This window comes from Nicotiana tabacum, chromosome 18 (genome assembly GCF_000715075.1).
Source record: "Nicotiana tabacum cultivar K326 chromosome 18, ASM71507v2, whole genome shotgun sequence".
NCBI lineage: Eukaryota > Viridiplantae > Streptophyta > Magnoliopsida > Solanales > Solanaceae > Nicotiana > Nicotiana tabacum.
Window position 1 is genome coordinate 159,908,104 of NC_134097.1, and position 72,089 is coordinate 159,980,192.

A 72,089-nucleotide genomic window follows, 5' to 3' on the forward strand; every position below is an offset into this window, starting at 1 on the left:
AGGCTTATTTTAAGCCCTAGGCAACATGTATTTAAGGGCAGTTTCTTCCCTTCTATAGATATAAAGGGGCAGACCTGGAAAAAAATAGAAAAAAATGACACCCCTGAAAAAACTAAAGAGTTTCAGCCATCAAAACCTCTCTAAAAATCCTTCTCTCTTTAATTTTCAGCAACATAAAGAATCAGAGAATAGAGGGTATTTGTGGTCGAACCAAGAGTTTAGAATCAGAAAACTGGGCAGATACCCAAGAGTTTAAAACCAGAAAAGGATATAGAGAGAGTTTGTTTCTGTATAAAGAGAGAGTTGTTTCAAGTTCAATTGAGTTTTTTGTTGTTGTTGATTTTTGCTGTTGGGTTTACAAAACATTTCGGGCTTTGTTGGAGTGTTGTTTCTGGTTTGGAATTGGTGTTGCTGTTGGTTTGAATCTGCTACTGTTGCTGTGACTATAGTTTGTTGCTGCTGCCATTCTTTTGCTGCTGCTGATTTCTCTACCTTCTTCTTCTTCTTCTTCTTTTGTGTTTCAACATCCAGGTACACACTAGAATTTCACATTGAAGTAACAGTAAAAGCATGAAATGAAAGATGCGAAGGAGTTTAATCATTTTCTGTTGTAATTACAACTTTATAAAATGTTGTTAGATTTGTGTAATTCGTTAGTTTGTAACTCAATAGAAAATACATTAGGTAGCTTGTACTTAATTGAAACTTAGTTTGTTTAACACTGTTGATCTTAGTTATTTAGTTGTCTATATGACATGGAGCGCACAGGTGTTTAGTATTTTAAATCTCATTTCTAATTTGGCAAAAGATGCAATATAGTTTTAAGTCATTTAAACTGACTCTATCAAATTGGATTTCGTTAGGCAGTTTATAGGACCATGTTCGAATCCCATTAGTAGCAGCCTTTAATAGTTAATTACATTAATCTAGTTTAAATAAGTTAGTTTAAATTCAACTCGAAGAATGTTTAGCGTGAGTTATAGCATTTTATTAATCTTGTATGCAATTTCCTTTATTAAGTTAAAAGCATTTTCGCTCATGGAATAAGGCATGAAACAATTCCCCGCCTCATAAATAATTAATCTGATAATTAATAAGAGGTCGGAGCTGGCCAAGCATGTCAATTTAATTGGCGTGTATTTCCCTTCATTTTAGAGACAAACATAATAGAAATGTAGTCGCTGTAGGTTTATCCTTTCAAAAAATGAGACGAGCCTCGCCAAATAAAAATGCAAATTGCGGGGCCCTCAATAATTGGTCAAAAATAAAATACTTAGAATTTGGGATGGACTGTTTAGTGAATTTCACTGCCTTCCCCAAAGATAATTACGCGTTAGACTCTTTAGGCGCGATTTTAATTAAAATACCTTCTTAAATTCGGGTGCGCATTTATGTGACCCAAATTCAAATCTCAACGGAGTCGGAATGTATTAACAACCACGGGTGCATTGATTGCGACGTGGTTCGAGATGCATTTTCACAACGTTGCAATTCTATAAAAAATAAATAATAATAAAAAGCGGTTTAAACCTAATAAAAACACACAAGTCATAACATGTATTAAAATCAGATATTTAGCCATTTTAACAATTTAAGCGACCGTGCTAGAACCACGGGACTCGGGGGTGCCTAACACCTTCCCTCGGGTCAACAGAATTCCTTACTTAGAATTTCTGGTTCGCAGACTTCATTTGGAAAGTCGAATATTTTCCTCGATTTGGGATTCAAGATAAACCGGTGACTTGGGACACCAAAAGCCAAACCTTTCCCAAGTGGCGACTCTGAATTAAATAAATAATCCCATTTCAAATATTGTCACTTAAATTGGAAAAACTCCTTCGCGCATTTTACCCTTCGGGGCGGGCGCGCAAAAAGGAGGTGTGACAGCTCTGGCGACTCTGCTGGGGAACAGAACCCAGAATCTCTAGTTCAGGGTTCAGAATTCAAGCTTAGAATAATTGTTATATTTGGCTTTATTATCTGATCTTTATTACATGTTTGGGCATAACGTGCTAAATGTTGACTTTTACCGCTTTGATATTATCTGAACTGTATATAAATTGTGCTGAAACCCTTCTCTTCTTACCTCCGGGGAGGAGCTTGCTGGTCAAGGCTCCCTATTCTGTTAGTGTCATACCCTGAAATAAGAAAGAGGTCGGACAAGTTACAAAGCCGGACGATCTCGCGGGACCTCGGTACGTAGCCCCCTCCTCGACTCGAGTTGTCCGCTCTGGTACACAGTCTAGAACATATACCCAGGGTGAACCTAGTATAACAAAACCTCATGCCGGATCCCTAGTAGGAACGCTTATTTACATCATGTTGCATTTGACATAGGGGACTCAACACAGGGGTTGGGTCCATCTAGGATAGGCAACCCGAAATGAAAAGACCATCCTGTTGCATCCCGTTTGTTTTGCGCATTTATTTGCTTCGGTTCTGCATGCTGACCGGTTTTTTAAAAAAAATTCAAAAAAGAGGGAAAAGAGAAATAGCAGCGTAGGGAGGTAATTACTTATTTTGGAAAAATAAAACCAATGTCCAAGTAGTGTCAAAACCTCGCCGAAATTTTCTAAAAAAAAAATGAAAACAAAATTTGTCTTTTAGTTTGATTTATTAAAAAAACATATATAATAACAAAAAAAATTTAATCACTTTCAAAATCCAAAAACAAAAAAAAAAGTATTTGTTTAAAAAAAGGGGGGGGGAGGGGAATTCAAAATTCAAAAAAAAAATATTTTTTCTTTTGTAGTACCTCTTTCATTAAATTCAGACTAATAGTCCAAATACTTCCTTAAAAGATTTTTCGAAATTTCAAAAAAAGAGTAAAAAAAAGGGTTTTAAATTCAAAGAAAAAATATTTCTTTAGTCTTCATCTCTTTTCAAAAAAAAAATATATAAAAATCCAGAAAAATATTTTTTCTCCTTTTCATTAAAAGATTGTATTCAGAAAAAAAAAGGGGTTTAGTTTATTTCCCTATTCCTGATCGCCCCGAACTACACCGGTTTGATTCTCACAGGGTACGAGATACGTAGGCAACCCTCATCGGGTCCAACCTCCCCTTTTTTCAAAATAGCCAAAATGTTAGAATTTTAATTTCGTCATAAATGAGTCGGGTGATGCCGTTTTGTCAAGAATAGCCGAATGTTCCCGAAAGGGACGCCGGAAGGCTGACTTTGCATAAACAGCCATTTTTGGTCATTGTTTTTTGAATTTTGACCAATTTGCCCAACAGCCTTAGAATCCTCGTCCCCAAGGCTCTGTGAGGCCGTGTTCCCAATATCGGGTCACTATTTTGAAAAAAAAGAGTCATAAATAAATCAAGTGATTGTTTTTATCAAAAATAGCCGAATGTTCCCGAAAGGGACGCCGGAGGGCTGACTTTGCATAAACAGCCGCTTTTGGGTCATTGTTTTAGATTCGATCCAGTTGACCCACACAACCTTAAAAATCTTCGTCCCCGAGGCGCTGAAGGGCCGTGTTTGCAACACTAGGTTTTATTGTAATTTGAAAAAAAAAAACAAAGAGTCAGCGGTCAGGTGAATACCGTTTGGGCTTTTGGTCAAAATAAGCCGAGCCAACTTTGGCAGTGTCTTAAACCGTTCTTGCCGAGATAGCCTTAGAAGTATCTTTCAGTTTTCAAAAGGCTATTTTTGTAAAAGAACGGACAAGTTTGAGAAATGTCATAAAATAATCTCCCAGACCTCAAAATTCATGTGAAATTAGGAAGGGGCCACGTTTGCAAAAACAGCCGTTTGGTCAAAATCGGCATATAGGGGAAGGAATCTGTCATTTTATTTTGCTTGAGTTTGTATTTCTTTTGATTAGAGAATGTGGGCCGTTTGACTTTCGAGCCTATTGTTCGTCTTTAAATAATTCCAAAAAAAATGTTTTATTGTTGTTTACCTTTTATGTGTCCAAAATACGTAATGATCTGATTCACGCGGCATCGTGATACGTAGGCAATCCTCATCGGATCCGGTCACATTTTAACTGTAAATAATAAAAACAATAATATAAAAAAAGTATATGATAAATAAAGGGAAGCCTAAAGAGAAGCCGGAATGACGCATGTCATCATTGCAAACATGTAGAAATTCACTTAACTGTATAGGTGCATCACGCCCCAACGTGAGATTACCTGTCTGTTATTTGTTTCAAACTAACCGTTTGCTTGCTGCTAAGCTCAGGTTTTTAGAAAAGGTGGTTTGGTTTGGTGGAGGTCTGGCCTCACATTCATACTTTACGAGGTCGAAAGGAAGTGTTCAGTTGCCCATCACTAAGTCGAGAGGGAGTATTCACACTTACTTCACGAGATCAAAGGGAAGTATAGATATGTCTTCCGAAATTCCTTTGCCGACAATTCATGTCTCCGAGGAGAGTTCAATCTCGGCTATCCCAACTCCCGAGTCAGCAACTGCTGAGGAAAACAGAATCTTGCGGCTCCGCATGTTGGAAATGTTGGATGACTGGAATAACGGAAAAGACCCACCGAGTGTAATCCCTGGATTCCCCGAGTTGTCCTACAGGACAAGTGGGACTTCCAGCATCCCCATAAGCTATCCAACTACCCCATTCGGGTACCCGGCCATTTCAGCCCACTCTGCTGGATCACCCTCTGAGTCTTATCCCTAGATGTCAACGATGGATGTAGCTACAAACATATTCACTGCACCGCCCTATCCAATCGTGGCACAACCCACTACACACAGGCCCAATTTTGACTCTTCCTCATTCACATTCCAAGCACCATCCTTCTCACTGGAACCAACTCGGTTTACCACCAGCACCACCCTCAACAGCCTCAACACGAGTTTACGTCGGGGCAAGACCAAAATCTCAAAGCTTTTGAACAAGATGAGATGGCAAAAAGAATGAGGAGCCTCGAGCAGAGTTTGAAAAACATGCAAGGTTTAAGCGGGCAGAAGAGTGTTTCCTATACTGATCTGTGCATGTTCCCTCACGTGCACCTACCCGTGGGTTTCAAAACACCAAAGTTTGAGAAATATGATGGGCATGGCGATCCCATTGCTCACCTCAAGAAGTATTGCAACCAATTGCGTGGAGCCGACGGCAAAGAAGAATTGTTGATGGCATACTTCGGAGAAAGCTTGGTAGGAATAGCCTCAGAATGGTATATGGACCAAGACATATCTCGATGGCATATATGGGATGATCTCGCCAGAGATTTTGTAAGACAATTTCAGTATAATATTGACATCGCACCGGACAGAAATGCTTTGTCAAACTTGAAGAAGAAACCCTCGGAAAGTTTTGGAGAATATGCTATTAAATGGCGCGAGCAAGCATCAAGGGTAAAACCTCCCATGGACGAGATAGAAATGGTCACTACTTTCCTCCAGGCTCAAGAATCAGACTACTTCCAAAACATGATGTCAGCCATGGGAAAGCCTTTCGCGGAAGCGATTAAGATCGGGGAGATGGTGGAGAATGGTTTGAAAACGGGTAGAATTTTGAGTCAGGCAGCCATAAGGGCAACCTCCCAAGCCGTCCAAAGCGGGTCCGGAGGAATGCCAAGAGGAAAGAAAAAGGAAGAGACATCCATGGCGGCATCAGAAGCAGGAGAATATCGTAACCCCAGGCCCTGTTTTTCAGAAAGAACCCCACAACATTATTACCCCCACCAAAATGTGACCTATGCTCCTCAACCCTACATGGTCATAAATACCCAGCCTTATGTCCAGTCGCCGCAGCAAGCCAATCGGGGCCAAGCTCCACCTCCCAGAAATCAGTCTCCTTACCGAAACCACTACAATCCTCGACCTTCCCAGAATAACTTCCGTCCTTGGGAACTACCCAGGAGACCCAACTATACACCAATCGGTGAACCTTACTCCACCCTATACCCTAAGCTTGTCCAGATGAATTTGTTGCAGCCCATAACCCCAAACGGGCAAAACCCGGAATCACCATCATATCAGCAGGGTGTCAGGTGTGCATACCATTCAGGGGTAGAAGGGCACGATACAAACAACTGTTGGACATTAAAACAAGCAGTAGAGAATTTGTTAGAGCAAGGGAAAATTGTGTTGAAAGACGAGGATGTCCCAAATGTGACCAATAATCCGCTGCCCGCTCACAATAACGGGCCGATAATCGGGATGATTTGTGAAGACAAAGAATTTGATCCGGCGCTCAAGGCCATAATTGCTATTGCTAATGCAGAAAGGAAGCCCAAGGCAACCCCGAAGCAAGAGAAAGAGAAAAAGAAGAGTAAAATCACCGAGACTGAACCGGAAAAGAAAATTGATGTATCCAAGCAGGCCTATGTGGTATGGGGGACGATCAAACCACCTCGGTTGAATGAGCCAGTGGTTATTGGACGCATACCACAGAAGCCAAAGTGCAGTAAAGAGGAAGATGATGAGGTGTTCACGGTTGAAGAGAGTGAGGGAATATGTGAGGCAATGAGGAAAATGCTATACGAAACACACATGGTCCAGCCAGGAGAGGGTACTAGCACCGCTGAGGTATCATACATGGGACCAAGCGCCAAGCTTCAAAATTGGACGGCTACGCCATTCCTGATCAAGCGGGATCCTAGTAGACCAGTCCTGCCACTTTTTCTGCATCGCGAGCTATCCCAGGGTGTACCTCACATGCTTTCTTTAGTTTCTTGTTTTTAATTACCTGAATGTCGACCCTGTTATCTTCCCAATTCCAAGAAATGAAATCATATTTCATCGTTCACTTTTTTTTCCAGAGTTTTGCTATGTTTTCTTTTAGTTCTCTTCAATTCTAATAATGCAGCTTTAAATAACATGACATGCTTGCGGACTTCATGCCCAGCTCCCAAGAACTCTGTCAGACTTCAAAATAATGAGTCAAAATTGAAATATAGAGAGTTTGAGAAAATTAAAAAGAATAGGAACAACTAAAGAAAATTGGTTCATGGTTTGGGAAATGTCCGTCACTGAGGCAGAGTTTGAGGACAGTGAGTGAGTCTAGACTCGTATGGAACGTTGACCTTAATGACTGCAGTTTGTCACGAGCAATTGTACCAACAAAGAATGGCCCGCGCCTATAAATTTTGAAGTAGGGCAACTGGTGTTAAGGCGTATTCTTCCTCATCACCAGGAAGCAAAAGGAAAGTTTGCTCATAATCAAAAGGGTCCATACATCATTGGAAAATATTGCCAAGAGGAGCATTGTATCTGGTTGACATCGAAAAAATTGACCCCGACACAGCTGTGAATGCAGATGTAGTACTATGTCTAAATCGCTCCGGCGATGTCTTTGCACAATTGAGATGACGAAGGCTTTCATTCCCGCTATCCAAACACCATCAATCCTTTGCAAACCCTTTGAGCCGATTACCTTTCTTTGATTACCCTCTTTGGAACCCGGAAGTACAAAAGGAAAAAAAAAGGAAAAAAAGAAAAAAAAGCAAAAGAAAAGAAAAACAAAACGGGAACAAAAACAAAACAAAATTATTGCCTGAACTACGTTTGACTTGATTCCGAAAGGATACGTAGGCAACCTCTCTCTGGGGTTCAGTCACACCATCCAAGAAGTTCCCCAAAGTAAAACTGGGGCAGAAGTTATAATGGTTCGGCCATGAGACCGCCGAAAAGGTTCCAAAGTTGTAGTTCCGCCCAAAATCATTTTACCCCAAAGACCTTGTCCAAGTCCTTCTGATCAATTGGCAAAGACAGGAAAGTGGAAAACGTCATTGTTGGAATCTGATAGAAGTCAAATTGAGAGAAATAAAATGAGAGAGTCTTATCGGTGAAAACCTTCGGGTACCATGAGGCGACGAGAGTAGAGAAATCAAAAATGAGAGAGGTCGATTAGCGAAAACCCGCAAAGGTCATTGTCGGACGAAAAGAGGATACTTCATCACTAAAAGTCCTGGCAAGGTTCTCTGGTTTGGAAACATGGATCAATAGGTTCATGAGAAGCGGGAGTTTGGTGCGAATCGGGCATCCAGTCCAAGAAGCATGTCATGTCAGTTTGAAGCCAGCATGCACCCCAAATAAGTCCTTCTTTTCCCCCGAAAGGGACGCTTCTCTTTAAACTCATATGCTTGCCTTTTGCATAGTTTTCTTTGAATCCCTTTCGGTTTAACTCTGACTCCGTAACAATTACAAAGAAAAGGTGGCAGGACCGGTTTCACAGGGCCCCGCCTGGCAAGAGTCAAAGAAAATACACAACCTCAGTGGTGCGTCAGTCCAATCCCGACTGACCATGGTGGTTGATTGCTTCCAAAGTAAAGACGTTCGAAAGGAAAGAAAGTCAAAGGCAAAGTTCCTAAGGGCAGAATAAAGCAAAGGACAGAGCCCACATGGGCGAGTCATCATGTAATCCTAAGGCTGAACCCGGTCAGTGTGAAAGAGATTCACCCTCAAGGCCAACAAGCAGCACAGTTCTCAATGGAAATGGGGACGGGATCAAGCGATGGAGACGATCAAGGCCACAAAACCAACCACCGTTTCAACTAATAAATTGTTCTTTGTTGAAAACAGGTCTTACTCAAAGCAACCGTGCAAGAAGCAGGTATAGCCCAAAAGAAATGAAATGTGCGAGCGTTTGAAACAGCTTTGCAGCAGGAAAACGACCAAAAAGGAAGTTTCCCCAGAATTCTTTCATGCATTTTGATAAATAAAAGGAAATATAAAAGGAAAACCAAAGAAAAGAAAGAAGACAAGAAATAAAAATGAAAACCCCAAAAGAAAAACAAATCATGGTAGCATAGGACCTCATTCCTCAACTATCCCGGTATAAACCGTGAATCTCCCTGGCATAACCCAAGGAGCTTTTTCTATCCAAATCCCGGCCAAAAACCGTGGACTTCCCCGGCATAACCCGATGATTTCCCCAGCATAACCCGTGGACCTTTTTCGGCATAACCCGATAATTTTTCCCGGCATAACCCGTGGACCTTTTCCGGCATAACCCGATGGTCTTTCCGGCATAACCCGATGATCTCCTCGGCATAACCCGTGGACCTTTTTTGGCATAACCCGATGATTTCCCCGGCATAACCCGTGGACCTTTTCCGGCATAACCCGATGATTTCCCCGGCATAACCCATGGACCTTTTTCGGCATAACCCGATGATTCTTTCTGGCATAACCCGTGGACCTTTTCCGGCATAACCCGATGACTTTACCGGCATAACCCGAGGACTCTTTCCCTTTTTCGGCATAACCCGATGATTTTTCCCGGCATAACCCGTGGACCTTTTCCGGCATAACCCGATGATCTCCCCGGCATAACCCGATGATTTCCCCGGCATAACCCGTGGACCTTCTTCGGCATAACCCGATGATTTCCCCGGCATAACCCGTGGACCTTTTTCGGCATAACCCAATGATTCTTCCCGGCATAACCCGTGGACCTTTTTCGGCATAACCCGATGACTCTTTCCCTTTCTCGGCATAACCCGATGACTTCCCCGGCATAACCCGAGGACTCTTGCCCTTTTTCTGCATAACCCGATGACTTTTTCGGCATAACCCGATGACTCTTTCCCTTTTTTTCGGCATTAACCCCTGGATCTCCCTGGCATAACCCAGGGCCCCTTTTTCTTTCCTCCCCGGCATAACCCGAGGACCTCTTTTTCTTCACGGCATAACCCGTGAACCTCCCTGGCATAACCCTGGAGCCCTTTTTCCTTTTCTCCCGACATAACTCGGTCAGTTTTCAGGCATAACCTGGCAATCCTCCCAATTTAGTGGCTCCAATCCCTGAGTTGAGCGTTTTTCCTTTAGCCGACATTAGGGCTCCAATCCCTGAGTTGAGCATTTTTCCTTTAGCCGACATTAGGGCTCCAATCCCTGAGTTGAGCGTTTTTTCTGTTAGCCGACATTAGGGCTCCAATCCCTGAGTTGAGCATTTTTCCTGTTAGCCGACATTAGGGCTCTAATCCCTAATTTGAGTGTTTTTCCTTTTAGCCAGCATTAGGGCTCCAATCCTTGAGTTGAGCATTTTTTCCTTTTAGCCAGCATTAGGGCTCCAACCCCTGAGTTGAGCAATTTTCCTTTAGCCAGCATTAGGGCTCCAATCCCTGAGTTGAGCAGTTAGCCAGCATTAGGGCTCCAATCCCTGAGTTGAGCGACTTTCTTTTTAGCCAACATTAGGGCTCCAATCCCTGAGTTGAGCGTTTTTTCCTTTAGCCAGCATTAGGGCTCCAATCCCTGAGTTGAGCAATTTTTCTTTAAGCCAGCATTAGGGCTCCAATCCCTGAGTTGCGCATTTTTACCTTTTGCGACATTAGGGCTCCAATCCCTGAGTTGCGCTTATTAGACTAGAGTTTTCCAATCCCCTCATCAATCCTATAGATTTTTATGGCAATTAACTCACGAAATTTTCCTAGTGAAACTGAGGCAGAAAATTTCGTTCGTTTGTTTTGTTTGTCTCAGCAGGTCTGACCTCGAGGTGCATGGATCGAGATGACCTACGGTTTGAGTCTCAATCTAGAATAAAGAAAAGAAGAAAAGAAACAAAAAGAAGATGTTCCCAAATATTGGAACAAACAAAGGGCAGGTCGCTCAAAATTTGATCAAATTCTCGAGCTCCGCCAATCCTGTTTCACTCAATACTGCAGAAATAAACAAGCGCCTACAACTTGCGAGCATCAAGATTCGGATCGAAGTCTACAAGCAGAATCAGCTAAGACCCAAGATCAAGTTGCAAAAGAATTATAGATAGGAATCTTATAACTAGTGGTTGGCAGGCATAAGTAGTTAGTTCAGTTTCAATTTCCTTTGTTTGTAATAAGGAGGTCGGTAAAGTAGTAGAGGCAACAGCAACAGCAGTAACAGCAAGCATTGCAATCCCATGGCAGTCCCAGCTACCAAAGTTTCCCGAACTACATTGACCTGATTCCTGTTTAGCTCAGGATATGTAGGAAATCTTTGAAGCAAAGGTTCGGTTAAATCTTTCAAAAATGTGCTTCACACAGAGTAGTCCAACGGGCAAAAATCGCTCATATCCGCTCACTTTATCTTTGCACGAAACCTCGCATGTTTTCGGGCAAAGAGGGGCAGCTGTGAGCACGTGATTTTTGTTCACACGACAATTACTCCAAAAGAAATAAAAAAATAATAATAAATTGTCTTTTGTGTATAATTTTGTGAATTTGCTTGGCATTTTGGTAGTTTTTATCTGTGATTATTTAGTTTTATCAATTGAAAATACAAAAATGTATGTCGCGCATAAAGTTGGGATCTTGTTCTACTATTAGAAATTAATTGAATCATATTTGGTTTTGAATGAATAAAAAATCACAAAAAATATTTGTCTTTGTTAATTTTGTCATTTTTATCGTTTAAAGGTTGATTTTTGTTTAATTAATATATGATATTGTGTGTTAATTATTACTAAAATCAATTGGTGTCTTGTGATATAATTTTGATTTTTATATTTTTTATAATATATTTTTAGAATTTTGTAAATTCGGATTTTATTATAAATGGGAAAAGAAAAGAAATAAGTTGAAATTGGATAAAATTGGGATTGGGCCATTTCAAATTGGACCCAAATCGGGCCCAAAGCATTTGTTTTACCCGGTCCAGATCAGTTGGCCTCAGGGATGTCCAAACGACGTAGTCTTGATTATGCTTGATCTGGGCCGTTGATCTCAGAATGATCAACGACCAAGATCACAAACCCTAACCCATCTCAGCCAACCCGACCCAGCACCATCCACGACCCAATCCCCACAGAGACCAAAACGACCCCGTTTTATATAAGTAAAGTGATCCAAACCGTTGACTCATTAGATCTAACGGCTTGGATTCATTCATCCATCCCGTATATAAGCCTTCCCCTCTCACCCCATGCCCTAAGCCAGACCCCCCCTCCCTCTCTTCGTCTCTCTCATTGAACCCAAACCCCTTAGAACCCTAGCGCCGCCCCCCTTTTCCCTCACCGTAAACCCGGCGGCAACAACGCCGGTGACCACCAGACTAACACCCCTAGTACACCTCGACCCCCTGAACACGGATCTACCAACTATAGGTCTCGAATCTTCCCCCACTGTCTCGAATCTTCGTTTGAAGATTCGAGCTGGACCCCAACTTATGCCAACCCCCCCCCCCCCAAATCCATACCAGGTACCCCCTGACCTCCCTCGTGACCAACCCAAGTTTGGTTTGGTCCGAATCTAACCAGAAAACCCCAAGTCCCAAATTAGGCCCAAGAACCCTAGAAATCCGGAATCTGAGGGTTTTGTCCAATTAAACGAGAAGGTTGGGGTCTAATAGACCTTAATCGAAGTGTTCTCAGTTTAGAACACTTCGATTAAAGTCCGTTCAACCCCAAAAGAGGTTCGATTCAAAGTCCGAGACAGGGCAGTCTGATTTTCAAATTCTTTAAGGTATTTCTTTTTCTTTTCTTTGTTAGTTCCATGTTGTTTGTTTTGTTAATGTTTGTTTGTATGTTTGAATGTCAGTTTGATCTGTTTCCAATTATGTCGACTATTCTGTCCATCTCACCCAGATCTTTGTTTGATCGAATTTGTTTATGTGTGTTTATTACGTATAATTACAGTTTGTGTAATCGAGTCGAATAAGTCCCGTCGATCAGTTAAGTTTTCCACAAATCCCCGTGCCTGTCAACATAAAATCATATTCTGTGCTTGTTCAAGTTTGGTTATCTGCTATTGATTTGTGCGCGTTGTGATCACACAGTCGATTCGATACATGTCGTCAATTAGTTTCAATAGTAGTAATTTGACTCATGTTGGTTTAATTTTACTCGAATCAGTTGAGAATTGATTACATTGTGTGTTAGCCTGTTAAGTCGAGTCAGAAACCACTTAAGGATTGGTTATAGCTTCAATCTTAATGGAAATTTCAGAGCTTAAGTTAAGTGGACTGCCAGTTTGAGTATGGTTGAACCATTAGAATAATCTATAGTGCAAATACACCTTGGCTGACATCTTTACAGATGAGAAGTCAGGTGTAAACTGAGTTTAATAATAAAAGGCTGAAGATGCACATGAGAATGGTAGTGGAACCTGCTGTACAACAGGGTATCCACTGCTTTTCTGAATTTCAGCAGTTTAAAGTAGAAGAAAACCCCATGCCTAGACAATCCTAAGTGGAGATGACAGCCTTTAGGGCTTATTTTAAGCCCTAGGCAACCTGTCTTTAAGGGCAGTTTCTTCCCTTCTATAGATATAAAGGGGCAGACCTGAAAAAAAAGAAAAAAAAAGACACCCCTGAAAAAACTAAAGAGTTTCAGCCATCAAAACCTCTCTAAAAATCCTTCTCCCTTTAGTTTTCAGCAACATAAAGAATCAGAGAATATAGGGGATTTGTGGTCGAACCAAGAGTTTAGAATCAGAAAACTGGGCAGATACCCAAGAGTTTAAAACCAGAAAAGGATATAGAGAGAGTTTGTTTCTGTATAAAGAGAGAGTTGTTTCAAGTTCAATTGAGTTTTTTTTGTTGTTGATTTTTGCTGTTGGGTTTACAAAACATTTCGGGCTTTGTTGGAGTGTTGTTTCTGGTTTGGAATTGGTGTTGCTGTTGGTTTGAATCTGCTACTGTTGTTGTGACTATAGTTTGTTGTTGCTGCCATTCTTTTGCTGCTGCTGATTTCTCTACCTTCTTCTTCTTCTTCTTTTGTGTTTCAACATCCAGGTACACACTAGAATTTTACATTGATGTAACAGTAAAAACATGAAATGAAATATGCGAAGGAGTTTAATCATTTGTTGCTGTAATTACAGCTTTATAAAATGTTGTTAGATTTGTGTAATTCGTTAGTTTGTAACTCAATAGAAAATACATTAGGTAGCTTGTACTTAATTGAAACTTAGTTTATTTAACACTGTTGATCTTATTTATTTAGTTGTCTGTATGACATGGAGCGCACAGGTGTTTAGTATTTTAAATCTCATTTCTAATTTGGCAAAAGATGCAATATAGTTTTAAGTCATTAATACTGACTCTATCAAATTGGATTTCGTTAGGCAGTTTATAGGACCATGTTCGAATCCCATTAGTAGCAGCCTCTAATAGTTAATTCCATTAATCTAGTTTAAATAAGTTAGTTTAAATTCAACTCGAAGAATGTTTAGCGTGAGTAATAGCATTTTATTAATCTTGTATGCAATTTCCTTTATTAAGTTAAAAGCATTTTCGCTCATGGAATAAGGCATGAAACAATTTCCCGCCTCATAAATAATTAATCTGATAATTAATAAGAGGCCGGAGCTGGCCAAGCATGTCAATTTAATTGGCGTGTATTTTCCTTCATTTTAGAGACAAACATAATAGAAATGTAGTCGCTGTAGGTTTATCCTTTCAAAAAATGAGACGAGCCTCGCCAAATAAAAATGCAAATTGTGGGGCCCTCAATAATTGGTCAAAAATAAAATACTTAGAATTTGGGATGGACTGTTTAGTGAATTTCACTGCCTTCCCCAAAGATAATTACGCGTTAGACTCTTTAGGCGCGATTTTAATTAAAATACCTTCTTAAATTCGGGTGCGCATTTATGTGACCCAAATTCAAATCTCAACGGAGTCGGAATGTATTAACAACCACGGGTGCATTGATTGCGACGTGGTTCGAGATGCATTTTTACGACGTTGCAATTCTATAAAAAAATAATAATAATAAAAAGCGGTTTAAACCTAATAAAAGCACACAAGTCATAACATGTATTAAAATCAGATATTTAGCCATTATAATAATTTAAGCGACCGTGCTAGAACCACGGGACTCAGGGGTGCCTAACACCTTCCCTCGGGTCAACAAAATTCCTTACTTAGAATTTCTGGTTCGCAGACTTCATTTGGAAAGTCGAATATTTTCCTCGATTTGGGATTCAAGATAAACCGGTGACTTGGGACACCAAAAGCCAAACCTTTCCCAAGTGGCGACTCTGAATTAAATAAATAATCCCATTTCGAATATTGTCACTTAAATTGGAAAAACTCCCTCGCGCATTTTACCCTTCGGGGCGGGCGCGCAAAAAAGAGGTGTGACACTTTCTGAAACTGACCAAGTTCATATCAATGCTCTTCTTACAAAATATAACATTTCCGCTCATGTTGATATGGTTCCAGCGGGAAGGGACTTCGTGGAAGTCCATAGGCCTGGGTACTGTGCTTTTTATGAGTACCCCTTTGTGATCGGTCATTCCTTCCCCCTTCTCCCGTTAGCGGAAGAGTTCTATCGATTCTATCAGGTTTGCCCGGCGCAACTTTCCCCGTACACGCTCAAAATACTCCGATTGTTGACAAAATATGTGGAGTTGGTGGGGTGCAAGGTTACCGTTCACCACCTTCTACATTTATTTTCACCCAGCTTTCATAGGGGTACTATGGTACATTTGAGGCACCGTGGGACAAAAGGGCTAGTGGTCAGAACCGATGACCAAGCAAGTCGCAAATTTTGGCATAAGTACTTCTTCGTTAGAACCAAACACATCATGTCTGAACCCGCTAGGTTTCCGGAGAGGTGGAACGAGAATCGTAAGTGTCGCCACTTGTTTTACTCTTTCTTTTCTTCTTCATTTACCTTAGTGTTTATTTTCTTCTCGTTTTCAGCTATGGGCATCAACCCCCACCCTATTGCAGATATAAGGGATTGGGTAGCCCGTTTGCTGCCCCATGCAGCGGAGACTCGAGACTGATTTGCTTTTGTAAAATGCTTTGGGCCGAAGGTTTCATCTGGTAAGTGTTTTCCTCTGTATCACTTTTCGACTATATACCGTTGTCTATTGATATGACTCTTTATGATGACAGGTCGCAGAGCTTCTAGACGGAGGGCCCCAGTACCTGCATTTCGACAGGTCGTTGCTGCTGCAGGAATGCAATTTACTCTGAGTGAGTCCGTTCGAGAGGGTCGTGCTCAACCGATACAGATGGGAGATCCTTCTCGCGATATGGTCGTGAGGGAAGAGACCTCCTCCTTACCGATCCATCACCTAGTGGAGGAGTCCTCTAATAGGGAAGAATCGTTACTGAGGAAAATGAGGAGGGTGGAGCTTGGGAAGGGCGTGGCCGTTGATACTGGTAAGAGTAGGACAGGTGCGTCGCATACGGCACCTGTGCCCACGTTTATGGTTGACGCCATCTTGGCAGGGAGGTCTCCCCAAACAGAACGGGTTTACCAAGGTGGTGGCTCCGTGCACTCTGCTGAGGGTGGCACATCGTCTAATGCCGGAGAGGGCCTATGAGTCGATGGCGAAGGCTCGAGCTCGGATGCTGACCCGGGGGATGTTCATGAGTTTTGGAGCGTCACACTCACATAGAGGTCAGAGTGGAGGGTTCTGATCGACACATAGTTGTCCCTGGGGATTACAACTTGTTGTCGGACTGTGATCAGGTGGCGTCTGCTTTAGCTCCTTTGTGTGTTGCCCCTGAGAACGAGGCGCTTAGAGCGATGAGCGATATGGAGTTGTATCGGAGTGTATCTGGCATGGCCTTGCGGGTGAATATCTTCCTTTTCATTTCGTCATTGTGTTTGTGTTATTGTTTTTGGCCTATCCTTTTGTTGTAACTTTACTTTTTGTGCCAGACCTTTATCATGGAGATCGAGCACGAGCACCGGGAAAGGAAGAGGATGGCCATTTATGGAAAGATGTCTTCTAAATATCAAGAATATCACACCAACAATCGTGCGATGGCCGATATCTACACTCAGGATCCTGGCTTCTAGCTGTTCCGCGAAGGGCTCAAGCAGAGGGAGGATCAATTGGCGCATAAGGTCGAGGAGTTGAGGGAACGAGATGAGGACCTTATGAAGTCCATCGCCCGTAACAGTGAGCTCGAGGCATCCCTTAAAGTGAAGGAAGATGAGCTTGAGCTAAGTAGGGGGTGATAGCCGAGAATGCCAACTTCCAAGCGAGGGTGGCCAATTTAACTACTGAATTGGGTACAAAGACGACGGAGATTAAGGAGCTTAAAGGTGAGCTGGGCGCGAGTGCTGATAAATTTGTGACTGTTGTCTCTGAGGTGGCGATTTTGGAAGATGCAATCTGTGTTTGTAGGTCAGAGCGGACCAAGGAGAAAGAGGCATCCACACTTAAGTTAGTGGGGCTTGAGAGGCGTGTTCAAGGGTTGGAGGCGGAACTGTCCGCATTGAGCAAGCAGATGGATTCTTTGAAAGCGGGGGACGTACGATGATAATCGGAGCCTTCTACATCTTATGCTCTAGCTGATCCCATTGTTCCTCGACGTCTATATGAGTTGTGGGTTCACATTGAGGCTCAACTCGATGTGTACAAGGTTCTTCATGTTGATGGGAGGGCATCTTAAAAAGAGATTCGGGATGTACATGCCAAGGGTCGTGCAGCTCGTGAGGCATACGGGTATGATCCTCTTACACCTGATGGAGATGATATCGATTCTGATAATGCGAACAGACTCGCCTCCGACTCTTGGTACGAAGACGTGTATGCCATCGGGAATGATGTGTAGTATTTGTTTTGTACTTACTTTTTGCTTTGCGATTTTTGTAGGGGCGTCTTTGAGACCTTTGCAAAGACATATATTTGTAACATATTTGCAGTGGATGGAGGTCATTTTGGTCGTACATCTCTGAGCCGTTTTCTTCTTTAGATTGATTTTTTTGATGACTTCTGTCGTAGTTACGTCGCTTCGATGTTTTGTTGAAATGCTAAACTTATAGTATTGAGTTTAGTTGAATTCTTTTCGTTGGCAACGACCTTAACTGTAGGGATATCTCTTTCGAGTTGGTGCTGAAGTAAGATCCCGTCATAGTTCGAGTTAAGTCGAACTCGTTTTTTATTGATGGCCTTAGCCATTGGGATGTTACTTTCGAACTGGCGCCGAAGTAAGATCCCGTCGTAGTTCGAGTGAAGTCGAACTCGGTTTATGTCGATGGCCTTAGCCATTGGGATGTTACTTTCGAACTGGCGCCAAAGTAAGATCCCGTCGTAGTTCGAGTGAAGTTGAACTCGTTTTTTATTGATGGTCTTAGCCATTGGGATGTTACTTTCGGACTGGAGTCGAAGTAAGATCTTGTCGTAGTTCGAGTGAAGTCGAACTCGGTTTACGTCGATGGACTTAGCCATTGGGATGTTACTTTCGAACTGGCACCGAAGTAAGATCCCGTCGTAGTTCGAGTGAAGTCGAGCTCAATTTACGTCGATGGCCTTAGCCATTGGGAATTTACTTTCGAGCAGGCGCCGAAGTAAGATCCCGTCATAGTTCTAGTGAAGTCGAACTCGATTTACGTCAATGGCCTTAGCATTGGGATGTTACTTTTGAACTGGCGCCGAAGTAAGATCCTGTTGTAGTTCAAGTGAAGTCGAACTTGTTTTGCGTCGATGGCCTTAGCCATTGGGACGTTACTTTTGAGCTGGCGCTGAAGTATGATCCTATCGTGAGGGTGGCATTCTATTTTATTTGTTAGAGTGTCGTGGATGCTAGTTTCATTCATACATTGGAGATGTGTGTTGCTTTCATATACATAATGGAATGATTTTATTCATATATCGGATATACATGTCGATTTCGTACATATAATGAATATTATACCTAGTCCCTTCATTGCTCAGCTTGGAGATGTAATAGGTAGGCAGGGAAATGAACAATACTTTGAACCTCGAGACGCCCCCACCCCCCTCATTAAAAACCTCCCCGAGAAAACCTGATTGGGACAAAACCCGAGTAAGGGAAAAAGAGTACGACTCAGGTGACATCTTTTTTCAGAAGTGGAAGTATTTGAGGTGGGCGACGTTCCAGTTATTTTGCAATAGATTTCCTTCCATTGTTTCTAGTTGGAATGCTCCTTTACTTGCTGATGCTATGATTTTGTACGACCCGTCCCAATTTGTTCCCAGTTTCCCTTTATTTGGGTCCTTTGCTGCTTGCGTTTTGGCCTTTAGTACGTAGTCCCCGACTCTGAGTGGTCGTATTTTGTCCTTCTTGTTATAGTACCTTTCTACTTGTTGTTTTTGGGCCACCATTCTTATGTGTGCCATATCCCTTCGCTCTTCGACCTCATCCAGGTCTTGTAACCTGCTTTCGTCGTTGCTTGATCCACTCTCATTGGAGTACCTCAGGCTAGGTTCCCCGACCTCAACAGGTATGCCTGTATCAGTGCCGTAGACAAGTGAATATGATGTCTCACCTGTATTGGTCTTCGGCATTGTTCGGTAGGCCCATAGCACCTCCGGTAGCAGTTCCGTCCATAGCCCTTTGGCATCTTCAAGCTTTTTCTTTAATATTTTTAATATTATTTTATTGGAGGATTCCGCTTGACCGTTGCCGGTAGGATGATATGGTGTGGAGAGTATCGTTTGATGTGCCATTTTCGAAGAACTCAGTCGTCTTTTTCCCGACAAACTGGGGTCCGTTGTCGCAACTGATTTCTTTGGGGATGCCAAAGCGCCATATGATGTTTTTCCAGATGAACGTGATGACTTCTTGTTCGCATATTTGAGCGAACGCACCTGCTTCCACCCATTTGGAAAAATAGTCAGTTAAAACCAAAAGGAAGCGTACCTTACCTTGCCCTACTAGGAGGGGTCCGACGATATCCATTCCCCATTTTATAAATGGACATGGGGAGGTGATAGAGTGTAGGAGTTCCCCCGCCTGGTGTATCATAGGGGCGTATTTTTGGCATTGCTCGCACCTCTTAACGTACTCTCCAGCCTCTTTTTTCATAGTGGGCCAGTAGTATTCTACACGAATAAGACACCTAACGAGGGCTCGGTTACCTGTATGGGCACTGCAGTGGCCTTCGTCTACCTCTTCGAGCACTCGTCTTGTTTGATTGGGTCTGAGTCATTTGGATAACGGGCCACCGAATGTCCTTTTACAAAGGTCATGGCTAACGAGACTGTATCTGGCCGCCCGTATTTGGAGCTTTTTGGCTTCTTTTTATCTTGTGGGAGTGTTCCTTCCTATAGATATGATATGATGCAATTACGCCAGTCCCACGTTAAATTTATAGAATGTACCTCGACTTGGTCTATTGATGAGTGGAGAAGGGTGACGATGTTCTCCTTGGTGATGTTTTTGGTTGCCGCTGCCAGCTTGGCGAGACCATCTGCTTCGATGTTTTGTGCTCGGGGTATTTGGTCAAATCGACATTCGTCGAATTCTGGCAGCAGTTTGTGGATTTCAGTTTGGTAGTTCTGCAACCTTTGTTCCTTAATTTGGAAAGTCCCAGTAACTTGGTTCATAACGAGTTGAGAGTCATAGCGGATGATGACCCGCCGAGCACCATACTTGAGGGACAATTTTAATCCTGCAATTACGGCCTCTTACTCGGCCTCATTGTTAGTCATTTCAGGGCATCGTACGGATTGGCAAATTACTTTGCCCGTTAGGACTTCGAGTATGAGTCCCAGTCCCGATCCGATGTGTTGGATGCGTCATCGATGTAGAGGACCAGAGGTCGGATTGCTTAGATGAAGCGCAAAATACTTCTTGCTCGACTTCGGGCAGTATCTCTGTGCTGAAATCGGCGAAAAAGTCAACGAGCACTTGCGACTTTATCGCAGTTTGTGGTTGATATGTTATATCATGCTCGCTTAGTTCTATGGCCCATTTGGCCAAATGACCTGATAACTCGAGTTTGTGCAAGATACTCCTGAGAGGGAAGGTTGTCACCACCTTTATTGGGTGGCACTAAAAATATGGTCTAAGCTTTCGTGAAGCTACGACTAGCGCCAGAGCCAGCTTTTCAAGGTGGGGGTACCTTTTTTCGGCGTCAATTAAGGTTTTGCTGATATAGTAAATTAGAGATTCCGTACCTTGGTTTTCTCAGATTAGAACCGCACTTACCGCGACTTCGAATACAACCAGGTAAACTATGAGGCACTCGCCTGGTTCGGCTTTGGCGAGTAAAAGTGGTGAAGACAAGTACGCATTTAGTTTCCTCAAGGTGTCGACGTATTCTGCATTCCACTGGAGCTTGTTGTCCTTCCTTAATACATTAAAGAATTTATGGCACCTATCTGATGACCGTAAGATGAACCTTGACATGGCTGCTATCCGTCCCGTCAATTTTTGCACCTGCTTTTTGCTGGTTAGTGTTTCGGGTATTCTTTTGATGGCCTTAATTTGTTCCGGGTTGACCTCGGTACCTCTTTATGACACTAGGAAACCAAGGAACTTTCCCAATCTTACGCCAAATGCGCATTTTTCGGGGTTTAGTTTCATGTTGTACCGTCTCAATATGTCGAAGGCTTCCTTTAGATGACCGATATAATCTTCTTTCCTCTTCGACTTAACCAGCATATCGTCGATGTAGACTTCCATTTCTTTACCAAGTTGGATTTTGAACATCTTGGTGACCAATCTCTGATATGTCACCCCCGCATTCTTTAGTTTGATCGGCATCACTCTATAGAAGTACGTTCCCTGGTGAGTAATGAAAGTGGTTTTCTCCTAGTCTTCTTCCTCCATGAGGATCTGGTTGTAACCCAAATAGGAATCTAAGAAGCTTAGCAACTCGTATCCTGTTGTTGCATAGATGAGCTAGTCGATGTGTGGCAATGGAAAAGAATCTTTCGGACATGCCTTGTTTAGATCCGTGAAATCTACACACATCCGCTATTTTCCATTTTTCTTTTTCACCATGACCACATTGGCGACCCATTGAGAATATTTTGATTCCCGGATGGAACCATTTGTGAGTAGTTTATCGACCTCTTCGCTGACGGCCTCGTTAATTATGGCTTTAAACTTCCTTCTCATTTGCTGCACCGGCGGGTATAAGGGGTCAACATTTAACTTGTGGGTGGCGATATCCTTTGGAATGCGTGGCATATCTGCATGGGAGAAGGCAAACAGATCGGTATGGTCAGTCAAAAACTTATGAAATTTACCTAGTTCCGAGAGGTTGTGCCTGATATAAGCCTTTTTTGTGCCGTCGTTGCCTTATAGAAGGATGGGATCAAGATTTTCTATTGTTGATTCGGATGCCTCCACGATGTCGGGGTCCTTGATAACATCTGTTCGCTTGTTAAGTTTGGCTCCCGATATCGTTAGTTGTTATGCTTCCGTATTTGCTCCTTTGACATGTTGGGTGTGTGCGCAATCTTGGGCGATGCGATAGCATTCTTCTGCAGTGCGTTTCTCCCCTCGAATGATGAATATTCCCCATGGGGTAGAAAACTTGATAGAGACTGGAAAGGACCGCTCGCATGGCGTGTATCCACGAGTGCCCTATGATGGCGTTGTAAGCTCTTTCTTGGTTCATGACGTGAAATGTCATTTCCAGGGTGACTCCTCCGGCTAGGACAGGTAGCATTATCTCTCCAGAAGTCCGTTCAACACATTATTAGAACTTGTTAGCGTTATACAACGCAATATTATTTTATCTTCGAGTCTCATCTGCACGAGGACTCGAGGATGGATAATATACGTGCCGCTCCCGTCATCTACCATTATTCTTTTTATATCAGTATCTGCGATACGTAAAGTGATAACAAGAGCATCATAGTCATTGAAAGACAAACTGTTGGTATCCGACTTATCGAAAATGATACTATCTTCGAGGTCATCATATCGTTCGTGGGTAATTGATCGTTTGAGTTTATGTGTGGTGGTGAACTTGACATGATTGATCGCCGCGTCATCGCCCCCGCAGATGATCATTTGTATGGTGCGAGTGGGAGAAGGCGGTTTTGGAGGTCCTTGGGGTTGTTTGCGTTCGCGGGCGAAGTTAGTTCGTCCTCGATCGCTCAGTAGCTCCTTTAGGTGAACTTGGTTTAGTATTCGTACTACTTCTTGTCGTAGTCCTGTGCAATCTTCGGTTTTGTGACCCCTTTCTTGGTGAAATTCGCAGAAAGCGCTTGACTTTCGAGTGCTAGGGTCTGACCTCATCTTTTGCGGCCATTGCACATTTGGACCGAGTTTCTCCAGGGCGTACACTATTTCTCAAGGAGAAACACAAAAATTGTGAGCGGGTAGAAGTGGTGACATACCTTTCTCGTGTCGATATGGTGCTGTATATCAAGGATGAGCATTTGTACGTCGTGGTGGAGGCGGGGCAGATGTTCTAACGTAGGGTTGATGCCTTTCTCGACCAGAGCGGGACCCCAACTGATCTCTTCGACTGTCGTTGCGACGATCTATCCTTGCTTCCATTTGGAGTGACGTCAACTGTTGGGTCGGGCCGTTTAGTTCATCTTCGTTGGCTCGTAACTCGGCGCAGTAGGCATTATGGATTTCTTCCCAAATAGTTGGAGGGTACTTCATGAGCCTGCTTAGCAATTTTCTGGTCACTCTCGACCCATTTCTGTTTAATCCATCCTAGAAGGCTGCTACTGACATTCCTTCTAACATGTTAGGCAAGCTCATTCTCACCCTGTTGAACCGAGCTAGGAAGTCCCCGAGTCCCTCGTCGTGTAGCTGTCTTATGGCAAATGTATTATTTACCCTAGCCTCTGTCTTTTTGGCTCCTGCATGGGTGGTGACGAATTTGTCTGCCATTTCCTCGAATGTTGTTATTGAGCGTGCTGGTAGTTGAGAGTACCATGTCAATGCTCCCCCTGTTAAGGTTTCGCTGAACTTTTTCAACAGCACCGATGGCACTTGCTCTTTTGAGAGATCGTTACCTTTTACGGCTATAACGTAGTGGATGATGTGGTCTTCCGGATCGGTAGTACCATCATATATCTTTAACTAAGGAGACATTTTGAAGGTTTTTGGAATGGTATAAGGGGCCACTTCTTCACTGTATGGTTGCTCGATGGATCGACCAACATCGCGTTTTGGCAGCAACTTTGGAGCGCCTGGTATTTTGTCAACTCTCTCCTGGTGTTCCCTCATTTGGTCACGGAGTGCCTTGTTCTCATTTTTCATCTCTTCCATTTTCTTGAAAACGACTGCAAGCATATCATTGCCTGCATTATCAGCAACATAAGTTTTACCTGTTCGGAGGGCATCTTGCTCGCCCTCGTTTATCATGACATATGCATGTGCCACATTCATATCATCCCTTTGGGCGAGTTTATCGAGGATGGTGTTCAGAGCACTTGTTAGCCATTCTTCCAGCAGTCTTCTTACTACCGGTGGTGCCTCTCCTGTTGCAGATGTGGAGGCTTCCCTTTCGCGTGAAGCAGTCACGCTTCCATGCGGGGGAGGTGAAGTGTCTCCCCCGGGTGTGATGTTTGGTGTTTTATTTTCGTGATCCTCTCTGCTATCTTCGTTGATGGTGTCTAGGAGGTTGGCTGTGACACCTACTATGATTTTTTGCCTTGCATCTTCTTTCCCTGCCATTGTTGGTTTGTACCAAGCTCGGACGAAGCGATTATCCCTTCCAGGAGTCTAGATGAAACTATAATCTTAGCTAAAGAAATCCGCATAGACGCCGCCAAATTATTTGATCCAAAAGATATCGAAACCTTTTTGAATAAATCAATTAAAGAAAATGAAGAGGTAAATCTCAGCTAAGTATAATAAACTCTAGAATAAAAGATATAAAGGATGAACACAATGGACAATATTTCTTAATCTTGTGAGAGTGAGTGATTGAACGTTAAAAATGCCAACCTTGAACGTTGGGAGATATTACAATCCGTGTTCCTCGCCCCCCTTACAAGGTTTTTTCCTCACTATATATAAGGGACAACCCCCTTCTGAACGCTAAAAGACATATCGTAGGGAATATTCGAAAGTATATTCCTAATGCCCCCTGTTAGGCCTACACTACTGCAAAAGTCATACGTCCTTTGTCCGCTGTCGGTCGTCGTCCTCCACAGGACGTCGTACTATGAAGGTCTCATCTTTTGTCGTGTTTGTCAGTACCCGTGGTCGTCCTAATTTGGACCTATACACTATGAATGAGAAACTACAAAGAAAATAAAAAAGAAAGGGCATGAGCAACTCTTTTAAGGATCTCATTAATTAGTATTTTTCACAACCACTCATGAAAATGGAGTAACTAAATAGAACTGAAAAGGCATGGAAAAATTCAATACATAAATGAAATTTACAGGGAAGACATGTATGTAAGAGAGAAAAGTGTGGATATATATATGTGTAAAGTTGCCTCCCACTTCTTTATACGTAATTTTATCATTAGGGTATGAAGACTTCTTTTTCTTGCATGAAAGTTGAAACGACATGATTGCACCATGAATTTTTTTTGGTAAAATTCTGACTTCTCTTTGATTGGCCCCACAGTATATATGGAAGAATGTATTATTCCGTGATTGGTGCGGTGGGAAAATGAATGCCTCCTCAATCCAATTTTTGTCAAGAATTAGTCGCATTCTTGACTTCTTACCTTGGACCTCCGATAAAATTGACTTCTTACCTTTACTCTTTTTTTTCTCTCATAAATTAAATCCACCTTCGATGGATGGCTTCATTCCTCAATCGTAGGGTTCGGATTTCAAGACATTCCAAATAGGGTCACGCACTTCATTAACCGATCAAGTGTAGTATTTGTGTTTTCTCAATTTTGTTCTATGTTACATGGTCATTCGGCCACGAGATATTAGCACAGCTTGCTACCGGGGCTCTTAAGGACCGCTTATGCGTTGCATTATAGCACGGGCCTGGAACACCCCATTTATAATAAATTTAGGGGGGGGGGGGAGGGTTTAAGGAATTACAAAAATTTGAAATTTCTAGTTTGAGCCTAAGTGAACCTTTTATTATGCGAATTCAAATTAGTTCATTAATAATAGAACTTCTCTTGGGCCTTAAATGTTAATAGATGAATATTCTTTAGGAATGAGTCGAGGAGCAAAGATGTCAGCATTTCGATTCTTGTCTGATTCCTTGTTCAGCAAAAACAATAGAAGGTACAAGCCCACTTTACTTCAACCAAAATGGCCTTAACCCATGTTGGTTCTTTTGTTCCTCTTGCATAACAGTTGGGCCTCCAAGGCAAAACTCATACTATATCATATACAAGAATTAATTTCTTCAACATATGGGATATCATTCGATCTTTGCCATCTCAACAAGCAAACTGATTTAGTTTTCTTAGATCAACATGATAAACATTAAACAAGAACAATTCAAGAAACAAAACAAAAGAAAAATGATAAACAGTGATGAATTTGCATGGTCGCTTCGTGAAGTGTTGTTTGAAAGGTGGCGGTTGTGTTGGCTTAAACTTGTTCTCTATCAAATTCACTTTTTAACTACGTGTTATTTTTATATGCCTTTTTCTATCACGAGTAATTTAAGTATCTAAAGCTTAATTCGTAAATTGCAAGTCCATGTAAATGATCAATGATGTCGCAAATAATATATAAGATTTTCGCCCTCATGAAGTCTACAGCCTAAAGGCAGTTGAGTGATGGTGTGCCACAGTAAAAATGGGACGGATACTATATTATCATGGAAATTAAGGTCAATAATTTATCAATGGAAAGCTCAAAATATAATGCAGATAATTAGTGTATCATATTAAGACGGAGTACAGAAATTAACGTTTTGAAAATGATCTAGAATTAAAAACAAAGCATCATACTATTAATATTAGCTGTCTTGCAAAAATAGATTAATCACGCAAATACCATAATTCTGAGAGCGAGAAATAATATACAAAATTATTATGGTTATATAAAATTTTCAGGTTTGTCAATAGGGTTATTCTACTCAGGGTCACAACTGTTAAAATTTGTAAGGGTTCCTATTTCTTTGCGAGCAAGCAATGGTCGACATCCCTTGCGACAAGCATTCTCGCACTCACCGGAGGTGGCACCATCCAACTTCATGCAAATGCGCATGCAATCTCTAAGGCAGAACACCATGTGATCATCTTGACCTCTCATCAATGCCATTGATGAATCATTACTTTCCATTGCAATTGCAATTGATGGCGATGTCGATATGTATATTATTTGGATCCCCAATACGTACCATATGTATCCCATTCTTCCTTTATTTCTTGAGTTTTTCTGAATGTCTCCCTAGGAAACTTTTCATGTAAACTTTTGGTATTAATTAATTTCGTGTGATAGCAAAATATTGTTCAAATCCGTTCAATGGGAGAAGTGTAGAGTGAAGTGAGGAGGTTTGGACTATTGACATTACCTCTTGACCTTCAACCTATATAAGGCCCATCAAACAGCTACTTTCTTTGAGCGAGTCCCAAGTACTTACCTTTTTCTTTTTTCTTTTAATCCATTTCCCTCTGAAATAAAGGAGGGGGCTTTTAAGAAAATGTTATCTTTATTTTGATAACTCTATTTCAGTTGACGGTTAAAAAGTTAAAGTAATTATTAAAACAGTTAACTTCACTAACCTTCATAAAAATTTAAAAATATATCATGAAAAATTAAGGGACATGTGTTATAAAATGATAATTTTATTTAACATTAAGAAGGATAGTTTTTCTTTGCCATCAATCTTACTTAATTAGCTCATGTGACTAACATGATGCAATTAGATGCGCTACACTAACTAAAACTGAAAATTCAAAAGTAAATTCTTTAATTAGTCCGCTCGAAGTTGATCATATTCATCTATTTCAATAAAAAAATATACCGTTCAAAACAAAAAAATAAAAAAATGTATAAACTTCAAACTTTTTTTTTTCTTTAAAAAGAAATTACTGTTCCTATGCCCGAAGTTGAAGATGTAGCATGTAGTAGCCAATCATGATCAGAAATTAAGAATTACAAGGAAATACACATGAATTCATATCATAACAAAAAATGGCCCATGTTTTTAAGTTTTACCTGACCTAACCCATATTGTATATATTTTGAAAGCACTTGCAAATTCAAAAGTTGTGTTCTTACAACCCTTGCCTTCAAAAGCTATGGAGTTAAATCTTTGTTCTCACAATTATTGCTTTCACCCTCTCTTCTTCTCACATCTTCAACATATGCTTCAAAGGGCCATGTATTTTCTGCTTCTCCCCCTATTTCACCTGGTTGCAATGTAAGAAAATTGAAGAGTAAAAGTTCACCATGGAAGGCCATTCAAAGCTTTGCTTTCGAAAATGGGATTTTTTGAGTTTGTTAGTTATTTGGATTGGGTATTGTTCCAATTGATTGCAAAATATCAAAAAGAGTTCAAAATCAAAATTTGAAGTGATTTGGAGTAGATTTGAGCAAGATTTGAGTTAAATTTCAAAAAAGACGCAAGGAGGAAGACGGAGTTAGTTTTTTGTATAATTATGTATAATCTTGTATAATAGTGTATATGAGTGTATAAACATATTTATACACTTTTATACACCTTTATACAAGCGTCTGTAAATGAACTTCTTCCACGATTTTCAGTTGCAATTTTTGTTCAAAACCAATCCAAATCTTCATTAAATGACTTCAAATTTTATATACAACCTCCTTATACTATTTCTAACAAGTCCAAATAACACCAACTCCAAATTTCTCAACAAATCAAATTGGGAATTTAAACCCACATATTTAACCTTGTTAAAAATTTAATTTTCACCACCCAAATGGATTTGGCTTGTTGAACTAATATTTGAGACACAATTAGTGATTCGAAAATTAATTTAAAAGCTTGAACAATTTTTTTTTTTAAAATTAAATAGTAATCTTAGCCTATTATTTTTGGGCTAGTTGATAGTAAATTAAAATATGGGCTATAAAATTAAAAAGTATGTAGTTCACTTGTTCAAAAATTTCCGGGATTACTATTGAATTAAAAATATTTCAAGACGTATTTTCCGCAAAAAGTAGGGAAGAAATTATAAATAGTGCTTGGGGGAACAGAGAGAAAGAAGAAGAGAAGTGCGACAATGGAAGCCCTGCAGCCGTTGAAGCAACTTATCCACTTTGCTTCTTTTAGGTCTCATAGATTTCGACCCTCTTCTCCTTTCTTCATTGTTCGTTGCTGCTCTTCTTCTTCTTCTTCTTCTTCTGCCGCTACTACAGCTGCAGTTGCCGGTAGAGCCGGCGGCCGCAACCGTAGGTCCAATTCCGGCACTTCTACTTCAACTTCAGATAAAGAGGCTATTCGTGCCATACGCATCAACAAGGTAACTGATACTATTACCGGTTTATTGTAAAGTTCACTTTTTTCTTGATGATTGTCAATTTATGGCCATTCCAATGACGACTAGAATTTAGGTGAATATTGAGTGTAAAAATTGTATCTTTATGACTATGTTCAGTGTAAAAATTGTATCTTTATCACAATGGTATTTTTAGTAGTTATAGAAATTATACACTGGAGTGCTTTCTAATACTAGTTGCGCCATTACAATCGAATATATTGTAATCAATCAATCCAATTAACTAGGCCTCATTACCATTGGTGTAGGATATACATTAATCCGTAACCTTTTCTACTCTATTCGGTCCGTAATAAAATGTTTTCTAACAAGAATTTTTGACATAACAATAACTGCCATATCGATCAGAAAACATTGATTTCCCTTTATGCTTACCTTGACATTGCTTTCACTTTTTGATCATATCTTTATTGTGGTTTCCTCATATAATCTTGAGGTGATAACTTAATTTAGACAGAAGTACAGCTGTGGAAACTTGTCCACTCTTTTTAGCTTGAGGTTCATTGTACTTTCATTACCTTTAAGAATTCAGATTAGTAGTTGTACATATTATTACTGCATGCTTCAATTATTCCATAGTATTGCAACTAATCACTCTCTCCATTCCATTTGACGGTGTTTGATTGGGTACAAAGTTCAAGTCTTATATATTATAATAATGATGGTGGAAAATATTGAAGCAGTGGTTTAAAAATTAGTTTGATATGAAAGGTTATAGAAAATGTTGAATGGTCTAATTAAATTGAATTTTTGCAAATTTATACCTGTTTTATAGAAAAGGAATGGTGTCAAACATTTTGGGACGTTATAAAATGAAAGAAGTGATATAAATTGGGATGGTGGGAGTACTTAGCTATAGAGTTTTCATCTGTTACTATTCTTTTATTGGGGTAAAAGGATCACTTGTGAACCTATTTAAATTTCTGGGTATGAATCTTGATTTTTTTTTTTGGTAAATAATTTTTTATGAATTACCAAGTAATCTTTGTACAGCTCAAAACAAAACAAAAAAACCAGCACTAAAGCTGGGCATCATCTCTAGCACTACTGCACCCCCTAACAACAACAAAATCATAAAGCATTTACTAGGCTAACTAAGGGTAAAATTTAAGCTTTCCAGTTTTTTAGTCAATCGAGCCTACATAGAACCTCTGCAGAATATCTCTAGAACAATTTGTCTGATAACTTGCTCCTCTTGCCTTTGCTTATTCTGAAATATCCTCATGTTTCGCTCTTGCCATATATGATATACACATCCAGCTATCGCCATTCTGAATAACTCTGCTCTAGCGCTCCTACCCCTCTCATTTACTTCTATCCATGCCATTTCGTGCTGCCAGCTCATAGCCTTTCTTGTCAAACCTTGCCATTGTAATAATCTGTTCCATATTCGACTTGAGTACACATAGCTGAAAAATAAATGGTCAATAGTCTCATTAGCAACATTACACAGAGGACACACCAGTATATCAGTCACACCCAGCTGGCCAGCCTGTCCCTTGTGCTTAGCCTCCTGTGAGCTGGCAGGTTAAGTATAAAATTCCATTTTGGTGCACCATAGTTATTATAAACCAACTTTCTGCATGGAACTTTTTGATGGACTCCCCTTATCTTCTGTTATATAGCTTTGATAGAGAAAGACCTCATCTTTTCTAGCTCACTTTGATTTATTCCAGCACGTTCTAAGTAAACTTTAGCTTTCATCACCTTTTTGACTATCCAAGTTGCTTGTTTCCCCTCTATGTCCCAAACTTGCTTCCCTTTACCATAGTATGTATGCACCCAAACTACCCACAATTTGTCTTTTTTTTTTTTTTTCTGACACAGGTTCCCCTGCAACCTTAGGACCACATAGTTTCTCCCATGCCAATAGTGCTCTTTTGGTTATCTCTCCTCCACCCGTCCAGAGGAAATTTCAGCATATAGATTCTACCATCTTGATCACTTTCTTTGGAAAAATAAAGATCTGGGACCAATAGGATTGGACTGCAAACAAAGTATTTTTAATCAATTGTACCCTTCTTGAGTAAGATAAGTTCTTAGAAGTCCATGATGTAATTCTTCCCATCATCCTTTCCAAAAGAGGTTGATATTGAATAATGGACATCCTTTTGGAGCTCAAAGGAACTCCTAGGTATTTGAAAGGTAGGTCTCCTTTAGTATATCCTAACATGCCCAGGATCTCTTGCTGTATCTTCAAACTTACCCCTCCAAAATAAATGGAGCTCTTATCCCTATTTGCTATCAAGCCAGACGCATTGGAGAACTTAATGAAACAATCATGTAGTAGCTTGACAGATATCACATCCCCTCTACAAAAAAGGAGTAGGTCATCAGCAAATCCCAATTGGATCACCTGTAGCTTCGCACATCTAGGATGATAATTAAAATCAGGGTTCAATTGCAAGGTTTTTAAGAGCCTACTCAAGTATTCCATAGCTAAAACAAATAAGAATGGAGACAGAGGATCTCCTTGTCTAAGACCCTTCTTGGCAGGAAAAGGCTTGGCTGATTTACCATTTATCAACACAGAGTAGGACACAGTGCTAACACAATTCATTATCCACTGAACAAAGATTTCAGGCAAATTCAGGCAATTCAATACTTGTTCAAGGAACACCCATTCTACAGAGTCATAGGCCTTCTGCATATCTAGCTTTATCATGCACCTAGGGGAAATGCCCTTTCTACCATACCCTTTTATCAATTCATGACTTAGCACAATATTATCATAGATCATCCTCCCGACACAAATGCAGCTTGGCTTTTGTCAACCAGATAGTCCATGACACCTTGCAGTCTTGCCGTCAATATCTTGGAGATTATCTTGTACACCACTGTGCAACATGAGATAGGTCTGTACTCTTTTAACTACTGAAGGATGTTAAACTTTTGGAATAAGAGTTACAAGAGTGTAATTTATTGGCAAAAACATCTCAGATGTGGTGAAAAATCTAATAATAGCCTCTGATATGTCATTCCCCACAACTGACCATGCTTTCTTAAAGAAGCAAGAATTAAAACCATCAATACCTGGAGCTTTTTGATCCTCTATGCTGCACAAAGCTTGATATATTTCATCCTTTGTAGCTGGTTGTATCAGTTGTAGTTGCTGCTGCCTATTTAAGATTCTCCCCTTGGTCATAATATCTAGTTGGATAGCTGGTACATGTGGAGTTGTTGTTCCCAGTAAATTCATATAGAACCAAGTGATTTCATCCTCAATTGCCCTTTCATTCTGCACCACCTGCCCTGAGGAAGTCATCAATGTTCTGATTTTATTCTGAGCCACCCTATTCTTCATACATGCATAAAAATAAGCAGTGTTAGAGTCTCCTAATTTCATCCATTGGACCCTGGACTTTTGTTTCATTATACTTTCCTCGATCAATCCCCATTTCTCTAATTGTTGTTTTAGGTTCCTCTCTATGTCTACTAAGCTAGCTTGATTTCTGTGATCTCTCATCTGCTCGTGCACATCCATGAGCTGCTGCCTGATAGTTTTTAATCTTGTATCTACTCCTGCAAACTCTCTAGAATTTAGCCGCTTCATCTCAACCTTCACATGCTTCAACTTATGCCAAACGCCATTTAACCCATTGCAATGTACAGGAACTGACCAGCTCTTTGTTGTTACACTTGAGAAATCGGGATGCTCAGCCAGAATATCGAAGAACTTAAAGGGTCTAGCATCCCTTCTTTGATTAGCCGCAAACCGGATGCGGAATGGTGTATGATCTGAAAAGTAGGGATCTAATATCTGGACATCCAGGTGAGGAAAGGATGTCATCCACTCGGCATTAACAAGGGCCCTGTCAATTCTACTATGTATAGTATTATTTGTCCACGTGAATGACCTCCCTACACACTTCATCTCAGTTAATCCTGTATCTTCCATAAAGCGATTGAAGTCTCTTACTTCAAATTCACTTACTGGATTACCATTAACTCTATCCTCAATTGAAGAGATAGTGTTATAATCTCCCATAGCCACCCAGGGGCCCCTTATTACTCCATGCAGCTGCCTAAGTTCATGCCACAGACTTCTTCTTGCTTCAATAGTATGTAGTAGATAGCAGTAAAATGAAACTCCACATTCATGCTGGGGATTTGGATCGGTCCATGTATATATTGTGTATGTTTATCCATGCACCTGAAGTTCAGAATATTTGGATTCCAAAGAACCCACAATCTCCCTCTACTACCAGACTCATTATTTGCCACCCCAGTTCCAGCCATCTCCTAGTTTTTTTATTGTTTGAGCTGTTTTACTTTCATTTACTCTATGCTCAATAATAGCTATAAGTGCAATATTATTCTCCCTTAAAAACAACTTCATCTCCTTGTGCTTATACACCTTATTTATCCCCCACATTCCATGCAACAATCTTCATATTGGAATAAAAGAGGGTTGTATAACACCATCTCCACTTCTGTAACTACATTGGCCCAGTTCACTTACATTAGAGGTAGGAAATTCATTAGAGGTACACTGGCCTCCTGACTCACCAAGTAAACTGAACCCGTTTCTAGTTTGCATTCTGTTAGTGTCATTCTTGTTTGTGTTAGAGCTCTTTGCAGCAGATCTTCCTTTAGCCTCCTTCCAACCATCGTTCCCCGCCTTTTGGTTTGTCTCGACATTCTCAATTGTCATAGAATTTTGTTTGGAAATTGGATCACCCACAGGCTGAGGTGCTTGCTCAACATTCTGCGCTGGCCCTTTGATTTTATTATGAGCACGTATGCTAGTTTCTCTTGAAAGAAAACATTTGGACCTCAATACCTGGTGGATATATTGACGTCAAAGTCTTTATGAATATTGATTTTATTATGAGCACGTATGCTAGTTTCTAACTGACTTTGGACACCAAGATGCATGGTAGATCTAAGCTTGTATTGATGTAACTATGTCTTATGACAGCATGCTTGTCGAATGTAGCTTCAAATTTTATGCATCATCATAGTTCAGAGCATGTAAAGGCAAGCACCCCGAGTAATGGAAGCTATCTTACATTCTTTACCTAAGACTTAATAAGGATTAAAATGTTTTTGCATTAATCTTTCCCACTATTGGTGGTTTAGTACCAGCAAAAGCCAGCAACTACTTGATCTTTTCATTTTTCGTTTTCGACTGGATCTATACCATGTCCATTGTAAACTTTCAATTTCATCTTCAAATCTAATGTGTTCTGCTTACTCACAGGTGGAAGAGCTGAGAAGCAATGGCTTGGAGCCCTATGCTTACAAGTGGGATCGGACTCACACTGCTGGTCAACTGCAAGAGATTTATAAGAATTTAGGAAATGGCGAAGAGTCGAATAGTGAAAATGATTATGTTTCTGTCTCAGGAAGAATAGTCGCTCGCAGAGCTTTTGGAAAGCTCGCCTTTTTAACTTTAAGAGATGATTCTGGCATGATTCAGGTTTTTATATTTGCCATAGTCTTACATTACCTTTTAAAATAAAATAAAATATTGCCATAGTCTACTTTATCTGTTTTTTGCTTTGGGGATACTTTACGTTGCTTGCTGTCTACTTGCTGCAATAGCTAATAGCTATAGTGCCGCATTACTATAAATATACAGATTTTTAAGACATCTATTTAAATATGTTTGATGGTTCTAGCAATTGGTTTCTTTTCTAGATTTGTTGAAATCATCTGAGTGAGTGCTTGATATGGAATACGGACATGTCTCAGGGACATATTCAGTCCTTGATAGTGCCTATCGTCCGTTTGATGTGCAAAGTTTTCAACTGTTTATTCATTTTAAACAGCACTTCAGCACATCTCATGTGCTTCTTATCTAGCTCTTAGCATTTTTGTGCTCAAGAAACTGGGATTGCAATTGCTTGAACTTTCAGGTTCAATTAACATTTTACAAGTTAGAAACCTCTCTGAGATATATTGCTAGATCCTGTTATAAGAGATTTTCTTGTATTTCTGGATTAGCAGTGATCTTTTACCTTTAAATTTAGCCATTTTCGAATAGAAAAATGTGCACTCTACTGAAATAAGTTAATGTTGGTTTTAGCTTTATTGTGAGAAGGAAAGGCTTGTAGATAATCAGTTTGAGCAATTGAAGACGCTTGTTGATGTTGGTGATATATTGGGGGCAAATGGTTCAATCAAGCGCACAGAGAAAGGTAATTTCATGTCTATGCCCATCAGGGTTCTACTTTCGACATCCATTCTTATTTTCTTCTATGAATAGGTTCACTTGCTTCTGTATTCAACAGTGTAGATCCTTGAACAATTTATAGCTATCGCATAATCGGTTGATAAAGACATTTGTGCACCTTTTTTGTTGCTTTTGGTAGTGTTGTGAAATATGTGAATCCTCCTCTGGCTCTTCCTTTTCATCTTATTGTTTGTTTGGATCTCCTTCCTATGTAACCAAGTCCTCCTATGAAATCCCCGCCTAAAGGATAGGAAAGATTACAAAGTTGGAAGCACCAAAAGAAGAATTTGGTGTCTTTCTGGTAAGTAATGGAAGCAATCGTCCGTATTGTCGTAAAATAAGAGCAGGCTTTGCCCATTATCCGCAGAAAGTTTTAAAGTCCCACTAGCCTTTTTTCTTTTGATTGGTAAAAGTAATTCATTGAAATACAACAACGAGTAAGTGCTGTAAAATATTTCCGAGCAGTGTTATCAAAGGCGAAAAGCGCAAAAAAGCTCTAAGGTCTGTTGCGCAAAAAAGCTCAAATAAAGCGTTGGGCTTTAATGAAGAAAGGCGCAAATGGAGAAAAACAACAAATATGTATGTGTAGTCCAAGACTATTATCTATAAGCATTACCAAATATATAGACAAAGAAATTGAAGAAAATTTATGATAAAGTGAAATATCAATCGTTTAGTGTCGCCTCTTCAGGATTACGCTCATTGGTAAGGAAAAATATGCCTTAGAGCCTTGATGACAACACTGAAGCGCTCGCTAAGCGAGGCGAAGCGCTCAACATGTTTTGAGCCTCGCTTTAGGGCTTAAGCGCGCCTTTGATAACACTGTTGAGCTCAAGAAATCAACCCATCTATGTCATTTGCAGTAGAGCAATTGCACCAAAAAAAATAACAAAGCTATACATCTGTTTTTAGTGCTAACTAGAGATTTCACTTTGCTCTAAGAATTCTCGCGTTTCTTTCTTTTCAAATGAGCCACCAAATTACTGATGGAATGGTGGTCCAAATTTCCTTTTCACGTTCCCCAGACCTTGTAAATTCCAGCCCAACCGCAGCTCTTTTGCAGTCTTAGGCACAGTTCATGCAACTCCACGAACATTGAAAAAGATGCTCCAGATCTGTGACGTGGAGGAGCAATGAAGAAATAAGTGGTTAAAAATCCTACTAGAGCTTGCAACCCGATAAACAATGTTGCCTTCTTCTTGACATGCTGAAGGCATGTGGAGTGGAGGACACATCAGGGATATTATGTGCAGCAAAAGTTTGATTTATGCCCCATCTTCTTTGCTATCTCTCTGGCTGCAATCAAGATAGGATTTTTTTTTGATAAGGACTTTTATTTCCTGTCTTCTTTCTTCTTTTGGCAATATCGTTGCTCAGGTGAAGAAAAAGCACAAGTTGAATAAACATGGGCTTCGAGACAAAAGACAGCTACAAGAATGTTAAAAAGCCTGGTACATAGGAGACCACGTAGTAGGCTGCTTACAACTCTAGAGATGAACATATAGGAGAGATCTATGAGATTAACTGCTGCCCTACATCAAAGAACATGTCAAATTTAAGCTAGGAATAAAGACTACTTCTTTACAGGTTTTACATACGTACTTTGGTACACTCTGTCCAATTTGTTTATCCCTTTTGACTTGGCATCAATATTAAGAGGAGTTAAAATATGAGTTGCTTAATGGAGTATTTTTTAAGAAACATGTAAGGTCATATTTAACTTTTGTGTTTTAAAAGAATAAACTAGAAGATAAAGTTATGTCTAGAAAGAGTAATGCAGGTCTAGTTATATAAAGTTTTCTCTGGTATTTAATGTATCAATTTTTTATTTATTCAAGGGAAGTTGAGATTTTTTCGGCAAAACACATTTTGACCACGCGTATGGTTCGTTAGACACTTGTTACTGACTCATCCATGGATGTCATCCTATCTCCAGTGCTTGAATTTTCACTTTTAAGGAAGCAGAAGATATATACATGAGCATTCAGACAGTTATGGTATCCTATACAGGCCTAAGATGGAAATCTGTAGTTGGCGTAGCATGCTCTTAAAATTCACTTCCTTCTAGTCACTAGCATCAATTCGTTCTACAGATTTGTATATGCGTGCAACTTCTGTTTGATTTGGTTTATGATTCCAAAATCCTGAAAATGACCTGCATTATTTTGAGTAGTTGGTTTTTGCAAATACATAAATCATATCTTCTTGAACTTTGTTTCTTTTGTTTCTGTTATTTTTGAGCTGTTGTCATGAAGTCTTGAAGCCTTTTTCATTGAAGTATCTCTTACTGTTTTCTTTCTAGGGGAGCTATCTGTATGTGTCAACTCATTCTCGATTCTCACAAAGTCATTGCTTCCATTGCCGGACAAATATCATGGCTTAACAGATGTAGACAAGCGCTATCGACAGAGGTGAGTTTCCTTTCTTGCACCAGTTTGTGATTGAAGATTCTAGTTGCAGCTTCTGACTCATTATTGGAAGGGTAACTGCACAACTATCATAGGAATTCTGTAGAATGGGTTATTTGGCATTTAAATTTGTATACCTAAGGGCGTCTAAGGATTTTAATCAACGAAATTTGCACATATAAACCAAGTCTGGTCAATAATGGCAGATGGTACATGAGCGACTCTTATAAGTTGCTCTCCAGGTGTTTTCTGCATCTGTGGCTGGTGCCATTGCCTCTTATTCTTGCTATCAGTTCTGCTTGTATTTTGTTTTTCACTTTCCTTTTTTTGATAACCGAGAAATTCATGAGGGCCAGTGGCGAACGGATCGAAACCTGATTGATAGGGCCTGACCTTCTATCCCTCTCCAATGAACAACCAGGCCTTTTGTTTGCGACAGGGTTCAAACCTGCGACATGCGCCTCATCCACACATCACACGCTGCGCTTTTACCTCTAAACCAAAGCCGTGGGGGCTTTGCTTTTTACTTTCACATAAGTTGATCGTTTAAAGTAGCTAAAGCAAAGGAAAATATGCAATCTACCTTAGGTTTGGGCCTTTCGCATATCTTACAACTTTTTTCAATATTGGGTTTCTGGAGAGGAAACCAGTAAAATGTCTAATTTTTACTGTTGCTTAAAAATATTATTGAGGCATGTGCTATTATAACATGGAGCAAATTGTGATATTCCAAAATCAGGGTGTGTTCACTCTCCTTGCTGCTTATGTTAGGTATGTAGACATGATTGCAAATCCTGAGGTGGTTGATACCTTTCGCAAGAGGGCAAAGGTTAGTTAGCTATTTTTTTCTTCTGACTGTTATGTCAAAAGTACAATACTTTCTCTTATCATCATTTGGTTTCCTCTTGAACTGTAAACCTTTCAGTAAATTATTTTTTCCCAGCAGTATGGAGATTTACTGAGTTAATAATTTGTGATCGTTAGTCTGCAAATTTTCCTTATATTTTCTCCTTCTAGACTAAAATAACTGGAGTCTCCATCAGTTTTGGGAGTTAAGTTGCTCATAAAGTTTTGTGTTATTACTTTGGTCTCTAGTTCTCTGATGGTTGACATCCTCCTCCTATTTTATCTCATTATTTCTTAACAACTGGTTACTAGATCATAATGTATTTTAGTTATTATGGGTAATATTGCAAGCTGGAACTTTAACCATTGCTTTTAAACATGCGTTTGTTTTCCCCGCTGGTGATTGATGATTTCAGAAATGCATGTAGTAAATCATATAAATGAGATGACTTATTAAAAGAATGATATAGATACAAATTTTTTTTCGTCATCAGTGAATGAGGTTCTTTTCTTTTGTCTCTTCTTTTGATTTTTTAATGCCTCTGCTTTGTTGAGGTTCAACCTGTCTAAATAGGCTTCTACTTCAGTCTATTCCACCCAGATAATGAGCTATAAAGAGCTCAGTTCAAGCTCTAAATTTTAAGCTACTTTCAGCTTATTATTGTAGCTTTCATGATATTTATATATTTTTCATAGCAAAGTTGTCATCTTTCAAATATTACACTTGTAACCACAGTTAACAAATAAAGCACAAATCTACTAGACTATACTTGGAATTTTGTAGTATAAAGGAAAATGCTTTCAGTTCATATTGTCTTAGCATTGTTTGTTTGAATCTTCCCCAAGTAATTTGCGATAATCTCTCGCATGAAGTTAACCTCAGATAGCCTTTTGCTGATTAATGCTATATTGTTTTGTCTTTCTTGAATTACCTATGGTGGAGACTTGTGTAGTAGACTAATAGTTGCTACTTTCTCTAGAACTTCTGTTGCAATGGGCAGTAATGAATGTTGTAAATGCATAATATTTTTTCTTCTTTTCTTATTGAAAATGTGCACTAGATTCCGTGCTGATTTAATCCTTCCTTCAGTAGATTGTATCAGAAATACGCAAGACAGTGGAATCTTTTGGCTTTGTGGAAGTTGAAACACCTGTTCTCCAGGTCTGTGAATTTCCTTTTGGTTGTATGGGCAAGTGTTATCTCATATTTAGTTGTGATTTATTTTTTCTTTTTTTGTGTTTTTTCCATGAAGCTTGTGAGCTACTCTTCCATGAAGGAGTATATTATGCTCTGAGTGTTATAATATTTGCTTTTGTAAACTTCCAAGCAGTGGCGGAGCCAGAATTTTCATTAAGGGGTGTCAAAATATAAAGAAGTACACCAATGAAGAAGCCAAGGGGAGTTGTCACGACCCATTTTCTGAATAAGCCGTGGCCAACACCTGGTCGCTAAATTTGACCGAGCGAACCATCTATGCTTATCAAAACTATTATAACCTTAATCTTTATATGTAACATGGCAATACTTTAACCAAATACTTTTAATTAATTTGAATATCTAAAATAAACCAACTCCAAAACTTTATTCGTAGTACCACTGAAATACTGCTAAGTTATTATCAAAAATATCTAAATCTTAACCCAACGACTGTGTCTATGAAGCCTCTATTGATAACTGACGCACTGCTCAGGACAAGGACATGAGATTTCCTGGCAAGTTCTCAAAGTAAACAAAGAAATAGGTAAATGATGACGGCTCAAAGGAGTACTCCACGAATAAAAGTGGAGCTCACCAATAGCACTGGAAGTGAGGGAAGTCCTAACCTGTAGCCTGTTCGCCTGCAAAATCGCTTCCTACGTTGTACCGCAGACCAACGTAGGTTCCCAAAAGAGAAAGTCACTACCATCCATTATACTCAATGAGTCTTAACAAACGGAAACGAACTTTAATAACATATATATTACGAGCAAAGATTCTAAATGCATGTAAAACATAAAGCTTATAAGAACAATTCTAAAATAATTGCATAATAGCAGTTTATGAATATTCTAAAAGAAATTCTTTTCTTTTTCTTTCTTTTAAAAAAAATATTTCACTTTATACTTTGGGAGTTCCAATTATCCTGACTTAATTCTGTCTCAGTCACCGTGTGATCGGCACTGGTTCGATCCCAACCTGATCGAATAGGCCCAATCCACGAGGTGCCACTCGCTTCATGGTTCTCAGCGCTCATGTACCATACCTTAGCTTGGCTTGGCAAATTCAGCAACGAGACCCTCGGCTCGTGTGCTTCCTACTTTGGCACAAGTAGTTTTAGGAAGTCAACGCCTTGATCAGGACCCTCGGCCTGGACGATGACCCCTTCTTAGAATAGAGGATACTCCCAAAAATCTTTTCTTTCTAAACTTCTTCTTGTGACTTTTCAAGTCTAAATCTTTTCTGAAACATCCTATACATACTCATACTGATATCCTTAAATGTAAAGCATGACATAAGAATGAAGTAAATATTCAAAAGTATATCTAAAGATTCTTGCTCCTTCGTGAATTTTCAACATGAAAATGGCATATAAGAATAAGACAAAAATCTGAAAATTTATGCACATATGTCATAATAAATCATCTAAACTTTAGCTAGAATAATTCTAAGTTAATAGGTACTCACTCGCTCCAATTAAGTACATATAAACTCTTTTAAGCAATTCATCAAACACCTTGTATGCGTGCTTTTGTGAGTTAAACCACTTTAGTAAAGGGTTATATCAACTCACATCAAAACTCCTTGAGCCAATGCGTAGGCCCCAGTCCAATTTATATCCGTCAAACAATTGATTCTACAACAACAAGTGCATTTGAATTAATTTCAAAGTTTCACACCTAAACATGGAACTTACTGTTGATACAGAGGAAGAAGGGAATTAACTATTTAATTCTTACCTATTAATACTGTAGGATAATTGACAATAAGAAATTTTATATACTTGAGTTTAAGAATTATTAATTCGTAAAGAACTCTAGAATCCTTTCATGGCTTGCGTGTGTGTTTCGCTGAAACGCTGCTTCTGTTTCTTGTTCGTATAGTATTCTGTAGCTTTGCTTTCTTTGGACCTCTTTTTCGTCGGCAAGGCTTTAAGCCTTTTCTTTTTTTAACAGCCTTTTATGGGCTTAGGCTTGTCTCCCCCCCCCCCCCCTTTTTTTTGACTTAACTAATTATTAATGATACCCACTTTTAAATACTACTGATATTAAAATTATTAATATTCCCCTAATTGTATATCCAATTCTTTATAAATAGAAAAGTAACTCAAAAATCAATCACAAGGGTTTAAATCTGTAATAGAAGTATAATTTAAGATTTATAAAAACATTAAATTCTATATTTAGCGTGTCTTGAAACTTTTATAGATTTGAGGAGTGTTACAGGAGTCATTATATAGTATATATGCATAATAAAGAATTTTTACCTACCTACATAGTGTAATTTTTCGGCAAAGGGGTGTCAATTGACACCCTTGAATTCATGTGGCTCCACCACTGCTTCCAAGTGTTAGATGCAGCAGAATGGTTGCTCCAATTGTTCAGGGAATATATGTTTTTTAACTGGTATTGCTTGATACGAGAAAGAGGTAGTGACCAATCCCCACAAATATCTTTGAATGGAAGGAGTTAGATGAGACCTGGGTTAATCTCTTTGCTCTCACATAAGCACTTTATCATCCTTATTCCTTTGTGCACTGCATTCTCATGATTGCCTTAGAGGCACTTTTTTAATACTGTAAAAACTTTAAGAATTAAGCTGCAGTGTGTGCACAATCAAAATTCCCAGAACCTCCTTTTGTAGTTGCCTGTATAAATTAAGCTACTGCATACTTGCATATGACCAATAACCACTTCAGTACCTAGTGCTTAACCAAGCGCACATTGGTTGTTATTCGGTTCTCTAGCTTGTTGAAGCCCTTGGTTGGGATGTTGTTTGTGCTTAGTCATCTCTTGTGTGTTAGCTTTTTCCTTTGCTAATTCTGCCTTGCACTTATTCAGTGCAAGCCTTTGAAGCTGTTCCAAGCTCCTGGTTGAGATAATTGTAGGTCATTCTTGGTTATTCTTTGCTGCTTCCCTGATCAAGAGATACTCTTGCCTGATTTGTTTGCACTTAATGGAGGTCTGAATCTTAATCATTCAGATCTCGGTCATTAAATGCATTTGTTTTTTAGATCTGAATCTTAATCATTCAGATCTTACCCATTTAGACTTTTTGGTTTTTAATTTTACAACCACTTAATGGGTCTGAATACATCTTAATGATTAAGATCTACAATAGTTTTAATATCATTAAGATGTTATACATTTAAGAATTTTTGTAAAAATGATATTTCACTATTACTCCCACACTTTCACCACTAAACATCATCACCACTACTAGCTATCGTTGTCCTCTACCATTATAGACTACCACCACTCACTACCCACCACCCATTACTGCCATCCTCAGCCACAACCACCACCATTGGCAAGCATAATTGTCAATTATCACTAGCACTAGCCATCGCCAACCACCATTACCACAATAATTACCAATCACCGCTATCAACCCATATATGTCATTCGTCAAGTCACTGTTATCAGCCGCCACCGCCACCATCAAATACTACTGTCATCCACAATCTACTCTCATAATCACAACTATCAACCAACACCACCACCAGCTACTACTCAGTCGTCACCCACAACTACCAGTGTTAGCCATCATCATCGTCAACCACCATATATTTTTTTTAAAATGTTTTGTTAATATAGTACTAAATTAATTAGTACTATTTGATTTGAATTAATACTTATTAATTTTTAAATAAATACAATATTTACACATTCAAATGTAGAGAAAACAAATAGTCTTAATTATTCAGTATTCAGAACTTAATACAACATCTTAATATTCATATGTGAATTCAGATTCAAATATTTTAATCTTAATACACATATTAATATTCAGGTGTGTATCTAGATTCAGACGTCTTAATCGTAATAAAAACAAATGAGGCCTTAGATCCTTGCTGTAAGGATTGGCCCAAGTTAAACAGCTGCTCCATCAAGATCTTCCTCTCTATCACTCATTAATCTTCTTTCTTTTTGAGATAAGATGTAGAATTACATGATTGGATCAATTAGAAAATAGGTTAATGGGCAGAGCAAAATGAAACAATCATTATCCACCTTATCAGTGAGTAAAAAAATATTGTTGTTTAGCAGGAAAACCACTAGTTTGAATGAAAACCTGGTATGGAAATGCATTGTTGTAGCCATGGACAGTTGTAGTAACAAATTGATCAAAGGACAGTTGTAGTAACAAATTAATCAAATTTTAAGTGTTGCATTGTTGAAATATGAAGTGATTACATTTTTTGAAAGTGTTCGAATTTAAGGGAATAACTAGAAATTGTTAGTGTAAAAAGGATGCTTAAAATTCATCTTGGCTTATTCACATAGAAAGTGGTTGAATTTAGGTTGGGTATCTTGTCTTCCTTCTATAACTACTTAGGTGGAAGTCCTTCCTTTTCGAGTTTCTCTTCTATTTTTCGTATAGGCGGTTGTTTTTCTAGTAGCCTAACTTCTTCATTTTTCCCTATCCTGAATTTACGATATCCTTTATCTTTGAGCAACTTGCTTGAAAACTTGGTCCTCATCTTTCTTCTGTACATCCCCCCCCCCCCCCCAAGGTACTCTGATTAGTTAAGGATGAATATAGAGAGGAAAGATAGGAAAATAAAAAGAAAAAAGCATTGATATATACATACACAAACCTGTATTATTTGTAACTTTAGCATCTATGTTCTTTTCCTCCCCTTTTGGGGGATTTGGACTTCTATTGTTTCTAAGATCACATTATTTCTCATTTGTTTAATCAGTTTCATTTACTAGGGAGCAGCTGGTGGTGCAGAAGCTAGGCCATTTATTACATATCATAATTCTCTTGGAAGGGATCTCTATTTGAGAATTGCAACAGAGCTTCATTTGAAGAGAATGCTGGTGAGCTTTCCCTGTAGTTGCCAACTTGCCATTATAATTTCTTTTGCAGAAGATGTTCACATGAGACTACTATAACTATTTAGTTCTTCATGGAGCTAAATGTAAAAGTATGAGTAGCTGCTGGAACCATGATTAGTCCTGTGCATATGTGCACATAGGACAAAGAAGGGGAAGGAAAGACTCCCTATTTTCTGTTGTATTTTCCTTCCCCCTTACTTGAAGAGCTGTGGTTCTTCTGATTTCTTTGTAACAGTCCATATTTCTTGCGTAACTGCAGGTTGGGGGATTTGAAAAAGTTTATGAAATTGGCCGTATATTCCGCAATGAAGGCATTTCAACTCGACATAATCCTGAATTCACCACCATAGAGGTAATAGCTCTTTGTCAAAAGACTTCTTATTTTTGGTTTATGGGGCTTTAAAGCAAGTTTACAACTCCATTCGTAGAATGTATAATCAAATTATTGTCCTGCAAAATGATCATTAATCATTTCAATTGTTGGTTTTAGATGTATGAAGCATACTCTGACTATGAAAGCATGATGAATATGACAGAAGAAATGGTGACACGATGTGCCCTTGCAGTTAATGGGAAACTTATAATTGATTATCAGGTAAATACCATTTCCTCTGGATAATCTTCTTCAGTAGTGTTTGAAATTGGCGATTCTTCTTTGCAAATTCATGTATCTTCTCTGTCATGATTATTTCTGTTAACTAGCCATTTACAGGAATAGGTGTGGCAACCATTCTTATATTGTGGACCTAATACTGAGAATTGATTGAGCGTGCAAGCATCTGGCTGTGTTGTTATTTTAGATTTCCTCGGAAGCCAACCTAGTTCTTCCTTGATCTGGCTATAAGGATGCGCTTGAGAAATAGGAGGGATTATGTGAACTTCATCTTTCTCAATGGAATTACATGCTTTTGTGTGGCACCTTTTGTAAATTGCTACTGGGGTTGTTGCTCTCTGATTGTTACTGTTTGATGCTACTTTTTCCCTCTTATAGTTACTGGATATTGTTGCTTCCTGATGGTTACTATTCGATGCTAGTTTTTCTCCTCTTTGCTTATCGCCCTTCTCCCCCCTCCCCCCTCTTTCCTCCTCTTCTTCTCCCCTATTCTTCCTTTCCACCTTTTCTCGAGCCGAGGGTCTTTTAGAAACAACCTCTCTACCTCTCCAGGTAGGGTAATGTCTGCGTACTCACTACCCTCCCCAGACCCCACCCGTGGGATTATACTGGGTATGTTGTTGTTGTTGTTATGTGGCACCTTTTGAGTTTCCATTCCTAGTGCTGATCTTCCGTATTCGACTATCTTGTGCGCAGTGATATAATATTCTCTCATCATAACAAAATAATTTTGAATGGCAGAATAATGTTGGCCCAAAGATGGCCGGTTAAACATTTTTAGTTACTCTTTGGGGTTGACAGCTCTCCACATTTCTGACCTGTTTCCTTGAGTTGTAGCAAAGCATCTTGTCTTATTTGATCTTTTCCGGAGATCCCATGTCATGTCTTTTGATGTGCTGCATATGTTTACTTGGAGAATGTGTAAAATGATTTAGCACTAGTTATGGGTACATGGTCCTGTTACATATAGTTACTGGGTTGGACTAACTTTTTAGTGAATCATGAGTTTTATGCTTAATAGGTTTTTGGTCTCACTTTTGGTATTTCATTTTCCCCCCTATTACCTGTTAAAGTTTAATCTAAGGAATCAAACTTTATGCTTTCTTGCAGGGTGTGGAGATCTGCTTGGAAAGACCTTGGAGGAGGGAGACAATGCATAATCTTGTGAGAGAAGCTACCGGGATTGATTTTAATAACTTTGGTGATGATCTTAAAGCTGCTAAAGAACATACTCGTAAAGCGATTGCTATTCTTGGTGATGATCTGGATAAGGGTTCAATTGAAGCATGCTCTTCTGTTGGCCATTTGCTTAATGAGGTTGAATAATGTTCTTTAGAATCTTTGATATTCCCTTCTGCAGATACATAGAATTAGCAGCTTTAAACCACATATCAATGCGAGAGTACCTTTTTGGTTAAGCTGGTTTGTTAATGTGAACTTGCTTTGTGTTGTAACCATTTTCAGGTCTTTGAGATGATAGTAGAACCAAAGCTTCTACAACCGACTTTTGTCTTGGACTATCCTATTGAAATATCTCCACTGGCCAAACCACATAGAAGGTACTGAACCATCAATTGAATTCTCACACTAGCAGTAAAATGGACCTTTCTTTTGGCTCTCTTTTGAATGTTGAAACAACTTACCTGGGTGTGCTCTCTTCAGATATCTTTTTTTAAACATCAAGGATCTTTCTAAGGCAACATGTGCTCAATAGTTGAAGAAAATCATAAATTGTCAAACAAATAAGAACGAAAACCAAAGGACGTAGCAAAAAAAGGAGACACTCTTGTACTTCTGTTACAAGTAAATGTTACTGGCTTTTGCTTTCTGTGATGTTTCTAAATATTTGAGTTTGATGCTGAAATCTCCTATACATTAGAATAGGCAGAACACAATTTTTGAGGTCATGTCTAGTAGTCTTGGCTTCCGTGTATCATTTGCTTCAACTCAAAGTGATCTTCCTTTGTCAAAAGATGCTCTGCTGTCCTTTCAGCTATTCGGGTTCTTAGGTTGTTTAAATGATATGGCTTCTGGTATAAGCACTCTTTTTGCTGATTCTTGATGTCGTTAGAGCTTTTCCACTGTCAGTTTCCTGAAGTTAAGATTGGATCTTGTAATGTTTTGTTTCAAATGAATATTGGATTGTGTAATATATTACAAAAGGAAGCTGCTTCTATTTTTCACTTCTATTATACACATCGACTTTCTTGTTACATGATGTTTGTTTTTTCAGGCATTCAGGCTTAACTGAGAGATTCGAGCTATTCATTTGTGGTCGCGAGCTAGCGAATGCCTTCTCAGAATTAACTGATCCTGTGGACCAGGTATTCGGGTGTTGAAATCTTGAAACTGCTTGCTTGTCTGTATGTTTTAATTTGATAAAGTGGAAGAATCTCTTGCCACCCATATTATCAAAATGATGGATTGTCAATTCCTATAAAACAGGTGAATGGTTTTTCTTTTTATAATTTTCACCAATTCTTTTAGAGACGGATACTGGCTGTAATCAAGGCAATGACAGCAGACAATGACAATCTTTATTGTTGTGAAATGTCCTTTCCTGATTCACTTTTGTGTTTCTAGACATGCAGAGGAGTGTAAGCTGATATCATTGGAAAAAGGCAGGCACATGTGCTTTCTCTTGCTGAAGATTTCATACTTAGGATGCATTTCAAGTTTACATTGAGCAATTCTTTGGGTCTGAATTTCTGTGCATAAAACCTTTTGTGTTGGGGTTAAAAGATGAAGAATTTTCTTTTAAACATGGAAGAAGAGTTTTATAAAGAGGTCTGGGTTCTTCAAGCTAGCAAAATCTACTAGATTTGAGTTCCCTGCTTCGGAACTTATGTTTTGGCGATAAAAAGATGAAGGCTTTATTCTCAAGGAAGAAGAGTAGAAAAAAGTGGTTATGCCGTTCAAGCTAAACAGAATTTGTTAATAGGGCTTTCCAATCTCTTTAAAGATAACTCAAGATGGGTACAATAGAATGTCATGAAAGAGCATATGGCCTTATACCACCGATAGGACAGGGAAACCACTCTATCCCAGACACAATTCCTGTAACATTCTATCATGCTTCTTACTTGGAGTTACTCCAGATGTTCTAAGAATCTCCCCTAGTTGATTTGTGAGAATTGCTTGGAGCAGCATATATCATTTTGTTGCGCTTCTTTTAGACCTTCCGGTTGCAAATTTGCTTACCAATACTTATACTCGTGCTTGGCATGAATTGTTGGTGGGCAAAATCTGGGGCTTCTATGATTTGAATCCACAAACATCTTCTCATATAGCCATATTAGGTGGGATTTCCAATAACGCTGGAAAGCTGAAGCATTTGAAACCCAGTGGAAGCTATTGAAATTCCTATATATACTAGGAAGCTCATTTACATATGAAAACATATCAATGCTGTAATACATTCAAGCCTTATAACTTGCTTATATATACTGTTCTGTTGTAACTTGCTGCAGAGAAGACGCTTGGAAGAGCAAGTGAAGCAACATAATGAGAAGAAAGCGGCATCAGGTTTAAATAAGGCTGGTTCAGAGGGACAAGAGAACAAAGATGATAATGATGACTCGTATGAAGTAACTCTTGACGAAGACTTCCTCACAGCTTTGGAATATGGAATGCCTCCAGCTTCTGGAATGGTATGTTGAGCCAATCTCTCTCATGGAATTCATAGTTACTAAATGGTGCAGCTACCTTTGGTGTTCCGCTTACCTGTATTTCGTCTTACATAGATTATATCCTTTTGTAACCATAATATAAAAATCCAGCAAAATGGACAACTATGTGATAGTAACTAAATTTTCTCCTTAAATGCATACTTTTGCCCACAAATGAAACTTCTAGTTTTTGGTGATTTACAAGACAGGACAATTGAAACATTCTGTCAAATACACCATGTAATGATACAGTTTGCTCGATATTCTGGTCATATTCAAAATTTTGGATCAGCAAAAAATAAAGTATCTCATAAACTTGTTTATTATTTGAGTCATTTAAACTAAAGGATGGCATTCATTTTCAGGGACTTGGCATTGACAGGCTAGTAATGCTTCTGACAAACTCAGCAAGCATCCGCGATGTTATTGCTTTCCCAGTCCTCAAGATTCAACAATAGCTTCATGAAGAGTGGTTGAGTTGCTTATTACACAAAATTCGCCAATTTTGAGCCAGGATTGTTGCCTTTTCCTGAGAAAGTGAGTTTGAGCAAAAACGTCGATAATAATTTATTTTTTATCGTGAAAGATATAAGTATTCTTGACATCATTTAGAAACAAAGTTGGGGTTCTCAGCTTTCTTCATGTCTAATAGTTAGGGTTTTTTATGTTTCCTCAAAGTTTTGCCCCCTTTAAGATCCTTACTGTTCTAATAACAGGACATTGTCGTTTGTAATCTACCTAAAAGGTTTGGTCAACTGTAACTTGATAAGTGTAAGCACAATTCATTTTGTGGTTTTATTTGTCATTCTTGTACAAGGTACAACCATATATTTTGAGGGTGCTGGCGTGCTCCTTTCCACAACAAACCCGATAATAATTAAAATAATACTATGAACGAAAGATACACTCACACACGAAGGCTTTGGTTTTAATTTATATGATACTTTCTAGTTCCATAATTTTAGCTGCTGGACTTGTGAACGAGTCACGTACTACTTTAACGTTTAAAATAACAAACTCCTCCACCCCCCAGCCCCCTCCCCCTAAATAAGAAAATAGAACAAATGTTAGGGTAAAAACCAATAAAAATTTACATCTAACAATATTTTGTATGATACTGAGGCTACGCATGGAGTTTTTTAGAATTTCACTGTAAGATAGAATTGCACTCACTTTCCTAGTAATTATCGTAATTACACAATTTCCTCTTTAAATTTTGAAACGCCACATACTAATTAAGTAATTGTTTCTTATCTATTTTCTTGTAAGCTTTTTCCTAATAACTAGTTTCTTGGCACGTACGTTGCACGTGTATGCTAAGTTATGTAACATGCTATTTTATAAAATAATATTAATATTATTAAGATCAATATTTGAGTAAAAAATTAACATATAAGAATAAAGTACATATCTTGTGAACATACGTAAATTAGTATTAAAGTTTAATAGATATATGTGATTTTCTAACTTATTTTTATTTTAGGAAGTATAGGCTAAACTAAATGTAGCATAACAATACATGAGAGTGTTTGCGATCAATTTATATGGACGCACCTTATTTATTGATCATTTTGAAGATACTCACCGAAAACTTTACCTTATTCACAAGACCCCAAATGATTGTATGGTATATCTTAAAAATAATCAATCTTTGCACAGTGGCGGATCCAAGAATTAGAGGTGGCGGGTGCCATATTTACTTTAATCCATTGACTATAATATTTGTTAGAAATATATATCGGTTCAATCTCTTCCAAGTTTATTCAACTTAATAGGTTTTTTGTTTACAAATATGAAAATTACATATTTTATATATCAAAAAACAAATAGAACCAATATTTTGTACAATATATCACATCTCTATTATTAATAATACAAGAATCAACATTTTCATCAGTGGAATTATAGTCTTTCTTATAAATTAAAAATAAATTTTCACATGTAAAATTAATAGGTAAATTTTTTATTTAGAGAATCACACCGTCTCTATTAAAAAAAAAAATTCACAAGTAAAATAACATATTGGATAAGAGAACTACACCAATTCAGAATAAGAAAAATAATAAAATTATCTTCAATAGTTAAACAACACTCCATAAGTAAACGTAAATTTTGATAATTTACAAGTCCCCAAAACTCAAAACCAAAAAATTTATGGTTTTTTTTTTTGTACAATACGTATGGAATTTTCATTACAATTTAAAACTAAACAGTTTTAAACTTTACACAACCATAGACAAGTACAAAATTAAGATATGGTAAACAAAATAAATTATAAAAAATTAATTTGATCTCAATCCAAAATTCTCAACACCCAAGTTTTTCAGTTTTAAAAGAAAAAGGCTTAGATATTTGAGATTAAGAGCAATACTACTTTTATTTACCCACACTCAGTATTTACACCAAACTGTACTAATTTACTATGTCTACATCACACTCTTTGAGTGCGGCCCTTTCCGGACCATGTGTGAACAAAGAATGTTTTGTGCATCGGGTTGTCCCCTTTTTTTTTTTACCATGGTTAAGTGAGAAATTAGTATGAGAATATATATTTATTAACTATAGTTTAGTGTTAAATATTTCTTTAAATACATATGTCATATATTTATTGGATTGGTATAAGCACACAGTACGGATAAGTATTTACCTTGGAACATGAGCCCTACACGCAATCAAACCTTGCAAAACATTCTCACAACCATGACACATTTGTCTAGTTTGAAACTGCGGGTGGCAAGATTAACTATTAACTTTGTTTAAAAATAATTTAGCACACGTATATAAAAATTTTGCCAACCTAACGGGTGCCATGCGACCCTCACGTAGAAGGGTGGATCCGCCACCAGACTCTGCATCATTTACGTGAGAACTTCAAGCTTCTGAAGATCATCACTCCATGTTATGAGATAGGTTTTGAAGAATATGTTAAAATATTCTACTCTAAAACACTTTTGTATATATATGCTTAAGATGGTAATTAAATGTCTCCAAAAGAGTAATAAGCGTTCACTTCTTAAAGTAGTTGTATATAAATGAATGTCTAACGCTATGTTTGGATCATTGTTACCCATTGTTTTATAATATACTGTATTGTATCGTTTTATGAATATAATGTTTCGATAGATTGTATTGTTTCTTGTTGCCAAATAATATTTTGTTGTATCATACTGTACTGTAATTGATTAGTTTATTAAAATACCCTCAATTATTTTAAATATTATCAAGAATTACACATAAAGTAGTTAGAATTGGAGTTAAAAATAAATCTTATGCAACTAATTGGAGATAAAGTAGTTAGAATTGGAGTTAAAAATAAATATTATGCAGCTAATTGGAAATAAAATAATTAGAATTGGAGTTAAAAATCAAAGTAGAAGAAAGAACAAAACAAAAAGAAGGCAAAACATATACCTGACGTTGGAGTTGGATGCGGCAGAATGAAAAAATGAATGAACATGTAGGTTAGGAGATTTGGATTAAAATAAAAAAGGGTAAACAGTAAAATAGAATTATAAAGTAATAAATTAGGACATAATTGAAAAGAAAAATAGAAAAAAATCTCACCATACCAAATTGGCTGCTTCAAAAAATGGGATATTTTATTATTTCGGAACAATGTATAACAACACAATACAATCAATTTTAACTAAACAATCAAAACAAATATTATTTTGGGATAATAATATAATACGATACAAGTGCAACAACCATCCAAGCAAGTTGTAAAGGTGATAATTGAAGTGCCACATCGTGGACAACTCTAACTTATAAGTATTATAGTACAAGTATTGCCCAAAGCATTAATATTTTATGTTTCTTATTAGAAGACATCAAGTATATATAAAAGATATTTTAACCTTAAATAAAACTCAAAATGATATAGTACTAATTATAAAGAAGTATTTCTCTCTATATTTCAGCTAGTTATAGCAACTTTCAAATTAAGCCAAGCTTCTTTCAAGGCAAAAGTATTCTTTTGGTAAAAATTGCTTTTTTAAAAAAAATAAAAAAATAAGGTATTTGGCCAAGCTTTTGAAAGGAAAAAATACTTTTGAGGAGAAGCAAAAACAGTTTTTGAGAAGAAGAAAAAAGTAGCTTTATTTAAAATACTTTTTTAAAAAATACTTTTTGAGAAAAATACATTTAGAAACACTTTTTAAAAGTTTGGCCAAATAATGATTGCTACTACATATTAAAATAAATTAATTTTAGAAGTTTGGCTAAACATGCTTTTAAGATATGATCCAGGCAAACATAGTACTTCATAATGATCTCAAAAACTTTCATGTATTATAAATTCTTACCACCTTGAAAATGATCTTCACATATTGTCATTCATGGTACCAAATCGTGTATCAACAAACTAACTTCATTTGGTCAAAGAACTAAGTACCATAACAATCTTATCCTAATAATAAATATTACTACCTAATCATAATATGTACGTTAGACACAAAACATATTATGAGATCATGATCATATATTTTTATAACATTTAAAGATATTAAATTTCGTTAAATCACAAAGAATAGAGAATATAAGAATTAGCAAAGAAGTTAAAATTAAAGCAGATTTTTGTCACTTACTTCCTGAACCATCTTCTAATTTGGCACGATCAGAATCCGATTAACATAGCTAGGCAGCATTATGTTGCCAACTTACTCTAATTCGTTCAGATTGTAACTCATTGATTAATCAATGAAACTTACCATTGATCTGCACTCAATTTAATTCTGATCTTTGTTCAAGAACATTACAAATTCCACTGACCAATTCTATAATTTGCTTCCCTCGAGATTTTTTTTTTCTTAGTTCAAAAATTACAATCGCATCAAACGCATGATTCTCACCCTTCATCCACGTACCAGACTAATCTCTTTTACGCTTACTATTGTGCTCATCCTCTTGTCGCACAAAACAATTTTTGGGCATTATTCCGGAATACATAACAGTAGTAACAAATATACTAGTATATTTGTATAGCACAATTCCACCCAACCCCTCTCTTCCGTTCTCGCCGTCAAGTTTCAACGGAGAAAATAGTAGTAATTACCATCTTTGCTACCACTTTCTGGAATTGAAACATTAAATGTCTCTGACAAAGCATGTCCTATTTTGTTACCAACCTCATAGCAGATCCAATGAAGTGGTATATGTCGAGGATTTTAAGATGGAAAAGTCTTAAAAAGAGGGTGAATGGGAAATGGAGGAAAAATGAATTTTTTGAGTAAAATTTTAAGTTTTCTTTCTCGAAACATTGTCCCATATTGGAAGAGGAAAATGATTTTGGTGGGTATATATACAATGGCTCTTCTTGTAGCTCTTAAAGAGTTAAGAAGAAGGCAAGCCTCGCGCCGTCGTCGTCGCTCGGCTCGGCTACGGCTTCGGTCAAATGATTGATTGATTAATTTTTTGGACCAAATTTATTTGTTAATAGTAAATATTAACGTAATATTATCCGTGTTTGTAACGGATGTGTTCCAATCCGTGGATTTGTTCCAGCATGCTAATGCGTCTCCCACCATTGCCAAATGCTTGCTCCATAATAGCAAGTGATTGCTCCATTAGTTAGCAGCCTGGTGCTCCGTCCACCATGGCCAAGTGCTCCACTAAATGAGTGGCAGCGAGTCCGTGTTTAGCAGCTAACTGCACTATAAATAGATGGTGCAAGCAGCTTGTTGAAGACACAGAAAGAAATCGTTCCTCTTCAGTTTACACAACTACTGATATCCTCTTCAGTAAGAACTCAACATCGGCTATAAATTGCATTCCTTCCTCTCAGAATTTCCATTCGACTTCTAAGTTCTCCTCCTTTGTTGTGCATTGTTTTAAAACTACAAACAAAGCAACCGTAAGTGTGATTTGCTACCGAACTTTGTGTTCGCTGAAACACTGGGGTTTGAAGTACACACCAGTGTGTAATTCGTTCTATCCTGGGAGGAAATAATCCATAACCTTAGGTACTAGGAGGGGATTAAATTCCTTAAGGAAACACTGTGAATTCAGTGGGCTCGAATTAATTACTGTTTCTTTTATATTTACGTTTATACGCTAACTTTCTTTTCTCCAGAATTATAATTTACAAATACAACAAGTAAGAAGATACCAAAAACCAAGAAGCTTAAGGAATTTAATCCATTTCTGTATTTGTGTTATACTTACTGCTCTGGAGACTAAAACCTTTCTGGTTTTGTCTACTCCCGTATTGGAGATTAAAGCCTTCGTGGCGGTTTGTTGGAGATTAAAATCTACGTGATTTTTTTCCCTCCAAGTTTAAACGTTTATTAAACGTTTGTTTGTGTCATTCCTTTACAGAAAAAATGGCAAATGACAACGGAAACCGAGCTGTTCCGATGATGACTGCCAACGCATCAACAAGCCGAACACCAGTGTTGGTACCGATAGAAAAACCCGGAAAATTTTCCGGGATTGATTTCAAGCGCTGACAGCAGAAGATGTTCTTCTACTTGACTACGTTATGTTTATAGAAGTTCATCAAGGAAGATGTTCCTGATCTGCATGATGAAACTCCAGAGAATGAACGCTTTCTCGTGATTGAGGCGTGGAAGCATTCTGACTTTTTGTGCAAGAATTATATTCTTAGCGGACTGGAGGATAATCTGTATAACGTCTACAGTAATATGGAGACGTCAAAAGAAGTGTGGACTGCGCTTGAAAAGAAATACAAAACCGAAGATGCCGGGATGAAGAAATTCGTTGCCGCAAAAATTTTGGACTACAAAATGGTAGATAGCAAGTCTGTTATTACCCAAGTCCAGGAATTGCAAGTGGTTATTCATGATCTACTTGTTGAAGGTATATATAAAATGAATACTGATATTGAAAGTAAAACTTTTAGCATTTTTACTAACGGAATTTTCATTGAAGGTCTTGTCATCAATGAAGCATTCCAAGTTGCAACAATTATTGAGAAGTTGCCTCCTTTGTGGAAAGATTTCAAGAACTACTTGAAACACAAACGAAAGGAGATGTCCCTTGAAGATATCATTGTTCGGTTGAGAATCGAAGAGGACAACAAAGCAGCTAAAAAGAAAGGCCGTGGAAAATCAATAATAATGGTAGCAAATATTGTTGAGGCTACTTCTCAAATTAAGAGAAAGAGGATGCAGGCTTCGGGGCCAAGAAATAACCCAAGCAAGAAGCGGTTCAGTGGAAATTGCTACAACTGTGGAAAAGTTGGACACAGATCTGTAGAGTGTCGTGCTGCAAAGAAAGACAAGAAGAAGGGTCAAGCAAACATGGTTGAAAAGCACGAAGATATTGATGACTTGTGTGCTATGCTTTCTGAACGCAACCTGGTAGGAAATCCTAAGGAGTGGTGGATTGATTCTGGAGCCACTCGCCATGTTTATGCTGTGAGGAAAGAATTTTCTATCTATGCTTCTGTTGGACCCGAAGAGACGCTTTCTATGGGAAATGCTGCTACAACAAAAATTGAAGGATATGAGCAGATATTTCTCAAGATGACTTCTGGCAAGGTCATGACTTTGAACAATGTCATTCATGTTCTCGAAATTAGGAAGAACTTAGTCTCTACTGGACTTCTTGTAAAGCACGTTTCAAGTGCGTTTTTGTATTTGACAAGGTGGTTATAAGTAAGAATGAAATGTTTGCAGGAAAAGGTTACCTTACTGAGGGCCTTTTCAAGTTGAATGTAATAGTTGTCGAAACTAATAATAAAACTTCAGCTTCTTCTTACTTACTTGAGTCAAATAATTTATGGCATGTACGTTTGGGTCATGTCAATTATAAAACCTTGCGGAAAATGATTAACTTGGAAGTATTGCCTAAGTTTGAATGCGGAAAATCAAAATGTCAAATATGTGTGGAATCTAAGTATGTTAAACATCCTTATAAGTCGGTTGAAAGGAATTCAAATCCTTTAGACTTAATTTACACAGATATTTGCGACATAAAGTCAATACCATCTCGCGGTGGAAAGAAGTATTTCATAATTTTTATTGACGACAATACTCGATATTGCTATGTTTACTTACTTAATGGTAAAGATGAAGCAATAGACGCATTCATGCAATATAAAAATGAAGTTGAAACACAACTTAACAAGAAAGTCAAAATGATAAGAAGTGATAGGGGTGGTGAATATGAATCTCCTTTTATAGAAATATGTCTAGAATATGGAATTATTCATCAAACAACAGCCCCTTACATGCCCCAATCTAATGGGATTGCGGAAAGAAAGAATCGTTCATTAAAGGAGATGATGAACGTATTGATGATAAGTTTTGATTTGCCACCGAACTTGTGGGGGGAAGCCGTTCTTACGGCTAACCGGATACTAAATCGAGTACCCCATGTCACACCTCCTTTTTTCACCTACACCCCTGTAAGGGTATAAGAGAGTTTTTCCAATTAAAGGACAATCGAAACGGGATTTATATTAAGAAATTCAGAGTCGCCACTTGGGAGATTCATGGTGTCCCAAGTCATCGGTTGAATCCCGAATCGAGGAAAATATTGACTCTGTTTAACAGTCCGCGAACCAGAAATCCGGATAAGGAATTCTGTTAACCTGGGAAAAGGTGTTAGGCATTCCCGAGTTCCGTGGTTCTAGCACGGTCGCTCAACTGTCATATTCGGCTTAATTATCTGATTTTTATACAATTACGAACCTATGTGCAAATTTTAACTTTTAACCGCTTTTATTATTATCATTATTATTTTAACAGAGAATTGCAACGTTGTGAAAACGTATCTCGAACCACGTCACATCAATGTACCCGTGGTTATCGACACATTTCGACTCCGTTGAGATTTGGATTTGGGTCACATAAATGTGCACCCGAGTTTAAGAAAGTAAATTATTAAAGGCGCGGCTAAGGCGACTAGCGTATTATCATTTTGGGGAAGGCCGTGAACTTTTGCTAAACGGCTCATCCCAATGTCTAAGGAATTTTACAAACACTTATAGAGGGCCCCGCAGCTTATGTATTTTGTTTGTCGAGGCTCGTCTCATTCATTATTTAAAAAAATAATTGCAACGTCATGGAAATGCATCTCGAACTACGTCACAATCAATGTACCCGTGATTATCGACATATTTCGACTTCGTTGAGATTTGGATTTGGGTCACATAAATGTGCACCCGGGTTTAAGAAGGTAATATTATTTAAAGTACGCGCCTAAAGAGACTAACGCGTTGTTATTTTGGGAAGAAGGCCGTGAAATTCGCTAAGCGGTCGATCCCGAGTTCTAAGTAATTAATATATACAATCGTGAGGGCCCCGCAATCTGTGAGTTTTACTAGGCGAGGCTTATCTTGTTTATTTTAAAAAGACAATCCTAAAGTGACTACATTTTTTCTCTTTTTATTTATCTCTAAAAGAAAAAGAAATCCTACCCAATCAACTTAATTCACAAAGTCCGGTACAATAAGGTTTGTTATAACTGGGGTTCATGGGCACATGAATTCAAATCATTCAACGGTTTTGGGCCTTTCTACAGTCCGTGTAAGAAATCAGTACAAACGCCAGCTTGGGCCCAAATGTGAGCCCAATTAAACAACGGCTGAGGGCAGGGCCCCAAGTCAAATCTCCACAGCATCAGTTACATGAATAAAACGCGAATATTACTCCTACTCATTCTACTGTTCGTTATTTACATATAAGAAATGGCTTATATCATGCATCAAGTCCAATTTGGTTTAACACTGCCTTTATTAACGTCAATCCGGGCAACCAGTACCCTTAATTTGAATTACATGTTCCTGCTTCAAAACTAGTGAACCATTACCAATTGTTTTGAGAAATCTGTGATTATTTAACAGTAGAACAACACAATCCGAAATGCTAAAATCATAATTGACGCCTACGACTGGTGCTATCTAACAATGCTAGTCACATTTACAATCTTCTCTTCTTTTCAATTGCTGCAGTGATATCTGAATTATCAAATGGTGTGCAAGCTAAATACTCAAAACTAATAGAACATAATCTAACAACTATAGCTTCCGATTGATTTTAACAGTCCATTAAGCTCGTTCCTAACTTCACAGATGCCCACATGTAGTAGTATGAACTATGTTTTTAAACAACAGGAGAAACTCATACAACTTAATTTCAGTCCAACTATTATAGACTAACATGGATCTATATCATCAGTGAGTGTATAATTTAAACACACAACTCAAAGAGAGGTTAAATCAGAAACAAGCTTCACTTCTTCATATAGCATTATTTCCGCACATTTTCAGCCTACAGTCATTCGAAGGGTGCAATAGTGTACCTGGCATTGGAAAATATAAGAAGAGGAAGATGAGAATCAGCAGAGCAGTAACAACACAGCAACAACAAACAGCAACAAATAACCAACAGCTTGAAAGTGACCCAATGTGGTACCAGAAGGACCAAAATGCAACCCAGGAACGAAATAGAAAAGAGATTGACCCACAACACTTCCAGTAGCAAAACACACCAGAAATAAATCAGGAAAACCAGTTAAAGCTCCAGCAATACCAATAGCAACACAAATACCCAAATTAAGCCTAACAGAACTTGAGTTTAAACCAGAAAGTAGACCAATAGACTTCAAGAGTAGATTCAGCAAGCAACAAAGAGCATGAATCAGTGTTTAAGACTCCAAATCCAACTAAAAACCAATGGAACAGTAACTTTCAATCCTTTCCTATTTTTTCTTCTTTTTTCAAACTCTCAGACTTAGTTTCAAAACTGAATCCTTCAAGAACTCCTAAACCTCTCAGAATACCTCTCTCCGATCCCCTTTTTCTTCTAAAGTCTACCCAAAAGAAACAGCCAGACCAAACTCTAAAAGTGTGTTAACAATGCCCTCTCTACCCTCTCCAAAAATCTCTTTTTTTTTCCTTTACACTGTCCCGATCCCTCTCCTTTATAGCCAATCTTTTTATCTTTTTCCAGCTCTTAGGAGCATTTAGACCCATTAATCAAACATTTTTCCCATGATCTTCTCTAGGACTCCACTAAGGTCTGTTTTTGTCCCCCACTAACCCTTGTCTTTCCTTTATTTTATTCAATGGTTATGGGTAGTGCATACTTTAATTAAATCCCTATTAGGTCTCCCCATGTTATTATGTTTTGTTCCCCGCTAATACTAAACAATTCATTAGTTTAATGGCACTTTAGTACCCTACTGTCAGGCCATTCAACTTAAACCCATTTCAAACCTTTCAAATCCCAAAATACCCTCCTAGGGTCCCTGAAATTACTGTCCTACCCAATCCCCTGTACCTCATCAGCTATAACCAATCTCCTTAAACAGATAACTAAGTTGATTCCTAATTAATCACCAAACTACAACAGCTATAACCAATCCAGCCTATCAAATTCTAATAGTGATTCAATCAGAATTGAAGCAGCATGAGTCAAATCAGGTTATTCTAACATTCAAGCATGTAAAACCAATCGACGACACTTATCCAATTGACTACACGAATTACAACACATACAATCAATAGCAAATAAGAATCGAACAGGCACACAGGTGATTCGAATCGTATTGATAGAAACAAGGATTCATAATAAAACTTAACTAATCGACGACACTCATTCAAATCGATTATATAGTTTATCATATACATTGACCATGACCAGAAAAAGTTCGACCAAATAAAAGGTCATTGAAGAAGGACAGAATCAATCTACAAAAAGAATTGAAAAATGAATAAAACTAAACTAAACAAATAAACAAATATAAATACATACAAAATGGAATCAACAGGACAGGAAAAATACCTCAAGAACTCGGACACTACACGATCCTGACTTGGACTCTGACTCGGACCTTTTTTGAGGTCGAAGGGACCTTAATCGAGTGTTCTCAACTGAGAACACTTCGACTAAGGTCCACTAGACACCCAAATTCCTTTTCTTCGGACAGACTTCAACCTTTGGTTTTCTAGGGTTCTTGGGGGTTCGATTTGGGGTTCGAACGGTTCTGATCTGATTCGAACCAAACCAACGGTGGTTTGGTAACGAGGGTGGTCAGGGGGTGCCGTGGGGTGAGTTTGGGGCTGGTTGGGGTAGTTTCAAGTTTTGCTCGAATCTTCGATTGAAGATTCGAGAAGCTACAGGCTGATTCGAGCAAAACGGGTAAGAGATTCGTGGAGAGGGTGGTTAGGTGCTCGAGGGGTGTTAGTTTCATGGTTATCGGCATCGTTGCCGCCGGCTTTCAGGCGAAAGGGTTTCAGGGCGGCTAGGGTTTCGAGGGTCGTTTGGTTTGTCTCTAAAAGAGACGAAGGATGAACAGAGGGTATGGCTTGGGGGGTATGGGGTGAGAGATTGGACTTATATACGGGGGAGGGGATTAAATCCTGGCCGTTGGATCAATGAAGATTGACGGCTAGGATCAAGGAGATTAACCAATACTGCGTCGTTTAGTTTAAGTAGGGGGTCGATTTGAACCGGGTAACGGGTCGGGCTAGGGAATGGGTAAGGGAGACGACTTTTGAGCCGTTGGATCATGCAGGACCAACAACTGTGATTAATTGCTGTTGAAACGACGTCGTTCGAACGTCTGTGAGATTTGGACCGGTCTGGGCATCTGTTTGGGCCTGATTTTTGGTCAAAATATAATGGCCCAGTTCCGATTTGGTCCAATTTTCACTCTTTTCTTTTCTTTTTCATTTTCTTTTAATTCCTTTTCAACTAAAAATCCTAATTAAATTATAAAATCGACAATTAACTAAAAACATTAACTCTTAATAATAGCTATCACACAAAATTAAACATCAAATAAAGATTAAATCACACAATTCAGACATTAAATACAAAAATGCAAAGTACATATTTTTGTGATTTTTCCATTTTGTAAAACAAACTTGATTGTTTAATTAATTCCTAAATTGTAAAATTAAATCCTAAATGCACATGCAACACATATTTTTGTATTTTTCTTAATTAAAGTAGAAATAAACATGCACAGACAAAATACAAATAAATCACAAACAACACAAAACCATTTTATTTTGAATCTTTGGGAGTAGTTCTCATAGGGCAAAAATCACGTGCTCACACCCCATAGCAAAACACAATCCATTCCATATGAAAAATGGAAAGGAAGAAAGCTCAACTTGAATTATTTGAAAGTGTGGGGATGTTTGGCAAAAGTGCAAGTTCCTAAACCCAAAAGGGTAAAAATAGGACCGAAAACAGTTGATTGTGTTTTCATAGGATATGCGACCAATAGTAAAGCATATCGATTTCTTGTTCATAAATCACGACATTCATAATAATACGGCTATAGAATCAGATAATGCTGAGTTCTTTGAAAATATATATCCGTATAAAAAGGAATGCGAGTCGATTGGTAAAGGATCTAAACGACTTCGGGAAGAAACAAAAGAAAGTACATTTAATCAGGAGGATCCAAGATGTAGTAAACGTCAAAGAACGTCTACTTTGTTTGGACCAGATTTTGTGACTTTCTTATTGGAAAATGAGCATCGAACATTTAAAGAAGCTATGTCTTCTTCGGAATCATTGTTCTGGAAAGAGGCAGTCAATAGTGAAATAGAATCCATATTGAACAACCATACATGGGAATTGGTTGATCTTCCTCCTGGAAATAAACCTTTGGGTTGTAAATGGATTTTTAAAAGAAAAATTAAAGATGATGGCACTATTGATAAATTTAAGGCAAGACTTATTGTCAAATGGTATAGACAACGAGAAGGTCTTGACTACTTTGATACATATTCTCCAGTGACGAGGATTACGTCCATACGAATGCTAGTAGCTTTAGCTGTAGTTTATGGTCTTGAAATTCATCAAATGGATGTTAAGACGGCCTTCTTAAATGGAGAGTTGGAGGAAGAAATTTACATGGAACAACCTGAAGGGTTTGTGATTCCAGGTAAAGAAAAGAAGGTATGTAGACTTGTTAAGTCTCTTTACGGACTAAAACAAGCACCCAAATAATGGCATGCGAAATTTGACCAAACAATGTTGTCAAATGGTTTTAAGATAAATGAATGTGATAAATGTGTGTACATTAAAAATGTTCCAAATCACATAGTCATTATTTGCCTATATGTGGATGATATGTTGATAATGAGTAATGACATTGCCAACATAAATGCGACTAAGCGTATGGTAACTATCAAGTTTGATATGAAGGACTTGGGAGTTGCAGATTTAATTCTGGGGATTAAGATCCAAAAGACTCCTCAAGGTCTAGCATTGCCACAATCTCATCATATTAAGATAGTACTTGAAAAATTCAAGCACTTAGGCTTTAAAGTTACAAAGACTCCAATTGACGTGAATCTTGCATTAGCAAAGAACAAAGGCCAAAACATATCACAATTGGATTATGCTCGTGTGTTGGGATGCTTAATGTACATCATGAATTGTACACGACCAGATATAGCTTGTGCTATAAGTAAACTGAGTCGATACACGAGCAATCCAGGTCAATCTCATTGGATGACAATGAAACGAGTTTTGGGATATTTAGGACATACCCAAAATGTTGATTTGCACTACAGTAAATATCCTGCAGTGATTGAAGGATATTGTGATGCAAATTGGATCACCGGTTCAATTGATTTGAAGTCCACAAGTGGATATGTATTCACTATTGGTGGAGGAGTGGTATCTTGGAAGTCGTCCAAACAAACTTGTATTGCCCGCTCTATAATGGAGGCTAAGTTCATAGCCTTAGATAAAGCCGGTGAAGAAGCTGAATGGCTCCGGAATTTCTTGGAAGACATTCCATTTTGGCCCAAACCGTTGGCACCAATATACATACATTGTGATAGCCAAACGGCAATTGGAAGGGCTGGGAGCATTATGTATAACAGTAAATCTCGTCATATACGACGAAGACATAAAACCGTTAGGCAACTACTCTCAAGAGGAATTATCACGTTGACTATGTAAGGTCAAGTGATAATGTGTCAGATCCACTTACAAAAGGCCTAACTAGAGAGGTAGTTGAGAAATCATCGAGGGGAATGGGACTATGGCCGAGAACAAGTTATTGTGGCGGTAACTCTACCTAGAAGACTGGAGATCCCAAGATCTAGGTTCAAGGAGATCAAACAAAGTCATTAATGACGGTTCAACATTGTCAACAAAAATTTTGGTCCATTCTCGTGATGAGACAATGTTCAGTACCAAGGATAAATCATTAAGACTTTTTAATGATTTTTAAATTTGATAGGGGTATATCAAATAGTGTATCTACGAGATGACACGATTAGAAATCACCTATGTAAGTGTGAAGTGTTAGCCGCTTCAAGGAGAATTTTGCAAGGCCAATTCTCTACGCAATTATGAAACCAAGCGGTGTTCATGGCTGAAACAAACACAACAATGAGAACCAAAGACGGTTAAGGGATGATTATGTGACTTATGGTTGTCTAGGTATACACTTAAGTTCGACGGTTCAAAGATATCAAATCTACCGATTGACCGAGTATATCCGACATAAGTTCACTACGAAAAGTTCAAAGGGAAACCTACTTATCCAAATGCAATTAATCCTTGCTTTCAAATCACACAAGTTTTTCATGCATACTTCTGTGATATAGCCATTCCCTATTCATGTGGGGGATTGTTGAGGATTTTAAGATGGAAAAGTCTTAAAAAGAGGGTGAATAGGAAATGGAGGGAAAATGAATTTTTTTAGTAAAATTTTAAGTTTCCATCTCTTGAAACATTGTCCCATATTGGAAGAGGAAAAAGATTTTGGTGGGTATATATACAATTGCTCTTCTTGTAGCTCTTAAAGAGTTAAGAAGAAGTCAAGCCTCGCGCCGTCGTCGTCGTCGCTCGCTCGGCTCGGCTACGGCTTCGGCTTCGGCTTCGGCTTCGGCTTCGGCTTCGGCTTCGGCTTCGGCTTCGGCTTCGGATTCGGATTCGGATTTGGTCACATGATTGATTGATTAATTTTTTTGACCAAATTTATTTGTTAATAGTAAATATTAACGTAATATTATCTGTGTCTGTAACGGATATGTTCCAATCCGTGGATTTGTTCTAGCAGGCTAATGCGTCTCCCACCATTGCCAAATGCTTGCTCCATAATAGCAAGTGATTGCTCCATTAGTTAGCAGCCTGGTGCTCCGTCCACCATGGCCTAGTGCTCCACTAAATGAGTGGCAGCGGGTCCGTGTTTAGCAGCTAACTGCACTATAAATAGATGGTGCAAGCAACTTGTTGAAGACACAGAAAGAAATCGTTCCTCTTCAGTTTACACAACTACTGATATCCTCTTCAGTAAGAACTCAACATCGGCTATAAATTGCATTCCTTCCTCTTAGAATTTCCATTCGACTTCTGAGTTCTCCTCCTTTGTTGTGCATTATTTTAAAACTACAAACAAAGCAACCGTAAGTGTGATTTACTACCGAACTTTGTGTTCGCTGAAACACTGGGGTTTGAAGTACCGCTACACCAGTGTGTAATTCGTTCTATTCTGGGAGGAAATAATCCATAACCTTGGGTACTAGGAGGGGATTAAATTCCTTAAGGAAACACTGTGAATTCAGTGGACTCGAATTAATTACTGTTTCGTTTATATTTACGTTTATACGCTAACTTTCTTTTCTCCAGAATTATAATTTACAAATACAACAAGTAGGAAGATACCAAAAACCAACAGTATATTCCAAACTTAGAGCTATATATATATATATACATAAAGCCATATATCACTGATCTTGAATATTGAGGAATTACTTTCAAGAACCGGCTTCGAGTAAGTTTTCCAAACAAGTTTAATTCCAATGTGCACATGCTTCAACTTCTCATATGAGTCTACCAATTAAGTGAACGCACCCTATCAGAATAGTAGATGCAACGTTTGTAGCGCGCAAAGATGCTTTCTTCAAAACCAAAAGCTGCCACCGCTTCATTATTTAGGTCTTCAAACCATGCACGCGTTGAAGCGATTGTGACTTCCTTTGCTTTTTTTTTAACTAAAGGGTGAATATGTAATTTGACTTTTAAGTTTAGGGGTTCATGCTTTTTAATGTAACTATTCATTATGTACGCGCGTTGCACGTAAATCTTTAGTCAGAACTTTTATGTGAAAGAACAACTAACTAAATTTATCAGCAAATTATTTACAAGATGAAACGATCATTGTAGAGTAATTGACGTGATAAAAATACGACAATTATTTTGAATCTAGAAATTAATGGTATTACATAAACAGAATACTTGAATTCAAAATGATGTCGTCTTAACTTACAAAGATGATAAATTTATTTGAGTTTCATATGCATTATTAGAACCACTCTATTGCCATATAAAGGAAGATATTCATACAATATAGATTACTGCCACCAGCGTTCTTGAAATGATGCACAGGCTATAATCTAAATTCTAAAGTGAACCCAACTAAAATCAGCGTGAGGTGTTTTTGATTTTGGAACCTTATCATTGATGGCTGTGGCTATCGGATTGTAGGGCATGAGGTAGGACAAGAAGCCTCCTACTTTGCTTCCGCAATCAAATACATTACCCCATGCGTTTGTCCCAATATTGGGGGTAAAAGTTAAAAATTCTTTTTTAAAAAAAAGTTGGTGTCTAAAGATTGAAATATTTTCACTTCTGTCCTTAAAAGCTCTCACCTTTATAGGCTTCCCTTAATCATTTGGTTGGTTCTATTTTCATTTCATATCCTAAACTGGCCCCCACCTTCATCGCAATGCTATAGGAACAAGTGGCCTGCTTTAATTATTCATACATATTCATAATATTTGTGTAATTACTGAATATAATAGCATTACCGGTGTGAAAGCTTTTCATATGAAGTACTACAAAACGTAAAAAAAGAGAGATAAATTTGGTCATACTACATTAGATATTCGGTCATTAATCTCATAAACATTGGACTACAATTCCCCTTTTTTTGCTCATTGCAGCCTAATAAAAAACCATAATGTTTACTCTAAAAACGGATAACAATTGAATTTATAATATGGTTTCAAGGACACGTGATTTACTTAGCACAAATTGAGAGAAAAGGTAAATTGACAATGGAATTAACAGCAAATATAAATGAAGCAAACTAAATAAAATGTATAGCTTTAATCCTTGAGCTAGACTGCCCTCGAATTAAATGAATATTTCACCGGTAAGTATGAACACAATAACAAAAATATTGAGAGCTTAAGAGAAAGTGAATATATAGCCTTTGTAATGTGAATATGATGTCCTTTACAAATGATCAGGCCCCCTTTATATAGTGGGGGAGTCCTACTCTTGGTACAATTCTAAATATAGTGAGAATAACATGATTGGCTGATTAATCGACCTCTTCTTGATACGTGTCACGATTTGCGTCGTGATCCTTGATCGATTGCTGATATTTCGTCTTTCTGTTATTCAACCCAGTAAACTTCCCTCGATCTCCATCTTATTCAGTCTCGATCTTGGCTGATCTCAATCTTAATCGGTCTTAGGGTCTCGACCTTGACAACCTAACTTTGCACCATAGTATGATATAAATCGAAGCCGATCCTTGACTTATCATGCCCCTGCCTCGATCAGTTGCACAAAAAGGTCAAGCCCGATTTTGACCGTTTACAGATAGTCCGCTCGTTTTTTGGAGAGTAATGACAAGAAATGATTTGAGCCCTCGATCTTTACCTCGATATATCATGACGTAAGCAACATGACATAAGAAATAGAGGTAACTGAAACGTCTCGGCGACACAGTTTCCCAGGAATTTAATGCGTGCCAATCGACGGTCGGCCACTACCGGATTTGAACCGTCATCTTTACCTATAAATGTATCTTTCTTCGTTTTTCAAACTTTACTTTCAAATCCTCTTCACTCTAATCTCCAAAACCCTTTACCTTCTTCAGAGCTTTGTATTTTCAGATCTCTAAGTTTCTTAACAAATTACCAAGCGCTCCTCCCCAGTTTCATTCTTCTTCATATAAATGGCTAAGACTTCAAAAACCATTTCACAAAAGGAGAATGTTTCATCGTCATGGTCGGTTGGTAAGGAAACGACGACGGAGCCATGTCCAGAAGATTTTTTTCCCAGAGGGTGTGTCCTTGATTTTGATTTCAAGGTTGAAAAACTTCCTCGGTGTAGAGCCGATGCGAGCCACTATGGAGGTATATATGCTCGATAACTGAAAAACTCTTTTCCCGGGTTAAAATAGATTGCAACTAGAGTAAAAAACATGTGGTAGTGCCTGCTCTAGAAGAATCGATCACCACCCACGTGGAAGGGTTATTAAGTGTTTACACTTACCCCTTCACTTTGGGTCCTTTGGATCCGATTATCATAGATTTCTACAAGAAATACGAGGTGACCCTCGGTCAGATCCATCCCTCTTTCTGGAGGATCGTGATACTACTTTGTTTCTTCGCAAGCAAAGTTGATGGGCTTCCCTTCACCCTCGATCACCTCATACGCCTATATAGTCCCCGACTCTATCGAGGAGGACTAATAAAGCTTCAACGTCGGGCCACTAGGGCACCTTTCTCGAGCATAGACGAGGACAAAGACTGGGACTGGATGGGCTGATTTGTTCGAGTGAAGACCTCGGACTTGATCCTGGCTGAGAGTATGCCATTTCCTGAGAAATGGAATATGAAACGTAAGTAAGATTCCGTCCCTAATTTCTATTTATTGTCTTCATTTTTTACCCTTTCTTATTAGCGTTTTACTGGATGCACCCGTTGCCTGGATGGCGGGTGCGGTCCCCCAACTTGAGGATTGGGTTAGGAGCCTGATATCACAATCGACACAAGCTGAGCGCGCATGGGACGGTTTGGCGAAGGGTCGATGGGAGGCTAGTAGCCATGGTAAGTTTTTCTCCTCAACTTAATGATTTGACCACTGTTCGAATATTTTTTCTAACTTACTTATTTCTCTTATTTTGCAAGTCTTGGAAAGGAGGTGATGATGAGGCCTCCATCTGGTGATGAAGAAATCCCTCCCCCATCATCTGTTTCGAAGCCGGTGGAGAAAAAGAAGAGGAAGAAGGTTTCAACTTTCGTGAAATTTGAGGGGCAGAAGCCCAAAAAGAAGACAACCCGTAAACCACAGGGGAACATCATCCCTTTAACTTTGGAGTCAGTCCAACGGTTAAGGGAAGATCCCGAAGACGAAAAAGAAGAGGGAACCGGGCTGGTGGCTCGTGTGTGAGCCGGTGTCGATGTTTGAGGAACTCCCAAACCGGTGGGGGCTGAGACCGTACCGCCGCGACTAGATGAGCTCGAGGAAGCCTTAGCCGAGGTCCTCGAGCCAGAAAAGTTCGAACTTGCTTTGCCTCGAGGTGAGGAATCTATCGGGGAGGCGACTGATGCTGATATAGAAACTGGGCTCGAGGGTTCTCGAGATGAAGGCGGTGTCCCAAAAGATTTACCTGGGGTGATAAAAATCGGAGATTCCCTCTCATTTCCTTCATTCACTGAGTCGATGATTAATGATGCTCAGGCGGCGGAGACTTGCCATGATGAAGGGGTCCATAGTGCAGAAGACCCTTTCCGTGGCTATTTTGTCGAAGTGGAAGACGCAACCGGCCTGGGTGACTTGGAGATACCAAAGAAGAGCTTGAGTGAGGCTTCCTTGAGCCTTAAACTGACCAATCGATTTCCAGCTCCAAGTGTTGATCCCAGACGCAAGCGATCGATTGACATCTCGGTCCCGGAGGATGCTCGAGTCCTTTCTGCCCCCATAGGGGTGGCTAGCTACCTTCGGTGTTTGGTAACCGAAGAGGACCAGACTAATATGGATGAAGTGGAGATGCCCTTCCTGTTCAATAAAGTTCAACAGATGTTGAATCGGGTACCCTTAGATACCTTTGACAATTTCAATTTCTGTACTTATGCTTTTTTATACAATTTCCTTTTCCGTGTTTTGCAGGCTTAAGTGCTTCATCACGAGGCCTTGCTTCGATCTCGAGAGGAGTTGAGCCGGTATGAGGCCAAGATTCAGGGGCTCACCGAGAAGAAGGATGACTTCAAACTTCTTAGTGAGCAAAGAGAAGTGGAGGTTAAGAGCCTTCGAGCTAATTTAGAGGTGTCCCAAAAAAAGCATGCCGATCTGGTCGAGCAGGTAAACATAATCTTTGAAGTTACTGAAGATGAATCAGGCATAATGACTAACTATCTAAACCCGTAGGTCCAACAAAAGATTGATATAATCGGGCAGCTCCGTGAAGAGGTAGAGACTGTAAAGACTGAGTCCAAAGAATGGAAAAGAACATGGATTTGGCCTCAGAAAAGGAGACTGTCTGGGCCTAGTTGGCCTCGACTGAAGGTCAGCTCTGAAATATAAAGGAAAAAACCTTGGCGCAAGACAAGAAAATTGAGAAGCTCCAGTCTTAGTTGGGTTATGTAATTTCTAATCGAGAGAAGTTGGTCACAGAGCTCGAAGCGGCCAAATCGGAGGTCGAAGCGACCAAGGCCAATGCTGATGCAATGGTGGCTGTTTACCGGGCCGATGCCAAAGCTGCTCAGGTCCGAGCAAAGGAGGTTGTCGAGGTTGCTCAGGTTCGAGCAAATTGGGTTGCTGAGCACGCCAAATGCCAGTCTTGGAGGGAGACTCTCGAAGAGATCCACGCTCGGGGCTTCGATCTTTTAGTCGAGATTGAGAACGCTAGGAAGCTTAAAACTGAGGCTGATAAATTAGCTTAACCCGATGATGATGGAGAATTCAAAAGCTTGAGCAAATCCAAAAGTGCGGAACACCCCGAGGGCGAAGATGCCACTCCCGGAGATGGAGATGACCAGGCCACTTAGGCATTTAAATAGTTTTTGTATTTCTATTGAGGCCGCTTAGGCATTTTGTAAAGAACTTCCATCGGGCCGTGTTGCCCTTGTAAAAATATTTCGGTGAATATATAAAACATTTTTCCTTTCCTTGGCTTCTGAATATGTTAGTTTATGTAAGGGTCAAAAAGCCCTTAGCATAAAATTATAAAGTTGTATTCGAAGGTCCAAGGTTTGAGATGGAAAGGAATGATAGTAAGTATTGCCCTTAACTATTTCCAATCGGCAATTCCCGAGTGAATGTTCAAACTTTACTTAGATTTGCCCTTAGGCTTAACAGTCGAGTGAGGTTTTGCTCGAGCTCGAGCTACGGTGGCCCTTGATCTCGATAGATAGTTCCTGAGTGAGAAATTGTTCGAACTCGGGTTAAGGTAGCCTTTGGGCTTTGTAGTCGAGTGAGGACTTGCTCGAACTCGAAGTAAAACTGGCCCTTAGGCTTTTATGATCGAGTGAAGACTTGCTCGAACTCGAGATAAGGTAGCCCTTGGGCTTAATAGATAGTCCCCGAGCTAGAATTTGCTCGAACTCGGGTTAAGGTAGCCCTTGGGCTCCGTAGTCGAGTGAGGATTTTCTCAAACTCAAAGTAACAATATCCCTTAGTCTTTATGATCGAGTGAGGATTTGCTCGAACTCGAGATAAGGTAGCCCTTGGGCTTGATAGATAGTCCCCGAGTGTGAATTTGCTTGAACTCGAGTTAAGGTAGCCCTTGGGCTCCATAGTTGAGTGAGGGCTTGCTCGAACTCGAAGTAAAAGTAGCCCTTAGGTTTTATGATCGAGTGAGGGTTTACTCGAACTCGAAGTATTGCAGCCTTTAGGCTTTGTAGTCGAGTGAGAATGATTTCTCGAACTTGAAGTAATGGTAGCCCTTGGGCTTTGTAGTCGAGTGAGAATTTGCTCGAACTCAAAGAAAAAGCACCCCTTAGGCTTTATGGTCGAGTGAGTGTTTGGCTGTAGCCTATTAGTTTGGTGTAGCCCAGTGAGCTCGGTTTCTCGGATTATCCAGGCCTTCCTAAGATAACAGTCCCCGAGTGGGTATGGACATGGCCTTTAAATTTCGTGGGTTGCCTAAGAGGTCTTATGTCCTCAACGTTCAATATTTCGATCTGTTCGAGTTTATTTTATGGATGTCAGTCCCCGAGTGTGGGAGTGATTATTCGAACTCTGGTTACAATCAGCCCTTAAGCTCATTCCCATAATAGATTGAAGTATGGAATTGTAAAGTAGAAAAACTTTTTCTAAGACATGAAATAATTGCAAGGAAAAATACTTCTCTTTATTCTTATGAAAAATGATTGCACATGCGTACATGTTTTGAGCCAGGGCTCGAACAACCTATCTGGGCATGGTTCGTTCAACCGTTTGGCCCTATCGAGACCCCGTTATTATGAAGTAATTTCCTCACAACAAAGTTAACATCCAAAGGCAATGCCTCTCAGTATTCGAGGTTTATTGTATGGAACCTCGGATACTGTTAAATGCTGTCTTTGACACCGATTCGTGGTTGACCTTCGATTTTTGAGTTAGCACGATCCGTTATTGCCTCATTAAAAACCTTGCGAAAAAATCCAATTGGGACAAAAAATGGTTCAAGGGAAAACAGTGCAACGCGTGCTTTAAGACCTAAAGCTTCGTGCCACTCCTCGTCG

The 72,089-nt window shown here is 38.8% G+C and overlaps 2 protein-coding genes across 2 annotated transcripts; one reads left to right on the forward strand and one right to left on the reverse strand.

Moving 5' to 3' along the window:
• Nucleotides 1–18,659: 18,659 nt before the first annotated feature.
• On the reverse strand, nucleotides 18,660–19,103 carry LOC142172793 (uncharacterized). The gene has a single exon (XM_075236484.1). It carries the CDS (start codon nucleotides 19,101–19,103, stop codon nucleotides 18,660–18,662), a length of 444 nt encoding a protein of 147 aa, XP_075092585.1.
• A 9,486-nt stretch (nucleotides 19,104–28,589) lies between these two features.
• LOC107829241 (lysine--tRNA ligase, chloroplastic/mitochondrial-like) lies at nucleotides 28,590–49,481 on the forward strand. The gene is made up of 14 exons (XM_075237587.1): nucleotides 28,590–28,888; nucleotides 34,128–34,346; nucleotides 34,956–35,067; nucleotides 37,405–37,513; nucleotides 38,282–38,339; nucleotides 39,450–39,518; nucleotides 44,273–44,380; nucleotides 44,658–44,750; nucleotides 44,889–44,993; nucleotides 46,122–46,328; nucleotides 46,476–46,570; nucleotides 47,245–47,335; nucleotides 48,482–48,661; nucleotides 49,045–49,481. The coding sequence occupies exons 1-14, from the start codon at nucleotides 28,649–28,651 to the stop codon at nucleotides 49,135–49,137; spliced, it is 1,779 nt and encodes a 592-aa protein (XP_075093688.1). The 5' UTR covers nucleotides 28,590–28,648; the 3' UTR covers nucleotides 49,138–49,481.
• Nucleotides 49,482–72,089: the final 22,608 nt, after the last annotated feature.

Coding starts and splice junctions, on each gene's coding strand:
- LOC142172793 (XM_075236484.1), bottom strand. CDS start 19,103: ATGCCGAAGACCAATACAGGTGAGACATCATATTCACTTGTCTACGGC.
- LOC107829241 (XM_075237587.1), top strand. CDS start 28,649: ATGGAAGCCCTGCAGCCGTTGAAGCAACTTATCCACTTTGCTTCTTTT. Junction 35,068..37,404: donor AATCAAGCGCACAGAGAAAG/GTAATTTCATGT, acceptor TTTTCTTTCTAG/GGGAGCTATCTGTATGTGTC. Junction 44,994..46,121: donor AACTTATAATTGATTATCAG/GTAAATACCATT, acceptor GCTTTCTTGCAG/GGTGTGGAGATCTGCTTGGA.